General features: G+C 31.0%; 5 protein-coding genes and 5 long non-coding RNA genes across 15 annotated transcripts; 5 read left to right on the forward strand and 5 right to left on the reverse strand.

The window, feature by feature from the left end:
* Window positions 1–2,692: 2,692 nt before the first annotated feature.
* LOC145970073 (large ribosomal subunit protein uL6-like) lies at window positions 2,693–5,066 on the forward strand. 2 transcript variants are annotated; one of them, XM_083096498.1, is made up of 4 exons: window positions 2,693–2,852; window positions 4,109–4,247; window positions 4,523–4,850; window positions 4,938–5,066. In XM_083096498.1, the coding sequence occupies exons 2-4, from the start codon at window positions 4,110–4,112 to the stop codon at window positions 5,039–5,041; spliced, it is 570 nt and encodes a 189-aa protein (XP_082952624.1). In that variant the 5' UTR covers window positions 2,693–2,852; window position 4,109; the 3' UTR covers window positions 5,042–5,066. The 2 variants fall into 2 exon arrangements, with proteins under 2 accessions (XP_082952624.1, XP_082952625.1); XM_083096499.1 differs by having other exon boundaries at window positions 2,708–2,915.
* A 568-nt stretch (window positions 5,067–5,634) lies between these two features.
* On the reverse strand, window positions 5,635–8,261 carry LOC145970075 (uncharacterized). Its single transcript, XR_014438316.1, has 6 exons — window positions 8,052–8,261; window positions 7,624–7,944; window positions 7,288–7,435; window positions 7,022–7,212; window positions 6,744–6,950; window positions 5,635–6,646 (listed from the first exon to the last, which is right to left on the reverse strand). It is a non-coding gene; the product is annotated as an uncharacterized LOC145970075 (long non-coding RNA).
* Window positions 8,262–15,244: 6,983 nt separating this feature from the next.
* LOC145970071 (large ribosomal subunit protein uL6-like) lies at window positions 15,245–17,618 on the forward strand. 2 transcript variants are annotated; one of them, XM_083096496.1, is made up of 4 exons: window positions 15,245–15,404; window positions 16,661–16,799; window positions 17,075–17,402; window positions 17,490–17,618. In XM_083096496.1, exons 2-4 carry the CDS (start codon window positions 16,662–16,664, stop codon window positions 17,591–17,593), a joined length of 570 nt encoding a protein of 189 aa, XP_082952622.1. In that variant the 5' UTR covers window positions 15,245–15,404; window position 16,661; the 3' UTR covers window positions 17,594–17,618. The 2 variants fall into 2 exon arrangements, with proteins under 2 accessions (XP_082952622.1, XP_082952623.1); XM_083096497.1 differs by having other exon boundaries at window positions 15,260–15,467.
* Window positions 17,619–18,186: 568 nt separating this feature from the next.
* Window positions 18,187–20,813, reverse strand: LOC145970072 (uncharacterized). Its single transcript, XR_014438315.1, has 6 exons — window positions 20,604–20,813; window positions 20,176–20,496; window positions 19,840–19,987; window positions 19,574–19,764; window positions 19,296–19,502; window positions 18,187–19,198 (listed from the first exon to the last, which is right to left on the reverse strand). It is a non-coding gene; the product is annotated as an uncharacterized LOC145970072 (long non-coding RNA).
* A 6,983-nt stretch (window positions 20,814–27,796) lies between these two features.
* LOC145970025 (large ribosomal subunit protein uL6-like) lies at window positions 27,797–30,170 on the forward strand. Of its 2 annotated transcripts, none has more exons than XM_083096410.1 (4): window positions 27,797–27,956; window positions 29,213–29,351; window positions 29,627–29,954; window positions 30,042–30,170. In XM_083096410.1, the coding sequence occupies exons 2-4, from the start codon at window positions 29,214–29,216 to the stop codon at window positions 30,143–30,145; spliced, it is 570 nt and encodes a 189-aa protein (XP_082952536.1). In that variant the 5' UTR covers window positions 27,797–27,956; window position 29,213; the 3' UTR covers window positions 30,146–30,170. The 2 variants fall into 2 exon arrangements, with proteins under 2 accessions (XP_082952536.1, XP_082952537.1); XM_083096411.1 differs by having other exon boundaries at window positions 27,812–28,019.
* LOC145970026 (uncharacterized) lies at window positions 28,945–33,363 on the reverse strand. Its single transcript, XR_014438298.1, has 6 exons — window positions 33,154–33,363; window positions 32,726–33,046; window positions 32,390–32,537; window positions 32,124–32,314; window positions 31,846–32,052; window positions 28,945–31,748 (listed from the first exon to the last, which is right to left on the reverse strand). It is a non-coding gene; the product is annotated as an uncharacterized LOC145970026 (long non-coding RNA).
* Window positions 33,364–40,346: 6,983 nt separating this feature from the next.
* Window positions 40,347–42,720, forward strand: LOC145970063 (large ribosomal subunit protein uL6-like). 2 transcript variants are annotated; one of them, XM_083096487.1, is made up of 4 exons: window positions 40,347–40,506; window positions 41,763–41,901; window positions 42,177–42,504; window positions 42,592–42,720. In XM_083096487.1, exons 2-4 carry the CDS (start codon window positions 41,764–41,766, stop codon window positions 42,693–42,695), a joined length of 570 nt encoding a protein of 189 aa, XP_082952613.1. In that variant the 5' UTR covers window positions 40,347–40,506; window position 41,763; the 3' UTR covers window positions 42,696–42,720. The 2 variants fall into 2 exon arrangements, with proteins under 2 accessions (XP_082952613.1, XP_082952614.1); XM_083096488.1 differs by having other exon boundaries at window positions 40,362–40,569.
* Window positions 42,721–43,288: 568 nt separating this feature from the next.
* LOC145970064 (uncharacterized) lies at window positions 43,289–45,915 on the reverse strand. The gene is made up of 6 exons (XR_014438313.1): window positions 45,706–45,915; window positions 45,278–45,598; window positions 44,942–45,089; window positions 44,676–44,866; window positions 44,398–44,604; window positions 43,289–44,300 (listed from the first exon to the last, which is right to left on the reverse strand). It is a non-coding gene; the product is annotated as an uncharacterized LOC145970064 (long non-coding RNA).
* A 7,132-nt stretch (window positions 45,916–53,047) lies between these two features.
* On the forward strand, window positions 53,048–55,421 carry LOC145970012 (large ribosomal subunit protein uL6-like). Of its 2 annotated transcripts, none has more exons than XM_083096368.1 (4): window positions 53,048–53,207; window positions 54,464–54,602; window positions 54,878–55,205; window positions 55,293–55,421. In XM_083096368.1, exons 2-4 carry the CDS (start codon window positions 54,465–54,467, stop codon window positions 55,394–55,396), a joined length of 570 nt encoding a protein of 189 aa, XP_082952494.1. In that variant the 5' UTR covers window positions 53,048–53,207; window position 54,464; the 3' UTR covers window positions 55,397–55,421. The 2 variants fall into 2 exon arrangements, with proteins under 2 accessions (XP_082952494.1, XP_082952495.1); XM_083096369.1 differs by having other exon boundaries at window positions 53,063–53,270.
* On the reverse strand, window positions 54,196–58,614 carry LOC145970013 (uncharacterized). Its single transcript, XR_014438294.1, has 6 exons — window positions 58,405–58,614; window positions 57,977–58,297; window positions 57,641–57,788; window positions 57,375–57,565; window positions 57,097–57,303; window positions 54,196–56,999 (listed from the first exon to the last, which is right to left on the reverse strand). It is a non-coding gene; the product is annotated as an uncharacterized LOC145970013 (long non-coding RNA).
* Between the last annotated feature and the right edge of the window lie 1,932 nt (window positions 58,615–60,546).

Below are 60,546 nucleotides of genomic sequence, written 5' to 3' on the forward strand. Positions count from 1 at the left end.
AGTATTGTGCGTTACCTAAGGCCGGTATTCATAGTCCGTTCTTATATTTAAGATCGTCTTAAGAACCAATTCAACCAATCAATGACCGCATTGCAGCTATTTGATTGGTTGAATGGGTTCTTAAGACGATCTTAAATATAAGAACGGACTATGAATACCGGCCTAAGACAAAGACCTAAGGCATAAAACATAGTCTTAAAATCTTAAGGCAGCCATTCTGCTCAGGCCCTTTGACGCTGTTGGCATCATCAGCACCAGTGATGGTAGGCCGGGTGAGTTTTTCGCGCATGCGCAGTAGTAATCACAGGAAAGCAACGGTGAATCAGATAGCGGATTATGGGCGCCAAAGTTTTGGCGGGCAACAGCATCTGAGTCGGTGATTTTTGTATTTTTTTCTTTTTCAGCTTAATTAAATTTTTGATAATAATATATATGATAGTGTGCTGTTGGTCGCTCGTAAAAATTTTCTAAAAATTTTCCTTCAAAAATTTATTTAAGGGCGACCAGTGACACACTTTTTGCTTCTACTAGATACTTCGTTAATGCCGCGTTCGCGGCGCATGCGCGAAAAACTCACCCGGCCTAACGATCATATAGTTAGCAGACAAATTTGATATTCTCTATTATCTATTAAACCAATCGCTTGGGAATCGTTTGGACACATTTAGGAATAGATTCTCATAGTTTAGGAAATAATAGTTTATTTATAATTAATTAAAATAAATTGATCGTATAGTTAGCAGATATAAATATTTAAAAAAAAATTTCTTTTTTTAATTAACGTGAAATTATTTGGGAAATATGTCTGTAATGTTTTTAACGTTTGGGAAATAATTATTTCATCTGAAAATCGGTAAATATGTCGATGAAAGGAGCCCGCCTCGACCTCCGGGAAATTAGCCGGGCAACTTTGACTTTTTTAATTTTTTTTTTTTTTTAATCGTTTGTTGGTTAATTTCTTACGACAAGCATGGAGCTGACACACACACACACACACACGGGTGGGTGCAAGGGGGGCCTTCGGCCCCCCTCCCGCACCCACCCCGTCCCCCACGCTTCGCGTGAAAAGTTGCAAAATGGAACCTCGCTTCGCGTGGAAAGTTGCACCCTACCGTAGGCACCCCTACTGGCGGGGTGGGTGCAACTTTCCACGCGAAGCAAGGTTTCACTTTGCAACTTTCCACGCGAAGCGAGGTTCCACTTTGCAACTTTTCACGCGAAGCGAGTGGGACGGGGCGGGCGCGGGAGGGGGGCCGGAGGCCCCCCTTGCACCCCCACGTGTGTGTGTGTGTGTGTGTGTGTGTCAGCTCCATGCTTGCGTAAGAAATTAACCAACAAACGATTAAAAAAAAAAATAAAATAAAAAAGTCGAAGTTGCCCGGCTAATTTCCCGGAGGTCGAGGCGAGCTCCTTTCATCGACATATTTACCGATTTTCAGATGAAATAATTATTTCCCAAACGTTAAAAACATTACAGACATATTTCCCAAATAATTTCACGTTAATTAAAAAAAAAAATTTTTTTTTGAATATTTATATCTGCTAACTATACGATCAATTTATTTTAATTAATTATAAATAAACTATTATTTCCTAAACTATGAGAATCTATTCCTAAATGTGTCCAAACGATTCCCAAGCGATTAGTTTAATAGATAATAGAGAATATCAAATTTGTCTGCTAACTATATGATCGTTAGGCCGGGTGACTTTTTCGCGCATGCGCCGCGAACGCGGCGTTAACGAAGTATCTAGTAGAAGCAAAAAGTGTGTCACTGGTCGCCCTTAAATAAATTTCTGAAGGAAAATTTTTAGAAAATTTTTACGAGCAACCAACAGCACACTATCATATATATTATTATCAAAAATTTAATTAAGCTGAAAAAGAAAAAGATACAAAAATCACCGACTCAGATGCTGTTGCCCGCCAAAACTTTGGCGCCCATAATCCGCTATCTGATTCACCGTTGCTTTCCTGTGATTACTACTGCGCATGCGCGAAAAACTCACCCGGCCTACCATCACTGGTGCTGATGGTGCCAACAGCGTCAAAGACCGGTCCGAAATCATAAGCGCGCTTAGGGTGCAGTCCCACGTAGAAGGAAAAGCGGAACGGAAAAGAAGTATAGTGGGGGTAACCAATCAGAACGTTTCTCCAAAAGACATTATACCTAGCGTTCTCGTATGTATGTACATACCTAGCATATCTAGTCTTTCTTATTCATAAATAAAATTTATAAATTTATATTTATATAAAATAATAATGTTCGGTAAATTTTTTTATTATAATATAATAAATATGTGTGTGTGTGTGTTTTATTTTCAGATATATATATTAAATTTTGTAACAATTTATTACACTTAGGCCGGTATTCATAGTCCGTTTTTATATTTAAGATCGTCTTAAGAACCCATTCAACCAATCAAATAGCTGCAATGCGGTCATTGATTGGTTGAATGGGTTCTTAAAGCGTCGTCTACAATGGCCGCAGCATAAGGTTGTAAGGCCGTAGTCGTAAGAAATTGACCAATCCCAGTTGAAGTTCAGGAGAATAATCAACTGTGATTGGTCAATTTCTTACGACTACGGCCTTACAACCTTATGCTACGGCCATTGTAGACGACGCTTAAGACGATCTTAAATATAAGAACGGACTATGAATACCGGCCTAGGTGCACGTTTTTAAGGTCCACAGAGGGCGTATCGCTTTCAGGGATCACTTAAAAGCGGGCCGTGAGCCGTAACACCTCTCATTCTTCTCTCTGCTTCGCATCTTCATCGGATTTTTGCTCTGCCTCGATCTTTTTAAGTCTCTTTCCATCTTTTCCGGTTATCGTGCGGCGTGTTTCAGGTAAAGAAATTTCCGTCCTTAGGAATATCCTAAAAAATCAGCGACGATCCGTCGATTTGTCGGGTATGAAATTTGTTTTCACATGTTCCTGACATTTATCATTCTTCCCACATTTGCCGTGATGTAATATTTTTCTGCGACACGCGGAACGTTTTGCGACAACGAGCCATAAAACCCTTGCCATAGCAGTCAACAATTTGCTTACGTACTATTGAAAAAAAAATCGCTGTGCACGAGTTTTATTGAGTGATTTTTATGAGAAATTTAATTTTTTAATTATGCAATTTTATGATATCGATCCATCTTGATTCATGTAAACAACTGCTGTAAGCATTGACCTGTCATAACCTACAAAATTCTTATCGAAACTCAAATATGTTGTGTGTATTATAATGAATGTGCGATATTACATTTGAATATTTTTATTACTTTTGGATACTATTTTATATAAAGTAAAAAAAGAAGAATCTTGAACACTATTATATTAGTTATCACACCTTCCTTCATCCCTTCACTCGTGTCACACATTATGCTGCATGTTAAAATTTTATATCTTTATTTCCAGTATGTGTATCTTACTAAAATCAAGGAAAAACGTATTGAGACTATTATATTCTAAGATGTTAAAAATTGAGTTTCACGTGAAAATTACATAACTTTCTGGCAAAAACTAGACAGGAATTAAATATTTAGATGGGGAATCTTTCTCTTCGTATTTTACAATGAAAGATATTGGATTAAGCAGTTTTGCTTAGACAAAAGATAATAATCTATATGATTAATTTTTAATTAATTTTTAATTACATTTTAGAATAGAACAATAAATCACTCCACTCTAGCATATATATTACTAGTAGTAAAGTACCAAATTTTAACTACAGTATAATATGATAGATGAAGGGTCCTAATATGAGAAATTTGAGCTCTAACTTGGTGAATTTTGTTATGACATTTACACACACGTGGTACTTGACACAAAATAAAGATAGAGAATCGTATGGAGATTTTAATCTCATTTATATCGTATAAAGCTACATACAAAATATATTTCTATGTCATTTTTGTCTAATTATATTTACAATTTTCTTTTGCTAATATAAATAATATAATTAACACTTTCAAAGTTTAACAAATAATGACTGCACAACAATTGTAGATTTTATTATATTGTATCATAGCTATAATTATTATGATAATTAGTTATATTTTATTGCATAATTATATAAAATGTTTAAGTAAATTTCTTGGCATTGCAGAATGAAGCAAATTGTGACTAATCAGACAGTTAAAATCCCAGAGGGATTGACTGTCACAGTAAAATCTCGTCTAGTGACTGTAAAAGGACCAAGGGGTGTTTTGAAATGGTCTTTTAAACATCTTGCACTCGATATTCGGGTAAGAAAATAATTTTTTTTATATATACATATTATTATAAAATATTATTTGTGAGAGTATATCACATCTCTTGTATAAGATCTCTTATTAAGAATAAAATTTGATTAATTGCAATGTTGAAGATATATTGTGAAGATAATCAGCAGGATTCCCCTTCATTTTTCATAAATGATAAATCCTCTGAAATTTTTGTGATTGACATCAAAATATTTAACATCCACATCACATCCACATAACATGCTTTATGAATGTATATTTTTTGTTATGTATTCTAGATGATAAGTACCAGACTACTTAAAGTTGATAAATGGTTCGGTACGAAAAAAGAATTAGCTGCTGTTCGTACCGTATGTTCTCATATTGAGAACATGCTTAAGGGAGTCACAAAAGGCTACCAATACAAAATGCGAGCTGTGTACGCTCATTTCCCCATCAACTGTGTGACTACGGAGAACAACACAGTTATAGAAATTCGTAATTTTTTGGGTGAGAAGTACATAAGGCGTGTTAAAATGGCACCTGGTGTAACTGTTGCCAATTCTGGAAAACAGAAAGATGAGCTGATCATAGAAGGAAATTCCTTAGAAGATGTATCCCGTTCAGGTACCTTGAAATTATTTCTTTAAATAAATAAATGCAAAGAAATCAACTTGAAATATATTTCATGAGAATTGTTTGATTCTATTTCAGCTGCTCTCATTCAACAATCGACAACAGTAAAAAATAAGGATATAAGAAAGTTTTTGGATGGTTTGTATGTATCAGAAAAAACGACGGTTGTACCTGCTAGATGATGAATAAATTTCTTGTCTAATTATAGCTGAACAATGAATTTAATTAATGCATATTAAATCATTGATCACACTGACCTAACACCTAATAAATATATTTTTTTATTCCCATTGAGAGATGATAGCCTAACATTTTAATACAGTTATATACGCGGCAATAGAATCTAATTATAGCTGAACAATGAATTTAATTAATGCATATTAAATCATTGATCACACTGACCTAACTTTATTACATTACATGTATGTATGTACTTTATTACATACATTGATGATATTACATTACAAGGAATTACATTTTAATAATATGAACGGCACTGTTTCATTTTGTACTCAAAAACAAAACATTTGCAATACAAAACTGATGTTATCTTCAACATACTTTAAGATGTGACTTTACTTCATCTTGCCTGAACATGCATTAGCATACTTTAGAGATGCAATATTCTCTTCAACAACAATTTTATATATTCCATAAAAATGTAAAATTATGTATTATTATATATATTATAAAATTTCAATGCGCAATAGAAATTTGTTATAAAAATCGTATATCTTGGCGATTTTTATATAATTGCAAAAATGGGATCGTGAATATGAAATTCGTATACATAATATGTATATATATATATATACATATATATATATATATATATATGTATGTATATATGTATGTATATATATATATATGAATACCTTGATGAATGAAAACCTTGATTAATATTGCGAGATCGTAAAAATCTCGCCCGTGGCTGTTACTAAAATGCGCATTACTTTTACTAAAATACGCATTTTATTCAAATTTTTATTTCTACATTTCTGCGATTTGAATGAAAAAACATCTGTCATACACACACACACATATATATATATATATATATGTGTGTATATATATATATGTATATGTATATATATGTATGTATTACAAATGTTTTTTTATTCAAATCGCAGAAACGAATAAAAATTCGAAGAAAGGAATAAAAGCATAACTCTAAAATACGTGTTTTACAATTAGTTAAAGTAATATAACAGCTGCGGAGTTTCTATGACCTCGCAATATCAATCGAGGCTTCCATTTTTCTGTTCATTAGCTACTGATTACGCATGCAACGTAACAATATTTTTGAAAAATTACCTGATATAAATGATATACGTCAACTTATACGTCACATAGCAAAATAAACCAAGATCAAATGAAGCTAAAGTAGAACGGAAAGAGTAAACTAAATTATGTTATAATATATATATGTAACACAAGAACAATAGTCCGGAAAACATTAAAGTGGAAAAAAAGAGATAATATAGTGTACTGCTAGAACACATGTGTTCTTACGAGCAAATTCCAAGATATAATATCTCGTCGAAAATTTGAAAAAAAATGACAATTACTTGCCAAGTACGGGATTTCGATAAATCTGCAACGCCAACTTTTTATTATGCCATACTTATATATTGAATTTTTAAACATTGTCGGCACAAGATATCTTTTTGTGTTAGAAGCGTGAAATATGTGTTGTCCTGTATCCTTTTCATCAAAAATGTGTAGCCATCTGGGTTTAAAGTAGACAGTATTTACCAACACAAATTTTGTACTGTTGTCGATATGTTCTGTTCAAAATATTTAATTATTGAAAATGTTTTGTATAATTCTTTATTATTATTTTATACACATAATTGTTAGTCAAATATATCTGATACAATATACCTGGAAAAATTACGTCGGATATATCATATCATTTGTTATTAATTCAATGATTGAGTTAATAAATTTAACAGTATCATATCCAAAATCTGTATTTAAAACCAAAGATATAAAATGATTCATGTACATCGTTAAAAAGTCATCCACAAAATAACTATCTTCGTGAACATACACCGTGTGTGTTATCTGCAACGCATTGTTTTTAATACCCTAAAACACATTTAAATGTATCATTTTCTAAAAAAATCATGTATCATTCAGCTCTTTTGCGTGTTTTTCACCTTGCATTTAATAAATTTATTAAAGCTTTCAATTTGTCGTTAAAAGATATTTTATCATCGAAGCGAAGAACAGATTTTAATTCATTCAGTGTGGATCCTTCAGCATCATTAGAAAGTAAGGATAACATTATATATACGTTTAAAGGAGAAATTACTATATTCATCTCGGTACTTGAATAAGATAATAGACTCTATGATATAAAACATAAATTGGAAATTAGAAAACTTAAAGTTTATAAGATATCTCAAATGCACTAATTACGTACCTTGTACAATGGACTTGCAAAATTGTTACACGCTACTAATATACTTTGAAAATTATTTGGATCTTTATTCGCTAACACATTTTCACGTTTATTGCTATGTTTGTTTCAAAGGCATTTCAAAGGCTATTGACGATAATCGCAAACAACTCTGTAATACATTTGACAAAATTAAAAGAGAGCTACTGTATTTCAAATAATACTTTATTACATTAAATATAGCTAATAGTTTACATTAAATGTAGAGATATATATAAATATATATATATATATATATATACACATATTATATAAAACTATATTAGAGAAAACATTTTTTAAATATTGACGTAATCATACCTATCCATAAAAACATTATGACAATTGTGATTCTATGATATATGTGTGAAATATATTTCGAGTAAAATGAAGGAAGAATTATTAAACTTAATAAATTATTTATATATGCGTATTAGATATAGTAGCTTTCTAGTTCTTTTTCTCTTGTTTGTCAAGTTAAAAATCAACTGTCATTTTAAATGATTAGCGCTATAATACTTATTGTTAGAAAAAGTTGAAGAACTCAAAAATTCGAAATTTGCATATATATTATTCAATTTTAATCGAAAATTCTCTCTTTACTTCACATAATTTAAATGCTAACTGCTTGATCCCTCATGCCTATTAACAAAAAAAAACTGTCAAAAATATTATGGAAAGAAAACATGTTGTTTTCGCACAAAATTCAAGTGAATTTTACGTGATTTTACAGATGATCTTGAATTTACTTTAACAATGTCTCCAACGGTTTACAACTTTTGGAAAAAATTTTCATATATGCAGATTTCCTCTTGCGATATTTTGGAACAGTTACAAAATGGAACAGTAACACACTATTGATGATAGCACACTGTGTTGTTTTAACTTTATTACACTGTTATTATGTGTCTCTGTATCTAGCAACTGTCGTCAGAAGTATCACATAAAGGACACTGGAATTATAAAGAAAAAGGAAAAAAATTGTATGATATAGTTTTTTTTACAATATTTTGTAACCTATCTTTAAATCGAATAGAGTTGTGGATAACCGTATGTTTATATTAAAACACAAATAATCTTTTCATGCGAAATTATGCGATTTATTAGTTTATAGTGATAGAAAATGTATATAATAAGAGATGCACTTGTAAAAATTTATTTCATATGCGGAATAGATTGTAACTAAAATATTGTAGAAACATTATTTTTATTAAAACAAATTTTGAAAAATAATATTAATTATAAAAACTAAGTAATATTTCGTACATTTTATTATACAAAACTATTATTTTATTATATAAAATAATGAAAACATGAAATAATAATATAAAGGAATTTGTCTTTTTTTATATGATTTTACATAATAATGTATTATAATTTACAAGCTATTATAATGAATATTATAATTTACAGACAATAATAATTTTTTTTATTTGTAAGAAAAAGATCGTATATATGTAGAACGTTATTTTTTAAGAAATGTATAAACAATATATGAAAAATATATGAGCAAAAAATCATAATATTTAATCAAATCTCTTTTGAACTATAAGATTATAGTTTATTGTTTATTATAAAGATGCCTATACATGATAGCATCAAGCGTCGAGCGTCTGCGCAGAAAACCATACCGGTACCATTGCGCAGATTCAAAACGAGTTCGAATCCAGCTACAAAATTAGTTGTATATTTTATTAATATTTATAATATATAATATATAATTTAATATATAATATATAATTTAATCAATTATAATATTTACCATTAGTAAGATAAGAAGTTTTAGACTGTGAATTAATGATGATCCAATCCTTAATGTAATCATGATTAAAATTTTATTTTCATATACTTGACATACAAACTTTACAAGTATCAAATTTGTAGCCTATGAAAACAATGTTACAAAATATTTCTAACGTGGAGATATATAATAAGAGATATATAAAATAGGACTGTGTATATTACAAAAAGTATGCAAGAAAAGTTCATGAAAATTAATTCTTTAATGTTTGATTAGGGTGCTGTCACATGGCAGTCGGAATTTCGGAAAACGGAATCTCGGAAAAGTACTAGAGTGGTGATCAACCAATCAGAATTATCTAATAAAGTTTGAATGTCGGTTTTTCGATAGCCTCGCTCCCCATAGAGCGATTTTTACGGAAAACGGAATGCTATTCTAACCTCAAATTGTTTTTCAATTCAGAAAATTTCTTTATTATTTTCTGTTATAATAAACAATACATACAAATGTCACTTTTTTATATATTTTTCTATTGTATTAATTATTTTTTTTGTCGGAAAACTATCAAAATAAATTTTTCTATTTTTACTCATTTCCGAAATGCTCCGAAATATTAGTCCATGGGGAGCCCAGCCACAAAAAAAACCGGACCGACAAACACGCAACTTTAACAAATATGCAGCTATGCATAACATAAGACCATATGGACCAATGAGCATCGAGTATTATGTTATGTAAGTCAATATGGCGACTTAATACTCGATGCTCATTGGTCCATATGGTCTTATGCTATGCATATGCAGCTATGCAATTTTGTGTGTGATGGCCTTTAAGGTGGAAGCACATAAAATTGCAGGAGCGCATTACCATAAGCATAAGAAAATTGATTGGTTCATTTTCTTATGCATATATTTGTGGACCAATCAATTTCCTTATGCTTATGGTTATGCGCTTATGCAATTTTATGTGCTTTCACCTTTACCAGTATCATTGCGCAGGATTCTGAATGGCTGCGTTCAGGAAAAGCTGCTTTGTAACTGTGTAAAATTCGTGAATCTGATTGGTGTATGCTCGTAGATTCAGCCAAAATTAAGAGCATACACCAATCAGGCTCACGAATTTTACACAGTTGCAAAGCAACTTTTCCTGCTGAACGCAGCCAATGAATTAGATTCCAGCTTCATATAATGAATAACAAACATGTAAGTAACACGAGATAGAAAGAATTAGATATTCTAATATATAATACTTATTAAAATTAATATTTATTAACATTATACATAATACTACTATTATTAGTAAATTAAATATGTTATAGAATATTACTACATCAATGCATCATGTTTAAAATCTAAGGGTGCAGTCCCACGTAGAAGAAAAAGCGGAACGGAAAAGAAGTATAGTGGGGGTAAGGGCCTGAGCAGAATGGCTGCCTTATAATTTTAAGACTATGTTTTATACTTTAAGTCTTTGTCTTAGGTAACGCACAATACTGTGTGTTATGTCTCGAGTCTTATGTATACGCGAACGTTTGTAAGAAATAAACGTTCGCGTATACATAAGACTCGAGACATCCCTGGCAAAAATGAGACGTTTGTTTGGCGTTTACATGAACGTTTGTGGAAGTTCGTCGAGAGTTTAAAAACGATTAGTAAAGAGTTTGTAGAACAAAAATTGCAACACTTTAGCGTTTAAAAGACGTTTGTACGTTATAGCGTAATCGTAAACGTTTGAAAAGTCTGAGTAAACTCTGTACACGAAGATGTATCAACGTTTACTGAACGTACTCTGAAAAATGTTACCTCAGCATTGCAAAACTTTCATATAACATTATATAAAGAGTTTGTAGAACAAAAATTGCAACACTGCAGCGTTTGATAAGCATTCAAAACCCAACAGCGTTATGTAAGTGCTCTTACAAAGTTTGAAAAGCATATAAACTCTCAGAAAACCCTCACTCAACGGTTGTTAACGCTTTATAAAGTTTCTTATTTTCGCCAGGGATAACACACAGTATTGTGCGTTACCTAAGACAAAGACTTAAAGCATAAAACATAGTCTTAAAATTATAAGGCAGCCATTCTGCTCAGGCCCTAACCAATCAGAACGTTTCTCCAAAAGATATATCTGTTCCGATTTTAAATAACCGGGTTCCCCATGTACCGGAAAAAGCGGAAATAAGTAAGAGTAAAAAATTATTTTTTATGAATTATAGTTAACAAAAATAATCAATTTTGTAAAAAAATATCTTTTTATAATAAATGGAAAATTCCAATGGAATATAATTTACGAAAAAACAAAGCTAATTCAGAATTATTGAAAAATTTTAGGTTAGAATTTTTTCCGGTTTTGCGTAAAATATATTCCATGGGGAACCCAGTCATATAAAAGCGGAATGGAATAAAGAACTTTATAATAATATAAATTTAACAAGAGAAATATATTATTTTAGTGTAATTTTGTTATGTTTTTTATATTTTGTGAAAATATAAAATTAAACTAAACTATTTATATGAAACAATGATAAAATTACATTTTATATTGTAACATTTTATTAATTTTATTGTAATATTTTATTCAGAATAATATATTTTCACCTCCCATACAGCACAGAGCATTGCAGCAATATTGCAGAAATATTACAATGTTGTTGCAACATTGCAGCAACATTGCAATATTGCCGCAATATTGCTGCAATGTTTTGTGCTGTATGGGCTAATTTAATGTTAAGGCCGGTATTCATAGTCCGTTCTTATATTTAAGATCGTCTTAAGAACCCATTCAACCAATCAATGACCGCATTGCAGCTATTTGATTGGTTGAATGGGTTCTTAAGACGATCTTAAATATAAGAACGGACTATGAATACCGGCCTAAGTGTAATAAATTGTTACAAAATTTAATATATATATCTGAAAATAAAACACACACACACACACACACATATTTATTATATTATAATAAAAAAATTTACCGAACATTATTATTTTATATAAAAATAAATTTATAAATTTTATTTATGAATAAGAAAGACTAGATATGCTAGGTATGTACATACATACGAGAACGCTAGGTATAATGTCTTTTGGAGAAACGTTCTGGGTGCCTATTACGGTTCTTGAAGCGAGGTGAAAATTACAAAAGTGAACAGATTTACTAGATTTCGACAAATGAAATTGTAGATACTCTAGTAAATTTCCTCACTTTTGTTATTTTCACTTCGTTTCAAAAACCGTAATAGGCCCCCTGATTGGTTACCCCCACTATACTTCTTTTCCGTTCCGCTTTTTCTTCTACGTGGGACTGCACCCTAAGCGCGCTTATGATTTCGGACCGGTCTTTGGGCCTGAGCAGAATGGCTGCCTTATAATTTTAAGACTATGTTTTATGCCTTAAGTCTTTGTCTTAGGTAACGCACAATACTGTGTGTTATGTCTCGAATATTATGTATACGCGAACGTTTATTTCTTACAAACGTTCGCGTATACATAAGACTCGGGACATAACACACAGTATTGTGCGTTACCTAAGGCCGGTATTCATAGTCCGTTCTTATATTTAAGATCGTCTTAAGAACCAATTCAACCAATCAATGACCGCATTGCAGCTATTTGATTGGTTGAATGGGTTCTTAAGACGATCTTAAATATAAGAACGGACTATGAATACCGGCCTAAGACAAAGACCTAAGGCATAAAACATAGTCTTAAAATCTTAAGGCAGCCATTCTGCTCAGGCCCTTTGACGCTGTTGGCATCATCAGCACCAGTGATGGTAGGCCGGGTGAGTTTTTCGCGCATGCGCAGTAGTAATCACAGGAAAGCAACGGTGAATCAGATAGCGGATTATGGGCGCCAAAGTTTTGGCGGGCAACAGCATCTGAGTCGGTGATTTTTGTATTTTTTTCTTTTTCAGCTTAATTAAATTTTTGATAATAATATATATGATAGTGTGCTGTTGGTCGCTCGTAAAAATTTTCTAAAAATTTTCCTTCAAAAATTTATTTAAGGGCGACCAGTGACACACTTTTTGCTTCTACTAGATACTTCGTTAATGCCGCGTTCGCGGCGCATGCGCGAAAAACTCACCCGGCCTAACGATCATATAGTTAGCAGACAAATTTGATATTCTCTATTATCTATTAAACCAATCGCTTGGGAATCGTTTGGACACATTTAGGAATAGATTCTCATAGTTTAGGAAATAATAGTTTATTTATAATTAATTAAAATAAATTGATCGTATAGTTAGCAGATATAAATATTTAAAAAAAAATTTCTTTTTTTAATTAACGTGAAATTATTTGGGAAATATGTCTGTAATGTTTTTAACGTTTGGGAAATAATTATTTCATCTGAAAATCGGTAAATATGTCGATGAAAGGAGCCCGCCTCGACCTCCGGGAAATTAGCCGGGCAACTTCGACTTTTTTAATTTTTTTTTTTTTTTAATCGTTTGTTGGTTAATTTCTTACGACAAGCATGGAGCTGACACACACACACACACACGGGTGGGTGCAAGGGGGGCCTTCGGCCCCCCTCCCGCACCCACCCCGTCCCCCACGCTTCGCGTGAAAAGTTGCAAAATGGAACCTCGCTTCGCGTGGAAAGTTGCACCCTACCGTAGGCACCCCTACTGGCGGGGTGGGTGCAACTTTCCACGCGAAGCAAGGTTTCACTTTGCAACTTTCCACGCGAAGCGAGGTTCCACTTTGCAACTTTTCACGCGAAGCGAGTGGGACGGGGCGGGCGCGGGAGGGGGGCCGGAGGCCCCCCTTGCACCCCCACGTGTGTGTGTGTGTGTGTGTGTGTGTCAGCTCCATGCTTGCGTAAGAAATTAACCAACAAACGATTAAAAAAAAAAATAAAATAAAAAAGTCGAAGTTGCCCGGCTAATTTCCCGGAGGTCGAGGCGAGCTCCTTTCATCGACATATTTACCGATTTTCAGATGAAATAATTATTTCCCAAACGTTAAAAACATTACAGACATATTTCCCAAATAATTTCACGTTAATTAAAAAAAAAAATTTTTTTTTGAATATTTATATCTGCTAACTATACGATCAATTTATTTTAATTAATTATAAATAAACTATTATTTCCTAAACTATGAGAATCTATTCCTAAATGTGTCCAAACGATTCCCAAGCGATTAGTTTAATAGATAATAGAGAATATCAAATTTGTCTGCTAACTATATGATCGTTAGGCCGGGTGACTTTTTCGCGCATGCGCCGCGAACGCGGCGTTAACGAAGTATCTAGTAGAAGCAAAAAGTGTGTCACTGGTCGCCCTTAAATAAATTTCTGAAGGAAAATTTTTAGAAAATTTTTACGAGCAACCAACAGCACACTATCATATATATTATTATCAAAAATTTAATTAAGCTGAAAAAGAAAAAGATACAAAAATCACCGACTCAGATGCTGTTGCCCGCCAAAACTTTGGCGCCCATAATCCGCTATCTGATTCACCGTTGCTTTCCTGTGATTACTACTGCGCATGCGCGAAAAACTCACCCGGCCTACCATCACTGGTGCTGATGGTGCCAACAGCGTCAAAGACCGGTCCGAAATCATAAGCGCGCTTAGGGTGCAGTCCCACGTAGAAGGAAAAGCGGAACGGAAAAGAAGTATAGTGGGGGTAACCAATCAGAACGTTTCTCCAAAAGACATTATACCTAGCGTTCTCGTATGTATGTACATACCTAGCATATCTAGTCTTTCTTATTCATAAATAAAATTTATAAATTTATATTTATATAAAATAATAATGTTCGGTAAATTTTTTTATTATAATATAATAAATATGTGTGTGTGTGTGTTTTATTTTCAGATATATATATTAAATTTTGTAACAATTTATTACACTTAGGCCGGTATTCATAGTCCGTTTTTATATTTAAGATCGTCTTAAGAACCCATTCAACCAATCAAATAGCTGCAATGCGGTCATTGATTGGTTGAATGGGTTCTTAAAGCGTCGTCTACAATGGCCGCAGCATAAGGTTGTAAGGCCGTAGTCGTAAGAAATTGACCAATCCCAGTTGAAGTTCAGGAGAATAATCAACTGTGATTGGTCAATTTCTTACGACTACGGCCTTACAACCTTATGCTACGGCCATTGTAGACGACGCTTAAGACGATCTTAAATATAAGAACGGACTATGAATACCGGCCTAGGTGCACGTTTTTAAGGTCCACAGAGGGCGTATCGCTTTCAGGGATCACTTAAAAGCGGGCCGTGAGCCGTAACACCTCTCATTCTTCTCTCTGCTTCGCATCTTCATCGGATTTTTGCTCTGCCTCGATCTTTTTAAGTCTCTTTCCATCTTTTCCGGTTATCGTGCGGCGTGTTTCAGGTAAAGAAATTTCCGTCCTTAGGAATATCCTAAAAAATCAGCGACGATCCGTCGATTTGTCGGGTATGAAATTTGTTTTCACATGTTCCTGACATTTATCATTCTTCCCACATTTGCCGTGATGTAATATTTTTCTGCGACACGCGGAACGTTTTGCGACAACGAGCCATAAAACCCTTGCCATAGCAGTCAACAATTTGCTTACGTACTATTGAAAAAAAAATCGCTGTGCACGAGTTTTATTGAGTGATTTTTATGAGAAATTTAATTTTTTAATTATGCAATTTTATGATATCGATCCATCTTGATTCATGTAAACAACTGCTGTAAGCATTGACCTGTCATAACCTACAAAATTCTTATCGAAACTCAAATATGTTGTGTGTATTATAATGAATGTGCGATATTACATTTGAATATTTTTATTACTTTTGGATACTATTTTATATAAAGTAAAAAAAGAAGAATCTTGAACACTATTATATTAGTTATCACACCTTCCTTCATCCCTTCACTCGTGTCACACATTATGCTGCATGTTAAAATTTTATATCTTTATTTCCAGTATGTGTATCTTACTAAAATCAAGGAAAAACGTATTGAGACTATTATATTCTAAGATGTTAAAAATTGAGTTTCACGTGAAAATTACATAACTTTCTGGCAAAAACTAGACAGGAATTAAATATTTAGATGGGGAATCTTTCTCTTCGTATTTTACAATGAAAGATATTGGATTAAGCAGTTTTGCTTAGACAAAAGATAATAATCTATATGATTAATTTTTAATTAATTTTTAATTACATTTTAGAATAGAACAATAAATCACTCCACTCTAGCATATATATTACTAGTAGTAAAGTACCAAATTTTAACTACAGTATAATATGATAGATGAAGGGTCCTAATATGAGAAATTTGAGCTCTAACTTGGTGAATTTTGTTATGACATTTACACACACGTGGTACTTGACACAAAATAAAGATAGAGAATCGTATGGAGATTTTAATCTCATTTATATCGTATAAAGCTACATACAAAATATATTTCTATGTCATTTTTGTCTAATTATATTTACAATTTTCTTTTGCTAATATAAATAATATAATTAACACTTTCAAAGTTTAACAAATAATGACTGCACAACAATTGTAGATTTTATTATATTGTATCATAGCTATAATTATTATGATAATTAGTTATATTTTATTGCATAATTATATAAAATGTTTAAGTAAATTTCTTGGCATTGCAGAATGAAGCAAATTGTGACTAATCAGACAGTTAAAATCCCAGAGGGATTGACTGTCACAGTAAAATCTCGTCTAGTGACTGTAAAAGGACCAAGGGGTGTTTTGAAATGGTCTTTTAAACATCTTGCACTCGATATTCGGGTAAGAAAATAATTTTTTTTATATATACATATTATTATAAAATATTATTTGTGAGAGTATATCACATCTCTTGTATAAGATCTCTTATTAAGAATAAAATTTGATTAATTGCAATGTTGAAGATATATTGTGAAGATAATCAGCAGGATTCCCCTTCATTTTTCATAAATGATAAATCCTCTGAAATTTTTGTGATTGACATCAAAATATTTAACATCCACATCACATCCACATAACATGCTTTATGAATGTATATTTTTTGTTATGTATTCTAGATGATAAGTACCAGACTACTTAAAGTTGATAAATGGTTCGGTACGAAAAAAGAATTAGCTGCTGTTCGTACCGTATGTTCTCATATTGAGAACATGCTTAAGGGAGTCACAAAAGGCTACCAATACAAAATGCGAGCTGTGTACGCTCATTTCCCCATCAACTGTGTGACTACGGAGAACAACACAGTTATAGAAATTCGTAATTTTTTGGGTGAGAAGTACATAAGGCGTGTTAAAATGGCACCTGGTGTAACTGTTGCCAATTCTGGAAAACAGAAAGATGAGCTGATCATAGAAGGAAATTCCTTAGAAGATGTATCCCGTTCAGGTACCTTGAAATTATTTCTTTAAATAAATAAATGCAAAGAAATCAACTTGAAATATATTTCATGAGAATTGTTTGATTCTATTTCAGCTGCTCTCATTCAACAATCGACAACAGTAAAAAATAAGGATATAAGAAAGTTTTTGGATGGTTTGTATGTATCAGAAAAAACGACGGTTGTACCTGCTAGATGATGAATAAATTTCTTGTCTAATTATAGCTGAACAATGAATTTAATTAATGCATATTAAATCATTGATCACACTGACCTAACACCTAATAAATATATTTTTTTATTCCCATTGAGAGATGATAGCCTAACATTTTAATACAGTTATATACGCGGCAATAGAATCTAATTATAGCTGAACAATGAATTTAATTAATGCATATTAAATCATTGATCACACTGACCTAACTTTATTACATTACATGTATGTATGTACTTTATTACATACATTGATGATATTACATTACAAGGAATTACATTTTAATAATATGAACGGCACTGTTTCATTTTGTACTCAAAAACAAAACATTTGCAATACAAAACTGATGTTATCTTCAACATACTTTAAGATGTGACTTTACTTCATCTTGCCTGAACATGCATTAGCATACTTTAGAGATGCAATATTCTCTTCAACAACAATTTTATATATTCCATAAAAATGTAAAATTATGTATTATTATATATATTATAAAATTTCAATGCGCAATAGAAATTTGTTATAAAAATCGTATATCTTGGCGATTTTTATATAATTGCAAAAATGGGATCGTGAATATGAAATTCGTATACATAATATGTATATATATATATATACATATATATATATATATATATATGTATGTATATATGTATGTATATATATATATATGAATACCTTGATGAATGAAAACCTTGATTAATATTGCGAGATCGTAAAAATCTCGCCCGTGGCTGTTACTAAAATGCGCATTACTTTTACTAAAATACGCATTTTATTCAAATTTTTATTTCTACATTTCTGCGATTTGAATGAAAAAACATCTGTCATACACACACACACATATATATATATATATATATGTGTGTATATATATATATGTATATGTATATATATGTATGTATTACAAATGTTTTTTTATTCAAATCGCAGAAACGAATAAAAATTCGAAGAAAGGAATAAAAGCATAACTCTAAAATACGTGTTTTACAATTAGTTAAAGTAATATAACAGCTGCGGAGTTTCTATGACCTCGCAATATCAATCGAGGCTTCCATTTTTCTGTTCATTAGCTACTGATTACGCATGCAACGTAACAATATTTTTGAAAAATTACCTGATATAAATGATATACGTCAACTTATACGTCACATAGCAAAATAAACCAAGATCAAATGAAGCTAAAGTAGAACGGAAAGAGTAAACTAAATTATGTTATAATATATATATGTAACACAAGAACAATAGTCCGGAAAACATTAAAGTGGAAAAAAAGAGATAATATAGTGTACTGCTAGAACACATGTGTTCTTACGAGCAAATTCCAAGATATAATATCTCGTCGAAAATTTGAAAAAAAATGACAATTACTTGCCAAGTACGGGATTTCGATAAATCTGCAACGCCAACTTTTTATTATGCCATACTTATATATTGAATTTTTAAACATTGTCGGCACAAGATATCTTTTTGTGTTAGAAGCGTGAAATATGTGTTGTCCTGTATCCTTTTCATCAAAAATGTGTAGCCATCTGGGTTTAAAGTAGACAGTATTTACCAACACAAATTTTGTACTGTTGTCGATATGTTCTGTTCAAAATATTTAATTATTGAAAATGTTTTGTATAATTCTTTATTATTATTTTATACACATAATTGTTAGTCAAATATATCTGATACAATATACCTGGAAAAATTACGTCGGATATATCATATCATTTGTTATTAATTCAATGATTGAGTTAATAAATTTAACAGTATCATATCCAAAATCTGTATTTAAAACCAAAGATATAAAATGATTCATGTACATCGTTAAAAAGTCATCCACAAAATAACTATCTTCGTGAACATACACCGTGTGTGTTATCTGCAACGCATTGTTTTTAATACCCTAAAACACATTTAAATGTATCATTTTCTAAAAAAATCATGTATCATTCAGCTCTTTTGCGTGTTTTTCACCTTGCATTTAATAAATTTATTAAAGCTTTCAATTTGTCGTTAAAAGATATTTTATCATCGAAGCGAAGAACAGATTTTAATTCATTCAGTGTGGATCCTTCAGCATCATTAGAAAGTAAGGATAACATTATATATACGTTTAAAGGAGAAATTACTATATTCATCTCGGTACTTGAATAAGATAATAGACTCTATGATATAAAACATAAATTGGAAATTAGAAAACTTAAAGTTTATAAGATATCTCAAATGCACTAATTACGTACCTTGTACAATGGACTTGCAAAATTGTTACACGCTACTAATATACTTTGAAAATTATTTGGATCTTTATTCGCTAACACATTTTCACGTTTATTGCTATGTTTGTTTCAAAGGCATTTCAAAGGCTATTGACGATAATCGCAAACAACTCTGTAATACATTTGACAAAATTAAAAGAGAGCTACTGTATTTCAAATAATACTTTATTACATTAAATATAGCTAATAGTTTACATTAAATGTAGAGATATATATAAATATATATATATATATATATATACACATATTATATAAAACTATATTAGAGAAAACATTTTTTAAATATTGACGTAATCATACCTATCCATAAAAACATTATGACAATTGTGATTCTATGATATATGTGTGAAATATATTTCGAGTAAAATGAAGGAAGAATTATTAAACTTAATAAATTATTTATATATGCGTATTAGATATAGTAGCTTTCTAGTTCTTTTTCTCTTGTTTGTCAAGTTAAAAATCAACTGTCATTTTAAATGATTAGCGCTATAATACTTATTGTTAGAAAAAGTTGAAGAACTCAAAAATTCGAAATTTGCATATATATTATTCAATTTTAATCGAAAATTCTCTCTTTACTTCACATAATTTAAATGCTAACTGCTTGATCCCTCATGCCTATTAACAAAAAAAAACTGTCAAAAATATTATGGAAAGAAAACATGTTGTTTTCGCACAAAATTCAAGTGAATTTTACGTGATTTTACAGATGATCTTGAATTTACTTTAACAATGTCTCCAACGGTTTACAACTTTTGGAAAAAATTTTCATATATGCAGATTTCCTCTTGCGATATTTTGGAACAGTTACAAAATGGAACAGTAACACACTATTGATGATAGCACACTGTGTTGTTTTAACTTTATTACACTGTTATTATGTGTCTCTGTATCTAGCAACTGTCGTCAGAAGTATCACATAAAGGACACTGGAATTATAAAGAAAAAGGAAAAAAATTGTATGATATAGTTTTTTTTACAATATTTTGTAACCTATCTTTAAATCGAATAGAGTTGTGGATAACCGTATGTTTATATTAAAACACAAATAATCTTTTCATGCGAAATTATGCGATTTATTAGTTTATAGTGATAGAAAATGTATATAATAAGAGATGCACTTGTAAAAATTTATTTCATATGCGGAATAGATTGTAACTAAAATATTGTAGAAACATTATTTTTATTAAAACAAATTTTGAAAAATAATATTAATTATAAAAACTAAGTAATATTTCGTACATTTTATTATACAAAACTATTATTTTATTATATAAAATAATGAAAACATGAAATAATAATATAAAGGAATTTGTCTTTTTTTATATGATTTTACATAATAATGTATTATAATTTACAAGCTATTATAATGAATATTATAATTTACAGACAATAATAATTTTTTTTATTTGTAAGAAAAAGATCGTATATATGTAGAACGTTATTTTTTAAGAAATGTATAAACAATATATGAAAAATATATGAGCAAAAAATCATAATATTTAATCAAATCTCTTTTGAACTATAAGATTATAGTTTATTGTTTATTATAAAGATGCCTATACATGATAGCATCAAGCGTCGAGCGTCTGCGCAGAAAACCATACCGGTACCATTGCGCAGATTCAAAACGAGTTCGAATCCAGCTACAAAATTAGTTGTATATTTTATTAATATTTATAATATATAATATATAATTTAATATATAATATATAATTTAATCAATTATAATATTTACCATTAGTAAGATAAGAAGTTTTAGACTGTGAATTAATGATGATCCAATCCTTAATGTAATCATGATTAAAATTTTATTTTCATATACTTGACATACAAACTTTACAAGTATCAAATTTGTAGCCTATGAAAACAATGTTACAAAATATTTCTAACGTGGAGATATATAATAAGAGATATATAAAATAGGACTGTGTATATTACAAAAAGTATGCAAGAAAAGTTCATGAAAATTAATTCTTTAATGTTTGATTAGGGTGCTGTCACATGGCAGTCGGAATTTCGGAAAACGGAATCTCGGAAAAGTACTAGAGTGGTGATCAACCAATCAGAATTATCTAATAAAGTTTGAATGTCGGTTTTTCGATAGCCTCGCTCCCCATAGAGCGATTTTTACGGAAAACGGAATGCTATTCTAACCTCAAATTGTTTTTCAATTCAGAAAATTTCTTTATTATTTTCTGTTATAATAAACAATACATACAAATGTCACTTTTTTATATATTTTTCTATTGTATTAATTATTTTTTTTGTCGGAAAACTATCAAAATAAATTTTTCTATTTTTACTCATTTCCGAAATGCTCCGAAATATTAGTCCATGGGGAGCCCAGCCACAAAAAAAACCGGACCGACAAACACGCAACTTTAACAAATATGCAGCTATGCATAACATAAGACCATATGGACCAATGAGCATCGAGTATTATGTTATGTAAGTCAATATGGCGACTTAATACTCGATGCTCATTGGTCCATATGGTCTTATGCTATGCATATGCAGCTATGCAATTTTGTGTGTGATGGCCTTTAAGGTGGAAGCACATAAAATTGCAGGAGCGCATTACCATAAGCATAAGAAAATTGATTGGTTCATTTTCTTATGCATATATTTGTGGACCAATCAATTTCCTTATGCTTATGGTTATGCGCTTATGCAATTTTATGTGCTTTCACCTTTACCAGTATCATTGCGCAGGATTCTGAATGGCTGCGTTCAGGAAAAGCTGCTTTGTAACTGTGTAAAATTCGTGAATCTGATTGGTGTATGCTCGTAGATTCAGCCAAAATTAAGAGCATACACCAATCAGGCTCACGAATTTTACACAGTTGCAAAGCAACTTTTCCTGCTGAACGCAGCCAATGAATTAGATTCCAGCTTCATATAATGAATAACAAACATGTAAGTAACACGAGATAGAAAGAATTAGATATTCTAATATATAATACTTATTAAAATTAATATTTATTAACATTATACATAATACTACTATTATTAGTAAATTAAATATGTTATAGAATATTACTACATCAATGCATCATGTTTAAAATCTAAGGGTGCAGTCCCACGTAGAAGAAAAAGCGGAACGGAAAAGAAGTATAGTGGGGGTAAGGGCCTGAGCAGAATGGCTGCCTTATAATTTTAAGACTATGTTTTATACTTTAAGTCTTTGTCTTAGGTAACGCACAATACTGTGTGTTATGTCTCGAGTCTTATGTATACGCGAACGTTTGTAAGAAATAAACGTTCGCGTATACATAAGACTCGAGACATCCCTGGCAAAAATGAGACGTTTGTTTGGCGTTTACATGAACGTTTGTGGAAGTTCGTCGAGAGTTTAAAAACGATTAGTAAAGAGTTTGTAGAACAAAAATTGCAACACTTTAGCGTTTAAAAGACGTTTGTACGTTATAGCGTAATCGTAAACGTTTGAAAAGTCTGAGTAAACTCTGTACACGAAGATGTATCAACGTTTACTGAACGTACTCTGAAAAATGTTACCTCAGCATTGCAAAACTTTCATATAACATTATATAAAGAGTTTGTAGAACAAAAATTGCAACACTGCAGCGTTTGATAAGCATTCAAAACCCAACAGCGTTATGTAAGTGCTCTTACAAAGTTTGAAAAGCATATAAACTCTCAGAAAACCCTCACTCAACGGTTGTTAACGCTTTATAAAGTTTCTTATTTTCGCCAGGGATAACACACAGTATTGTGCGTTACCTAAGACAAAGACTTAAAGCATAAAACATAGTCTTAAAATTATAAGGCAGCCATTCTGCTCAGGCCCTAACCAATCAGAACGTTTCTCCAAAAGATATATCTGTTCCGATTTTAAATAACCGGGTTCCCCATGTACCGGAAAAAGCGGAAATAAGTAAGAGTAAAAAATTATTTTTTATGAATTATAGTTAACAAAAATAATCAATTTTGTAAAAAAATATCTTTTTATAATAAATGGAAAATTCCAATGGAATATAATTTACGAAAAAACAAAGCTAATTCAGAATTATTGAAAAATTTTAGGTTAGAATTTTTTCCGGTTTTGCGTAAAATATATTCCATGGGGAACCCAGTCATATAAAAGCGGAATGGAATAAAGAACTTTATAATAATATAAATTTAACAAGAGAAATATATTATTTTAGTGTAATTTTGTTATGTTTTTTATATTTTGTGAAAATATAAAATTAAACTAAACTATTTATATGAAACAATGATAAAATTACATTTTATATTGTAACATTTTATTAATTTTATTGTAATATTTTATTCAGAATAATATATTTTCACCTCCCATACAGCACAGAGCATTGCAGCAATATTGCAGAAATATTACAATGTTGTTGCAACATTGCAGCAACATTGCAATATTGCCGCAATATTGCTGCAATGTTTTGTGCTGTATGGGCTAATTTAATGTTAAGGCCGGTATTCATAGTCCGTTCTTATATTTAAGATCGTCTTAAGAACCCATTCAACCAATCAATGACCGCATTGCAGCTATTTGATTGGTTGAATGGGTTCTTAAGACGATCTTAAATATAAGAACGGACTATGAATACCGGCCTAAGTGTAATAAATTGTTACAAAATTTAATATATATATCTGAAAATAAAACACACACACACACACACACATATTTATTATATTATAATAAAAAAATTTACCGAACATTATTATTTTATATAAAAATAAATTTATAAATTTTATTTATGAATAAGAAAGACTAGATATGCTAGGTATGTACATACATACGAGAACGCTAGGTATAATGTCTTTTGGAGAAACGTTCTGGGTGCCTATTACGGTTCTTGAAGCGAGGTGAAAATTACAAAAGTGAACAGATTTACTAGATTTCGACAAATGAAATTGTAGATACTCTAGTAAATTTCCTCACTTTTGTTATTTTCACTTCGTTTCAAAAACCGTAATAGGCCCCCTGATTGGTTACCCCCACTATACTTCTTTTCCGTTCCGCTTTTTCTTCTACGTGGGACTGCACCCTAAGCGCGCTTATGATTTCGGACCGGTCTTTGGGCCTGAGCAGAATGGCTGCCTTATAATTTTAAGACTATGTTTTATGCCTTAAGTCTTTGTCTTAGGTAACGCACAATACTGTGTGTTATGTCTCGAATATTATGTATACGCGAACGTTTATTTCTTACAAACGTTCGCGTATACATAAGACTCGGGACATAACACACAGTATTGTGCGTTACCTAAGGCCGGTATTCATAGTCCGTTCTTATATTTAAGATCGTCTTAAGAACCAATTCAACCAATCAATGACCGCATTGCAGCTATTTGATTGGTTGAATGGGTTCTTAAGACGATCTTAAATATAAGAACGGACTATGAATACCGGCCTAAGACAAAGACCTAAGGCATAAAACATAGTCTTAAAATCTTAAGGCAGCCATTCTGCTCAGGCCCTTTGACGCTGTTGGCATCATCAGCACCAGTGATGGTAGGCCGGGTGAGTTTTTCGCGCATGCGCAGTAGTAATCACAGGAAAGCAACGGTGAATCAGATAGCGGATTATGGGCGCCAAAGTTTTGGCGGGCAACAGCATCTGAGTCGGTGATTTTTGTATTTTTTTCTTTTTCAGCTTAATTAAATTTTTGATAATAATATATATGATAGTGTGCTGTTGGTCGCTCGTAAAAATTTTCTAAAAATTTTCCTTCAAAAATTTATTTAAGGGCGACCAGTGACACACTTTTTGCTTCTACTAGATACTTCGTTAATGCCGCGTTCGCGGCGCATGCGCGAAAAACTCACCCGGCCTAACGATCATATAGTTAGCAGACAAATTTGATATTCTCTATTATCTATTAAACCAATCGCTTGGGAATCGTTTGGACACATTTAGGAATAGATTCTCATAGTTTAGGAAATAATAGTTTATTTATAATTAATTAAAATAAATTGATCGTATAGTTAGCAGATATAAATATTTAAAAAAAAATTTCTTTTTTTAATTAACGTGAAATTATTTGGGAAATATGTCTGTAATGTTTTTAACGTTTGGGAAATAATTATTTCATCTGAAAATCGGTAAATATGTCGATGAAAGGAGCCCGCCTCGACCTCCGGGAAATTAGCCGGGCAACTTCGACTTTTTTAATTTTTTTTTTTTTTTAATCGTTTGTTGGTTAATTTCTTACGACAAGCATGGAGCTGACACACACACACACACACGGGTGGGTGCAAGGGGGGCCTTCGGCCCCCCTCCCGCACCCACCCCGTCCCCCACGCTTCGCGTGAAAAGTTGCAAAATGGAACCTCGCTTCGCGTGGAAAGTTGCACCCTACCGTAGGCACCCCTACTGGCGGGGTGGGTGCAACTTTCCACGCGAAGCAAGGTTTCACTTTGCAACTTTCCACGCGAAGCGAGGTTCCACTTTGCAACTTTTCACGCGAAGCGAGTGGGACGGGGCGGGCGCGGGAGGGGGGCCGGAGGCCCCCCTTGCACCCCCACGTGTGTGTGTGTGTGTGTGTGTGTGTCAGCTCCATGCTTGCGTAAGAAATTAACCAACAAACGATTAAAAAAAAAAATAAAATAAAAAAGTCGAAGTTGCCCGGCTAATTTCCCGGAGGTCGAGGCGAGCTCCTTTCATCGACATATTTACCGATTTTCAGATGAAATAATTATTTCCCAAACGTTAAAAACATTACAGACATATTTCCCAAATAATTTCACGTTAATTAAAAAAAAAAATTTTTTTTTGAATATTTATATCTGCTAACTATACGATCAATTTATTTTAATTAATTATAAATAAACTATTATTTCCTAAACTATGAGAATCTATTCCTAAATGTGTCCAAACGATTCCCAAGCGATTAGTTTAATAGATAATAGAGAATATCAAATTTGTCTGCTAACTATATGATCGTTAGGCCGGGTGACTTTTTCGCGCATGCGCCGCGAACGCGGCGTTAACGAAGTATCTAGTAGAAGCAAAAAGTGTGTCACTGGTCGCCCTTAAATAAATTTCTGAAGGAAAATTTTTAGAAAATTTTTACGAGCAACCAACAGCACACTATCATATATATTATTATCAAAAATTTAATTAAGCTGAAAAAGAAAAAGATACAAAAATCACCGACTCAGATGCTGTTGCCCGCCAAAACTTTGGCGCCCATAATCCGCTATCTGATTCACCGTTGCTTTCCTGTGATTACTACTGCGCATGCGCGAAAAACTCACCCGGCCTACCATCACTGGTGCTGATGGTGCCAACAGCGTCAAAGACCGGTCCGAAATCATAAGCGCGCTTAGGGTGCAGTCCCACGTAGAAGGAAAAGCGGAACGGAAAAGAAGTATAGTGGGGGTAACCAATCAGAACGTTTCTCCAAAAGACATTATACCTAGCGTTCTCGTATGTATGTACATACCTAGCATATCTAGTCTTTCTTATTCATAAATAAAATTTATAAATTTATATTTATATAAAATAATAATGTTCGGTAAATTTTTTTATTATAATATAATAAATATGTGTGTGTGTGTGTTTTATTTTCAGATATATATATTAAATTTTGTAACAATTTATTACACTTAGGCCGGTATTCATAGTCCGTTTTTATATTTAAGATCGTCTTAAGAACCCATTCAACCAATCAAATAGCTGCAATGCGGTCATTGATTGGTTGAATGGGTTCTTAAAGCGTCGTCTACAATGGCCGCAGCATAAGGTTGTAAGGCCGTAGTCGTAAGAAATTGACCAATCCCAGTTGAAGTTCAGGAGAATAATCAACTGTGATTGGTCAATTTCTTACGACTACGGCCTTACAACCTTATGCTACGGCCATTGTAGACGACGCTTAAGACGATCTTAAATATAAGAACGGACTATGAATACCGGCCTAGGTGCACGTTTTTAAGGTCCACAGAGGGCGTATCGCTTTCAGGGATCACTTAAAAGCGGGCCGTGAGCCGTAACACCTCTCATTCTTCTCTCTGCTTCGCATCTTCATCGGATTTTTGCTCTGCCTCGATCTTTTTAAGTCTCTTTCCATCTTTTCCGGTTATCGTGCGGCGTGTTTCAGGTAAAGAAATTTCCGTCCTTAGGAATATCCTAAAAAATCAGCGACGATCCGTCGATTTGTCGGGTATGAAATTTGTTTTCACATGTTCCTGACATTTATCATTCTTCCCACATTTGCCGTGATGTAATATTTTTCTGCGACACGCGGAACGTTTTGCGACAACGAGCCATAAAACCCTTGCCATAGCAGTCAACAATTTGCTTACGTACTATTGAAAAAAAAATCGCTGTGCACGAGTTTTATTGAGTGATTTTTATGAGAAATTTAATTTTTTAATTATGCAATTTTATGATATCGATCCATCTTGATTCATGTAAACAACTGCTGTAAGCATTGACCTGTCATAACCTACAAAATTCTTATCGAAACTCAAATATGTTGTGTGTATTATAATGAATGTGCGATATTACATTTGAATATTTTTATTACTTTTGGATACTATTTTATATAAAGTAAAAAAAGAAGAATCTTGAACACTATTATATTAGTTATCACACCTTCCTTCATCCCTTCACTCGTGTCACACATTATGCTGCATGTTAAAATTTTATATCTTTATTTCCAGTATGTGTATCTTACTAAAATCAAGGAAAAACGTATTGAGACTATTATATTCTAAGATGTTAAAAATTGAGTTTCACGTGAAAATTACATAACTTTCTGGCAAAAACTAGACAGGAATTAAATATTTAGATGGGGAATCTTTCTCTTCGTATTTTACAATGAAAGATATTGGATTAAGCAGTTTTGCTTAGACAAAAGATAATAATCTATATGATTAATTTTTAATTAATTTTTAATTACATTTTAGAATAGAACAATAAATCACTCCACTCTAGCATATATATTACTAGTAGTAAAGTACCAAATTTTAACTACAGTATAATATGATAGATGAAGGGTCCTAATATGAGAAATTTGAGCTCTAACTTGGTGAATTTTGTTATGACATTTACACACACGTGGTACTTGACACAAAATAAAGATAGAGAATCGTATGGAGATTTTAATCTCATTTATATCGTATAAAGCTACATACAAAATATATTTCTATGTCATTTTTGTCTAATTATATTTACAATTTTCTTTTGCTAATATAAATAATATAATTAACACTTTCAAAGTTTAACAAATAATGACTGCACAACAATTGTAGATTTTATTATATTGTATCATAGCTATAATTATTATGATAATTAGTTATATTTTATTGCATAATTATATAAAATGTTTAAGTAAATTTCTTGGCATTGCAGAATGAAGCAAATTGTGACTAATCAGACAGTTAAAATCCCAGAGGGATTGACTGTCACAGTAAAATCTCGTCTAGTGACTGTAAAAGGACCAAGGGGTGTTTTGAAATGGTCTTTTAAACATCTTGCACTCGATATTCGGGTAAGAAAATAATTTTTTTTATATATACATATTATTATAAAATATTATTTGTGAGAGTATATCACATCTCTTGTATAAGATCTCTTATTAAGAATAAAATTTGATTAATTGCAATGTTGAAGATATATTGTGAAGATAATCAGCAGGATTCCCCTTCATTTTTCATAAATGATAAATCCTCTGAAATTTTTGTGATTGACATCAAAATATTTAACATCCACATCACATCCACATAACATGCTTTATGAATGTATATTTTTTGTTATGTATTCTAGATGATAAGTACCAGACTACTTAAAGTTGATAAATGGTTCGGTACGAAAAAAGAATTAGCTGCTGTTCGTACCGTATGTTCTCATATTGAGAACATGCTTAAGGGAGTCACAAAAGGCTACCAATACAAAATGCGAGCTGTGTACGCTCATTTCCCCATCAACTGTGTGACTACGGAGAACAACACAGTTATAGAAATTCGTAATTTTTTGGGTGAGAAGTACATAAGGCGTGTTAAAATGGCACCTGGTGTAACTGTTGCCAATTCTGGAAAACAGAAAGATGAGCTGATCATAGAAGGAAATTCCTTAGAAGATGTATCCCGTTCAGGTACCTTGAAATTATTTCTTTAAATAAATAAATGCAAAGAAATCAACTTGAAATATATTTCATGAGAATTGTTTGATTCTATTTCAGCTGCTCTCATTCAACAATCGACAACAGTAAAAAATAAGGATATAAGAAAGTTTTTGGATGGTTTGTATGTATCAGAAAAAACGACGGTTGTACCTGCTAGATGATGAATAAATTTCTTGTCTAATTATAGCTGAACAATGAATTTAATTAATGCATATTAAATCATTGATCACACTGACCTAACACCTAATAAATATATTTTTTTATTCCCATTGAGAGATGATAGCCTAACATTTTAATACAGTTATATACGCGGCAATAGAATCTAATTATAGCTGAACAATGAATTTAATTAATGCATATTAAATCATTGATCACACTGACCTAACTTTATTACATTACATGTATGTATGTACTTTATTACATACATTGATGATATTACATTACAAGGAATTACATTTTAATAATATGAACGGCACTGTTTCATTTTGTACTCAAAAACAAAACATTTGCAATACAAAACTGATGTTATCTTCAACATACTTTAAGATGTGACTTTACTTCATCTTGCCTGAACATGCATTAGCATACTTTAGAGATGCAATATTCTCTTCAACAACAATTTTATATATTCCATAAAAATGTAAAATTATGTATTATTATATATATTATAAAATTTCAATGCGCAATAGAAATTTGTTATAAAAATCGTATATCTTGGCGATTTTTATATAATTGCAAAAATGGGATCGTGAATATGAAATTCGTATACATAATATGTATATATATATATATACATATATATATATATATATATGTATGTATATATGTATGTATATATATATATATGAATACCTTGATGAATGAAAACCTTGATTAATATTGCGAGATCGTAAAAATCTCGCCCGTGGCTGTTACTAAAATGCGCATTACTTTTACTAAAATACGCATTTTATTCAAATTTTTATTTCTACATTTCTGCGATTTGAATGAAAAAACATCTGTCATACACACACACACATATATATATATATATATATGTGTGTATATATATATATGTATATGTATATATATGTATGTATTACAAATGTTTTTTTATTCAAATCGCAGAAACGAATAAAAATTCGAAGAAAGGAATAAAAGCATAACTCTAAAATACGTGTTTTACAATTAGTTAAAGTAATATAACAGCTGCGGAGTTTCTATGACCTCGCAATATCAATCGAGGCTTCCATTTTTCTGTTCATTAGCTACTGATTACGCATGCAACGTAACAATATTTTTGAAAAATTACCTGATATAAATGATATACGTCAACTTATACGTCACATAGCAAAATAAACCAAGATCAAATGAAGCTAAAGTAGAACGGAAAGAGTAAACTAAATTATGTTATAATATATATATGTAACACAAGAACAATAGTCCGGAAAACATTAAAGTGGAAAAAAAGAGATAATATAGTGTACTGCTAGAACACATGTGTTCTTACGAGCAAATTCCAAGATATAATATCTCGTCGAAAATTTGAAAAAAAATGACAATTACTTGCCAAGTACGGGATTTCGATAAATCTGCAACGCCAACTTTTTATTATGCCATACTTATATATTGAATTTTTAAACATTGTCGGCACAAGATATCTTTTTGTGTTAGAAGCGTGAAATATGTGTTGTCCTGTATCCTTTTCATCAAAAATGTGTAGCCATCTGGGTTTAAAGTAGACAGTATTTACCAACACAAATTTTGTACTGTTGTCGATATGTTCTGTTCAAAATATTTAATTATTGAAAATGTTTTGTATAATTCTTTATTATTATTTTATACACATAATTGTTAGTCAAATATATCTGATACAATATACCTGGAAAAATTACGTCGGATATATCATATCATTTGTTATTAATTCAATGATTGAGTTAATAAATTTAACAGTATCATATCCAAAATCTGTATTTAAAACCAAAGATATAAAATGATTCATGTACATCGTTAAAAAGTCATCCACAAAATAACTATCTTCGTGAACATACACCGTGTGTGTTATCTGCAACGCATTGTTTTTAATACCCTAAAACACATTTAAATGTATCATTTTCTAAAAAAATCATGTATCATTCAGCTTTTTTGCGTGTTTTTCACCTTGCATTTAATAAATTTATTAAAGCTTTCAATTTGTCGTTAAAAGATATTTTATCATCGAAGCGAAGAACAGATTTTAATTCATTCAGTGTGGATCCTTCAGCATCATTAGAAAGTAAGGATAACATTATATATACGTTTAAAGGAGAAATTACTATATTCATCTCGGTACTTGAATAAGATAATAGACTCTATGATATAAAACATAAATTGGAAATTAGAAAACTTAAAGTTTATAAGATATCTCAAATGCACTAATTACGTACCTTGTACAATGGACTTGCAAAATTGTTACACGCTACTAATATACTTTGAAAATTATTTGGATCTTTATTCGCTAACACATTTTCACGTTTATTGCTATGTTTGTTTCAAAGGCATTTCAAAGGCTATTGACGATAATCGCAAACAACTCTGTAATACATTTGACAAAATTAAAAGAGAGCTACTGTATTTCAAATAATACTTTATTACATTAAATATAGCTAATAGTTTACATTAAATGTAGAGATATATATAAATATATATATATATATATATATACACATATTATATAAAACTATATTAGAGAAAACATTTTTTAAATATTGACGTAATCATACCTATCCATAAAAACATTATGACAATTGTGATTCTATGATATATGTGTGAAATATATTTCGAGTAAAATGAAGGAAGAATTATTAAACTTAATAAATTATTTATATATGCGTATTAGATATAGTAGCTTTCTAGTTCTTTTTCTCTTGTTTGTCAAGTTAAAAATCAACTGTCATTTTAAATGATTAGCGCTATAATACTTATTGTTAGAAAAAGTTGAAGAACTCAAAAATTCGAAATTTGCATATATATTATTCAATTTTAATCGAAAATTCTCTCTTTACTTCACATAATTTAAATGCTAACTGCTTGATCCCTCATGCCTATTAACAAAAAAAAACTGTCAAAAATATTATGGAAAGAAAACATGTTGTTTTCGCACAAAATTCAAGTGAATTTTACGTGATTTTACAGATGATCTTGAATTTACTTTAACAATGTCTCCAACGGTTTACAACTTTTGGAAAAAATTTTCATATATGCAGATTTCCTCTTGCGATATTTTGGAACAGTTACAAAATGGAACAGTAACACACTATTGATGATAGCACACTGTGTTGTTTTAACTTTATTACACTGTTATTATGTGTCTCTGTATCTAGCAACTGTCGTCAGAAGTATCACATAAAGGACACTGGAATTATAAAGAAAAAGGAAAAAAATTGTATGATATAGTTTTTTTTACAATATTTTGTAACCTATCTTTAAATCGAATAGAGTTGTGGATAACCGTATGTTTATATTAAAACACAAATAATCTTTTCATGCGAAATTATGCGATTTATTAGTTTATAGTGATAGAAAATGTATATAATAAGAGATGCACTTGTAAAAATTTATTTCATATGCGGAATAGATTGTAACTAAAATATTGTAGAAACATTATTTTTATTAAAACAAATTTTGAAAAATAATATTAATTATAAAAACTAAGTAATATTTCGTACATTTTATTATACAAAACTATTATTTTATTATATAAAATAATGAAAACATGAAATAATAATATAAAGGAATTTGTCTTTTTTTATATGATTTTACATAATAATGTATTATAATTTACAAGCTATTATAATGAATATTATAATTTACAGACAATAATAATTTTTTTTATTTGTAAGAAAAAGATCGTATATATGTAGAACGTTATTTTTTAAGAAATGTATAAACAATATATGAAAAATATATGAGCAAAAAATCATAATATTTAATCAAATCTCTTTTGAACTATAAGATTATAGTTTATTGTTTATTATAAAGATGCCTATACATGATAGCATCAAGCGTCGAGCGTCTGCGCAGAAAACCATACCGGTACCATTGCGCAGATTCAAAACGAGTTCGAATCCAGCTACAAAATTAGTTGTATATTTTATTAATATTTATAATATATAATATATAATTTAATATATAATATATAATTTAATCAATTATAATATTTACCATTAGTAAGATAAGAAGTTTTAGACTGTGAATTAATGATGATCCAATCCTTAATGTAATCATGATTAAAATTTTATTTTCATATACTTGACATACAAACTTTACAAGTATCAAATTTGTAGCCTATGAAAACAATGTTACAAAATATTTCTAACGTGGAGATATATAATAAGAGATATATAAAATAGGACTGTGTATATTACAAAAAGTATGCAAGAAAAGTTCATGAAAATTAATTCTTTAATGTTTGATTAGGGTGCTGTCACATGGCAGTCGGAATTTCGGAAAACGGAATCTCGGAAAAGTACTAGAGTGGTGATCAACCAATCAGAATTATCTAATAAAGTTTGAATGTCGGTTTTTCGATAGCCTCGCTCCCCATAGAGCGATTTTTACGGAAAACGGAATGCTATTCTAACCTCAAATTGTTTTTCAATTCAGAAAATTTCTTTATTATTTTCTGTTATAATAAACAATACATACAAATGTCACTTTTTTATATATTTTTCTATTGTATTAATTATTTTTTTTGTCGGAAAACTATCAAAATAAATTTTTCTATTTTTACTCATTTCCGAAATGCTCCGAAATATTAGTCCATGGGGAGCCCAGCCACAAAAAAAACCGGACCGACAAACACGCAACTTTAACAAATATGCAGCTATGCATAACATAAGACCATATGGACCAATGAGCATCGAGTATTATGTTATGTAAGTCAATATGGCGACTTAATACTCGATGCTCATTGGTCCATATGGTCTTATGCTATGCATATGCAGCTATGCAATTTTGTGTGTGATGGCCTTTAAGGTGGAAGCACATAAAATTGCAGGAGCGCATTACCATAAGCATAAGAAAATTGATTGGTTCATTTTCTTATGCATATATTTGTGGACCAATCAATTTCCTTATGCTTATGGTTATGCGCTTATGCAATTTTATGTGCTTTCACCTTTACCAGTATCATTGCGCAGGATTCTGAATGGCTGCGTTCAGGAAAAGCTGCTTTGTAACTGTGTAAAATTCGTGAATCTGATTGGTGTATGCTCGTAGATTCAGCCAAAATTAAGAGCATACACCAATCAGGCTCACGAATTTTACACAGTTGCAAAGCAACTTTTCCTGCTGAACGCAGCCAATGAATTAGATTCCAGCTTCATATAATGAATAACAAACATGTAAGTAACACGAGATAGAAAGAATTAGATATTCTAATATATAATACTTATTAAAATTAATATTTATTAACATTATACATAATACTACTATTATTAGTAAATTAAATATGTTATAGAATATTACTACATCAATGCATCATGTTTAAAATCTAAGGGTGCAGTCCCACGTAGAAGAAAAAGCGGAACGGAAAAGAAGTATAGTGGGGGTAAGGGCCTGAGCAGAATGGCTGCCTTATAATTTTAAGACTATGTTTTATACTTTAAGTCTTTGTCTTAGGTAACGCACAATACTGTGTGTTATGTCTCGAGTCTTATGTATACGCGAACGTTTGTAAGAAATAAACGTTCGCGTATACATAAGACTCGAGACATCCCTGGCAAAAATGAGACGTTTGTTTGGCGTTTACATGAACGTTTGTGGAAGTTCGTCGAGAGTTTAAAAACGATTAGTAAAGAGTTTGTAGAACAAAAATTGCAACACTTTAGCGTTTAAAAGACGTTTGTACGTTATAGCGTAATCGTAAACGTTTGAAAAGTCTGAGTAAACTCTGTACACGAAGATGTATCAACGTTTACTGAACGTACTCTGAAAAATGTTACCTCAGCATTGCAAAACTTTCATATAACATTATATAAAGAGTTTGTAGAACAAAAATTGCAACACTGCAGCGTTTGATAAGCATTCAAAACCCAACAGCGTTATGTAAGTGCTCTTACAAAGTTTGAAAAGCATATAAACTCTCAGAAAACCCTCACTCAACGGTTGTTAACGCTTTATAAAGTTTCTTATTTTCGCCAGGGATAACACACAGTATTGTGCGTTACCTAAGACAAAGACTTAAAGCATAAAACATAGTCTTAAAATTATAAGGCAGCCATTCTGCTCAGGCCCTAACCAATCAGAACGTTTCTCCAAAAGATATATCTGTTCCGATTTTAAATAACCGGGTTCCCCATGTACCGGAAAAAGCGGAAATAAGTAAGAGTAAAAAATTATTTTTTATGAATTATAGTTAACAAAAATAATCAATTTTGTAAAAAAATATCTTTTTATAATAAATGGAAAATTCCAATGGAATATAATTTACGAAAAAACAAAGCTAATTCAGAATTATTGAAAAATTTTAGGTTAGAATTTTTTCCGGTTTTGCGTAAAATATATTCCATGGGGAACCCAGTCATATAAAAGCGGAATGGAATAAAGAACTTTATAATAATATAAATTTAACAAGAGAAATATATTATTTTAGTGTAATTTTGTTATGTTTTTTATATTTTGTGAAAATATAAAATTAAACTAAACTATTTATATGAAACAATGATAAAATTACATTTTATATTGTAACATTTTATTAATTTTATTGTAATATTTTATTCAGAATAATATATTTTCACCTCCCATACAGCACAGAGCATTGCAGCAATATTGCAGAAATATTACAATGTTGTTGCAACATTGCAGCAACATTGCAATATTGCCGCAATATTGCTGCAATGTTTTGTGCTGTATGGGCTAATTTAATGTTAAGGCCGGTATTCATAGTCCGTTCTTATATTTAAGATCGTCTTAAGAACCCATTCAACCAATCAATGACCGCATTGCAGCTATTTGATTGGTTGAATGGGTTCTTAAGACGATCTTAAATATAAGAACGGACTATGAATACCGGCCTAAGTGTAATAAATTGTTACAAAATTTAATATATATATCTGAAAATAAAACACACACACACACACACACATATTTATTATATTATAATAAAAAAATTTACCGAACATTATTATTTTATATAAAAATAAATTTATAAATTTTATTTATGAATAAGAAAGACTAGATATGCTAGGTATGTACATACATACGAGAACGCTAGGTATAATGTCTTTTGGAGAAACGTTCTGGGTGCCTATTACGGTTCTTGAAGCGAGGTGAAAATTACAAAAGTGAACAGATTTACTAGATTTCGACAAATGAAATTGTAGATACTCTAGTAAATTTCCTCACTTTTGTTATTTTCACTTCGTTTCAAAAACCGTAATAGGCCCCCTGATTGGTTACCCCCACTATACTTCTTTTCCGTTCCGCTTTTTCTTCTACGTGGGACTGCACCCTAAGCGCGCTTATGATTTCGGACCGGTCTTTGGGCCTGAGCAGAATGGCTGCCTTATAATTTTAAGACTATGTTTTATGCCTTAAGTCTTTGTCTTAGGTAACGCACAATACTGTGTGTTATGTCTCGAATATTATGTATACGCGAACGTTTATTTCTTACAAACGTTCGCGTATACATAAGACTCGGGACATAACACACAGTATTGTGCGTTACCTAAGGCCGGTATTCATAGTCCGTTCTTATATTTAAGATCGTCTTAAGAACCAATTCAACCAATCAATGACCGCATTGCAGCTATTTGATTGGTTGAATGGGTTCTTAAGACGATCTTAAATATAAGAACGGACTATGAATACCGGCCTAAGACAAAGACCTAAGGCATAAAACATAGTCTTAAAATCTTAAGGCAGCCATTCTGCTCAGGCCCTTTGACGCTGTTGGCATCATCAGCACCAGTGATGGTAGGCCGGGTGAGTTTTTCGCGCATGCGCAGTAGTAATCACAGGAAAGCAACGGTGAATCAGATAGCGGATTATGGGCGCCAAAGTTTTGGCGGGCAACAGCATCTGAGTCGGTGATTTTTGTATTTTTTTCTTTTTCAGCTTAATTAAATTTTTGATAATAATATATATGATAGTGTGCTGTTGGTCGCTCGTAAAAATTTTCTAAAAATTTTCCTTCAAAAATTTATTTAAGGGCGACCAGTGACACACTTTTTGCTTCTACTAGATACTTCGTTAATGCCGCGTTCGCGGCGCATGCGCGAAAAACTCACCCGGCCTAACGATCATATAGTTAGCAGACAAATTTGATATTCTCTATTATCTATTAAACCAATCGCTTGGGAATCGTTTGGACACATTTAGGAATAGATTCTCATAGTTTAGGAAATAATAGTTTATTTATAATTAATTAAAATAAATTGATCGTATAGTTAGCAGATATAAATATTTAAAAAAAAATTTCTTTTTTTAATTAACGTGAAATTATTTGGGAAATATGTCTGTAATGTTTTTAACGTTTGGGAAATAATTATTTCATCTGAAAATCGGTAAATATGTCGATGAAAGGAGCCCGCCTCGACCTCCGGGAAATTAGCCGGGCAACTTCGACTTTTTTAATTTTTTTTTTTTTTTAATCGTTTGTTGGTTAATTTCTTACGACAAGCATGGAGCTGACACACACACACACACACGGGTGGGTGCAAGGGGGGCCTTCGGCCCCCCTCCCGCACCCACCCCGTCCCCCACGCTTCGCGTGAAAAGTTGCAAAATGGAACCTCGCTTCGCGTGGAAAGTTGCACCCTACCGTAGGCACCCCTACTGGCGGGGTGGGTGCAACTTTCCACGCGAAGCAAGGTTTCACTTTGCAACTTTCCACGCGAAGCGAGGTTCCACTTTGCAACTTTTCACGCGAAGCGAGTGGGACGGGGCGGGCGCGGGAGGGGGGCCGGAGGCCCCCCTTGCACCCCCACGTGTGTGTGTGTGTGTGTGTGTGTGTCAGCTCCATGCTTGCGTAAGAAATTAACCAACAAACGATTAAAAAAAAAAATAAAATAAAAAAGTCGAAGTTGCCCGGCTAATTTCCCGGAGGTCGAGGCGAGCTCCTTTCATCGACATATTTACCGATTTTCAGATGAAATAATTATTTCCCAAACGTTAAAAACATTACAGACATATTTCCCAAATAATTTCACGTTAATTAAAAAAAAAAATTTTTTTTTGAATATTTATATCTGCTAACTATACGATCAATTTATTTTAATTAATTATAAATAAACTATTATTTCCTAAACTATGAGAATCTATTCCTAAATGTGTCCAAACGATTCCCAAGCGATTAGTTTAATAGATAATAGAGAATATCAAATTTGTCTGCTAACTATATGATCGTTAGGCCGGGTGACTTTTTCGCGCATGCGCCGCGAACGCGGCGTTAACGAAGTATCTAGTAGAAGCAAAAAGTGTGTCACTGGTCGCCCTTAAATAAATTTCTGAAGGAAAATTTTTAGAAAATTTTTACGAGCAACCAACAGCACACTATCATATATATTATTATCAAAAATTTAATTAAGCTGAAAAAGAAAAAGATACAAAAATCACCGACTCAGATGCTGTTGCCCGCCAAAACTTTGGCGCCCATAATCCGCTATCTGATTCACCGTTGCTTTCCTGTGATTACTACTGCGCATGCGCGAAAAACTCACCCGGCCTACCATCACTGGTGCTGATGGTGCCAACAGCGTCAAAGACCGGTCCGAAATCATAAGCGCGCTTAGGGTGCAGTCCCACGTAGAAGGAAAAGCGGAACGGAAAAGAAGTATAGTGGGGGTAACCAATCAGAACGTTTCTCCAAAAGACATTATACCTAGCGTTCTCGTATGTATGTACATACCTAGCATATCTAGTCTTTCTTATTCATAAATAAAATTTATAAATTTATATTTATATAAAATAATAATGTTCGGTAAATTTTTTTATTATAATATAATAAATATGTGTGTGTGTGTGTTTTATTTTCAGATATATATATTAAATTTTGTAACAATTTATTACACTTAGGCCGGTATTCATAGTCCGTTTTTATATTTAAGATCGTCTTAAGAACCCATTCAACCAATCAAATAGCTGCAATGCGGTCATTGATTGGTTGAATGGGTTCTTAAAGCGTCGTCTACAATGGCCGCAGCATAAGGTTGTAAGGCCGTAGTCGTAAGAAATTGACCAATCCCAGTTGAAGTTCAGGAGAATAATCAACTGTGATTGGTCAATTTCTTACGACTACGGCCTTACAACCTTATGCTACGGCCATTGTAGACGACGCTTAAGACGATCTTAAATATAAGAACGGACTATGAATACCGGCCTAGGTGCACGTTTTTAAGGTCCACAGAGGGCGTATCGCTTTCAGGGATCACTTAAAAGCGGGCCGTGAGCCGTAACACCTCTCATTCTTCTCTCTGCTTCGCATCTTCATCGGATTTTTGCTCTGCCTCGATCTTTTTAAGTCTCTTTCCATCTTTTCCGGTTATCGTGCGGCGTGTTTCAGGTAAAGAAATTTCCGTCCTTAGGAATATCCTAAAAAATCAGCGACGATCCGTCGATTTGTCGGGTATGAAATTTGTTTTCACATGTTCCTGACATTTATCATTCTTCCCACATTTGCCGTGATGTAATATTTTTCTGCGACACGCGGAACGTTTTGCGACAACGAGCCATAAAACCCTTGCCATAGCAGTCAACAATTTGCTTACGTACTATTGAAAAAAAAATCGCTGTGCACGAGTTTTATTGAGTGATTTTTATGAGAAATTTAATTTTTTAATTATGCAATTTTATGATATCGATCCATCTTGATTCATGTAAACAACTGCTGTAAGCATTGACCTGTCATAACCTACAAAATTCTTATCGAAACTCAAATATGTTGTGTGTATTATAATGAATGTGCGATATTACATTTGAATATTTTTATTACTTTTGGATACTATTTTATATAAAGTAAAAAAAGAAGAATCTTGAACACTATTATATTAGTTATCACACCTTCCTTCATCCCTTCACTCGTGTCACACATTATGCTGCATGTTAAAATTTTATATCTTTATTTCCAGTATGTGTATCTTACTAAAATCAAGGAAAAACGTATTGAGACTATTATATTCTAAGATGTTAAAAATTGAGTTTCACGTGAAAATTACATAACTTTCTGGCAAAAACTAGACAGGAATTAAATATTTAGATGGGGAATCTTTCTCTTCGTATTTTACAATGAAAGATATTGGATTAAGCAGTTTTGCTTAGACAAAAGATAATAATCTATATGATTAATTTTTAATTAATTTTTAATTACATTTTAGAATAGAACAATAAATCACTCCACTCTAGCATATATATTACTAGTAGTAAAGTACCAAATTTTAACTACAGTATAATATGATAGATGAAGGGTCCTAATATGAGAAATTTGAGCTCTAACTTGGTGAATTTTGTTATGACATTTACACACACGTGGTACTTGACACAAAATAAAGATAGAGAATCGTATGGAGATTTTAATCTCATTTATATCGTATAAAGCTACATACAAAATATATTTCTATGTCATTTTTGTCTAATTATATTTACAATTTTCTTTTGCTAATATAAATAATATAATTAACACTTTCAAAGTTTAACAAATAATGACTGCACAACAATTGTAGATTTTATTATATTGTATCATAGCTATAATTATTATGATAATTAGTTATATTTTATTGCATAATTATATAAAATGTTTAAGTAAATTTCTTGGCATTGCAGAATGAAGCAAATTGTGACTAATCAGACAGTTAAAATCCCAGAGGGATTGACTGTCACAGTAAAATCTCGTCTAGTGACTGTAAAAGGACCAAGGGGTGTTTTGAAATGGTCTTTTAAACATCTTGCACTCGATATTCGGGTAAGAAAATAATTTTTTTTATATATACATATTATTATAAAATATTATTTGTGAGAGTATATCACATCTCTTGTATAAGATCTCTTATTAAGAATAAAATTTGATTAATTGCAATGTTGAAGATATATTGTGAAGATAATCAGCAGGATTCCCCTTCATTTTTCATAAATGATAAATCCTCTGAAATTTTTGTGATTGACATCAAAATATTTAACATCCACATCACATCCACATAACATGCTTTATGAATGTATATTTTTTGTTATGTATTCTAGATGATAAGTACCAGACTACTTAAAGTTGATAAATGGTTCGGTACGAAAAAAGAATTAGCTGCTGTTCGTACCGTATGTTCTCATATTGAGAACATGCTTAAGGGAGTCACAAAAGGCTACCAATACAAAATGCGAGCTGTGTACGCTCATTTCCCCATCAACTGTGTGACTACGGAGAACAACACAGTTATAGAAATTCGTAATTTTTTGGGTGAGAAGTACATAAGGCGTGTTAAAATGGCACCTGGTGTAACTGTTGCCAATTCTGGAAAACAGAAAGATGAGCTGATCATAGAAGGAAATTCCTTAGAAGATGTATCCCGTTCAGGTACCTTGAAATTATTTCTTTAAATAAATAAATGCAAAGAAATCAACTTGAAATATATTTCATGAGAATTGTTTGATTCTATTTCAGCTGCTCTCATTCAACAATCGACAACAGTAAAAAATAAGGATATAAGAAAGTTTTTGGATGGTTTGTATGTATCAGAAAAAACGACGGTTGTACCTGCTAGATGATGAATAAATTTCTTGTCTAATTATAGCTGAACAATGAATTTAATTAATGCATATTAAATCATTGATCACACTGACCTAACACCTAATAAATATATTTTTTTATTCCCATTGAGAGATGATAGCCTAACATTTTAATACAGTTATATACGCGGCAATAGAATCTAATTATAGCTGAACAATGAATTTAATTAATGCATATTAAATCATTGATCACACTGACCTAACTTTATTACATTACATGTATGTATGTACTTTATTACATACATTGATGATATTACATTACAAGGAATTACATTTTAATAATATGAACGGCACTGTTTCATTTTGTACTCAAAAACAAAACATTTGCAATACAAAACTGATGTTATCTTCAACATACTTTAAGATGTGACTTTACTTCATCTTGCCTGAACATGCATTAGCATACTTTAGAGATGCAATATTCTCTTCAACAACAATTTTATATATTCCATAAAAATGTAAAATTATGTATTATTATATATATTATAAAATTTCAATGCGCAATAGAAATTTGTTATAAAAATCGTATATCTTGGCGATTTTTATATAATTGCAAAAATGGGATCGTGAATATGAAATTCGTATACATAATATGTATATATATATATATACATATATATATATATATATATATGTATGTATATATGTATGTATATATATATATATGAATACCTTGATGAATGAAAACCTTGATTAATATTGCGAGATCGTAAAAATCTCGCCCGTGGCTGTTACTAAAATGCGCATTACTTTTACTAAAATACGCATTTTATTCAAATTTTTATTTCTACATTTCTGCGATTTGAATGAAAAAACATCTGTCATACACACACACACATATATATATATATATATATGTGTGTATATATATATATGTATATGTATATATATGTATGTATTACAAATGTTTTTTTATTCAAATCGCAGAAACGAATAAAAATTCGAAGAAAGGAATAAAAGCATAACTCTAAAATACGTGTTTTACAATTAGTTAAAGTAATATAACAGCTGCGGAGTTTCTATGACCTCGCAATATCAATCGAGGCTTCCATTTTTCTGTTCATTAGCTACTGATTACGCATGCAACGTAACAATATTTTTGAAAAATTACCTGATATAAATGATATACGTCAACTTATACGTCACATAGCAAAATAAACCAAGATCAAATGAAGCTAAAGTAGAACGGAAAGAGTAAACTAAATTATGTTATAATATATATATGTAACACAAGAACAATAGTCCGGAAAACATTAAAGTGGAAAAAAAGAGATAATATAGTGTACTGCTAGAACACATGTGTTCTTACGAGCAAATTCCAAGATATAATATCTCGTCGAAAATTTGAAAAAAAATGACAATTACTTGCCAAGTACGGGATTTCGATAAATCTGCAACGCCAACTTTTTATTATGCCATACTTATATATTGAATTTTTAAACATTGTCGGCACAAGATATCTTTTTGTGTTAGAAGCGTGAAATATGTGTTGTCCTGTATCCTTTTCATCAAAAATGTGTAGCCATCTGGGTTTAAAGTAGACAGTATTTACCAACACAAATTTTGTACTGTTGTCGATATGTTCTGTTCAAAATATTTAATTATTGAAAATGTTTTGTATAATTCTTTATTATTATTTTATACACATAATTGTTAGTCAAATATATCTGATACAATATACCTGGAAAAATTACGTCGGATATATCATATCATTTGTTATTAATTCAATGATTGAGTTAATAAATTTAACAGTATCATATCCAAAATCTGTATTTAAAACCAAAGATATAAAATGATTCATGTACATCGTTAAAAAGTCATCCACAAAATAACTATCTTCGTGAACATACACCGTGTGTGTTATCTGCAACGCATTGTTTTTAATACCCTAAAACACATTTAAATGTATCATTTTCTAAAAAAATCATGTATCATTCAGCTTTTTTGCGTGTTTTTCACCTTGCATTTAATAAATTTATTAAAGCTTTCAATTTGTCGTTAAAAGATATTTTATCATCGAAGCGAAGAACAGATTTTAATTCATTCAGTGTGGATCCTTCAGCATCATTAGAAAGTAAGGATAACATTATATATACGTTTAAAGGAGAAATTACTATATTCATCTCGGTACTTGAATAAGATAATAGACTCTATGATATAAAACATAAATTGGAAATTAGAAAACTTAAAGTTTATAAGATATCTCAAATGCACTAATTACGTACCTTGTACAATGGACTTGCAAAATTGTTACACGCTACTAATATACTTTGAAAATTATTTGGATCTTTATTCGCTAACACATTTTCACGTTTATTGCTATGTTTGTTTCAAAGGCATTTCAAAGGCTATTGACGATAATCGCAAACAACTCTGTAATACATTTGACAAAATTAAAAGAGAGCTACTGTATTTCAAATAATACTTTATTACATTAAATATAGCTAATAGTTTACATTAAATGTAGAGATATATATAAATATATATATATATATATATATACACATATTATATAAAACTATATTAGAGAAAACATTTTTTAAATATTGACGTAATCATACCTATCCATAAAAACATTATGACAATTGTGATTCTATGATATATGTGTGAAATATATTTCGAGTAAAATGAAGGAAGAATTATTAAACTTAATAAATTATTTATATATGCGTATTAGATATAGTAGCTTTCTAGTTCTTTTTCTCTTGTTTGTCAAGTTAAAAATCAACTGTCATTTTAAATGATTAGCGCTATAATACTTATTGTTAGAAAAAGTTGAAGAACTCAAAAATTCGAAATTTGCATATATATTATTCAATTTTAATCGAAAATTCTCTCTTTACTTCACATAATTTAAATGCTAACTGCTTGATCCCTCATGCCTATTAACAAAAAAAAACTGTCAAAAATATTATGGAAAGAAAACATGTTGTTTTCGCACAAAATTCAAGTGAATTTTACGTGATTTTACAGATGATCTTGAATTTACTTTAACAATGTCTCCAACGGTTTACAACTTTTGGAAAAAATTTTCATATATGCAGATTTCCTCTTGCGATATTTTGGAACAGTTACAAAATGGAACAGTAACACACTATTGATGATAGCACACTGTGTTGTTTTAACTTTATTACACTGTTATTATGTGTCTCTGTATCTAGCAACTGTCGTCAGAAGTATCACATAAAGGACACTGGAATTATAAAGAAAAAGGAAAAAAATTGTATGATATAGTTTTTTTTACAATATTTTGTAACCTATCTTTAAATCGAATAGAGTTGTGGATAACCGTATGTTTATATTAAAACACAAATAATCTTTTCATGCGAAATTATGCGATTTATTAGTTTATAGTGATAGAAAATGTATATAATAAGAGATGCACTTGTAAAAATTTATTTCATATGCGGAATAGATTGTAACTAAAATATTGTAGAAACATTATTTTTATTAAAACAAATTTTGAAAAATAATATTAATTATAAAAACTAAGTAATATTTCGTACATTTTATTATACAAAACTATTATTTTATTATATAAAATAATGAAAACATGAAATAATAATATAAAGGAATTTGTCTTTTTTTATATGATTTTACATAATAATGTATTATAATTTACAAGCTATTATAATGAATATTATAATTTACAGACAATAATAATTTTTTTTATTTGTAAGAAAAAGATCGTATATATGTAGAACGTTATTTTTTAAGAAATGTATAAACAATATATGAAAAATATATGAGCAAAAAATCATAATATTTAATCAAATCTCTTTTGAACTATAAGATTATAGTTTATTGTTTATTATAAAGATGCCTATACATGATAGCATCAAGCGTCGAGCGTCTGCGCAGAAAACCATACCGGTACCATTGCGCAGATTCAAAACGAGTTCGAATCCAGCTACAAAATTAGTTGTATATTTTATTAATATTTATAATATATAATATATAATTTAATATATAATATATAATTTAATCAATTATAATATTTACCATTAGTAAGATAAGAAGTTTTAGACTGTGAATTAATGATGATCCAATCCTTAATGTAATCATGATTAAAATTTTATTTTCATATACTTGACATACAAACTTTACAAGTATCAAATTTGTAGCCTATGAAAACAATGTTACAAAATATTTCTAACGTGGAGATATATAATAAGAGATATATAAAATAGGACTGTGTATATTACAAAAAGTATGCAAGAAAAGTTCATGAAAATTAATTCTTTAATGTTTGATTAGGGTGCTGTCACATGGCAGTCGGAATTTCGGAAAACGGAATCTCGGAAAAGTACTAGAGTGGTGATCAACCAATCAGAATTATCTAATAAAGTTTGAATGTCGGTTTTTCGATAGCCTCGCTCCCCATAGAGCGATTTTTACGGAAAACGGAATGCTATTCTAACCTCAAATTGTTTTTCAATTCAGAAAATTTCTTTATTATTTTCTGTTATAATAAACAATACATACAAATGTCACTTTTTTATATATTTTTCTATTGTATTAATTATTTTTTTTGTCGGAAAACTATCAAAATAAATTTTTCTATTTTTACTCATTTCCGAAATGCTCCGAAATATTAGTCCATGGGGAGCCCAGCCACAAAAAAAACCGGACCGACAAACACGCAACTTTAACAAATATGCAGCTATGCATAACATAAGACCATATGGACCAATGAGCATCGAGTATTATGTTATGTAAGTCAATATGGCGACTTAATACTCGATGCTCATTGGTCCATATGGTCTTATGCTATGCATATGCAGCTATGCAATTTTGTGTGTGATGGCCTTTAAGGTGGAAGCACATAAAATTGCAGGAGCGCATTACCATAAGCATAAGAAAATTGATTGGTTCATTTTCTTATGCATATATTTGTGGACCAATCAATTTCCTTATGCTTATGGTTATGCGCTTATGCAATTTTATGTGCTTTCACCTTTACCAGTATCATTGCGCAGGATTCTGAATGGCTGCGTTCAGGAAAAGCTGCTTTGTAACTGTGTAAAATTCGTGAATCTGATTGGTGTATGCTCGTAGATTCAGCCAAAATTAAGAGCATACACCAATCAGGCTCACGAATTTTACACAGTTGCAAAGCAACTTTTCCTGCTGAACGCAGCCAATGAATTAGATTCCAGCTTCATATAATGAATAACAAACATGTAAGTAACACGAGATAGAAAGAATTAGATATTCTAATATATAATACTTATTAAAATTAATATTTATTAACATTATACATAATACTACTATTATTAGTAAATTAAATATGTTATAGAATATTACTACATCAATGCATCATGTTTAAAATCTAAGGGTGCAGTCCCACGTAGAAGAAAAAGCGGAACGGAAAAGAAGTATAGTGGGGGTAAGGGCCTGAGCAGAATGGCTGCCTTATAATTTTAAGACTATGTTTTATACTTTAAGTCTTTGTCTTAGGTAACGCACAATACTGTGTGTTATGTCTCGAGTCTTATGTATACGCGAACGTTTGTAAGAAATAAACGTTCGCGTATACATAAGACTCGAGACATCCCTGGCAAAAATGAGACGTTTGTTTGGCGTTTACATGAACGTTTGTGGAAGTTCGTCGAGAGTTTAAAAACGATTAGTAAAGAGTTTGTAGAACAAAAATTGCAACACTTTAGCGTTTAAAAGACGTTTGTACGTTATAGCGTAATCGTAAACGTTTGAAAAGTCTGAGTAAACTCTGTACACGAAGATGTATCAACGTTTACTGAACGTACTCTGAAAAATGTTACCTCAGCATTGCAAAACTTTCATATAACATTATATAAAGAGTTTGTAGAACAAAAATTGCAACACTGCAGCGTTTGATAAGCATTCAAAACCCAACAGCGTTATGTAAGTGCTCTTACAAAGTTTGAAAAGCATATAAACTCTCAGAAAACCCTCACTCAACGGTTGTTAACGCTTTATAAAGTTTCTTATTTTCGCCAGGGATAACACACAGTATTGTGCGTTACCTAAGACAAAGACTTAAAGCATAAAACATAGTCTTAAAATTATAAGGCAGCCATTCTGCTCAGGCCCTAACCAATCAGAACGTTTCTCCAAAAGATATATCTGTTCCGATTTTAAATAACCGGGTTCCCCATGTACCGGAAAAAGCGGAAATAAGTAAGAGTAAAAAATTATTTTTTATGAATTATAGTTAACAAAAATAATCAATTTTGTAAAAAAATATCTTTTTATAATAAATGGAAAATTCCAATGGAATATAATTTACGAAAAAACAAAGCTAATTCAGAATTATTGAAAAATTTTAGGTTAGAATTTTTTCCGGTTTTGCGTAAAATATATTCCATGGGGAACCCAGTCATATAAAAGCGGAATGGAATAAAGAACTTTATAATAATATAAATTTAACAAGAGAAATATATTATTTTAGTGTAATTTTGTTATGTTTTTTATATTTTGTGAAAATATAAAATTAAACTAAACTATTTATATGAAACAATGATAAAATTACATTTTATATTGTAACATTTTATTAATTTTATTGTAATATTTTATTCAGAATAATATATTTTCACCTCCCATACAGCACAGAGCATTGCAGCAATATTGCAGAAATATTACAATGTTGTTGCAACATTGCAGCAACATTGCAATATTGCCGCAATATTGCTGCAATGTTTTGTGCTGTATGGGCTAATTTAATGTTAAGGCCGGTATTCATAGTCCGTTCTTATATTTAAGATCGTCTTAAGAACCCATTCAACCAATCAATGACCGCATTGCAGCTATTTGATTGGTTGAATGGGTTCTTAAGACGATCTTAAATATAAGAACGGACTATGAATACCGGCCTAAGTGTAATAAATTGTTACAAAATTTAATATATATATCTGAAAATAAAACACACACACACACACACACATATTTATTATATTATAATAAAAAAATTTACCGAACATTATTATTTTATATAAAAATAAATTTATAAATTTTATTTATGAATAAGAAAGACTAGATATGCTAGGTATGTACATACATACGAGAACGCTAGGTATAATGTCTTTTGGAGAAACGTTCTGGGTGCCTATTACGGTTCTTGAAGCGAGGTGAAAATTACAAAAGTGAACAGATTTACTAGATTTCGACAAATGAAATTGTAGATACTCTAGTAAATTTCCTCACTTTTGTTATTTTCACTTCGTTTCAAAAACCGTAATAGGCCCCCTGATTGGTTACCCCCACTATACTTCTTTTCCGTTCCGCTTTTTCTTCTACGTGGGACTGCACCCTAAGCGCGCTTATGATTTCGGACCGGTCTTTGGGCCTGAGCAGAATGGCTGCCTTATAATTTTAAAGGTAAAAGCACATAAAACTGCATAGGCGCATAACCATAAGCATAAGGAAATTGATTGGTCCACAAATATATGCATAAGAAAATGAACCAATCAATTTTCTTATGCTTATGGTTATGTGCTCCTGCAATTTTATGTGCTTCCACCTTAAGACTATGTTTTATGCCTTAAGTCTTTGTCTTAGGTAACGCACAATACTGTGTGTTATGTCTCGAATATTATGTATACGCGAACGTTTATTTCTTACAAACGTTCGCGTATACATAAGACTCGGGACATAACACACAGTATTGTGCGTTACCTAAGGCCGGTATTCATAGTCCGTTCTTATATTTAAGATCGTCTTAAGAACCAATTCAACCAATCAATGACCGCATTGCAGCTATTTGATTGGTTGAATGGGTTCTTAAGACGATCTTAAATATAAGAACGGACTATGAATACCGGCCTAAGACAAAGACCTAAGGCATAAAACATAGTCTTAAAATCTTAAGGCAGCCATTCTGCTCAGGCCCTTTGACGCTGTTGGCATCATCAGCACCAGTGATGGTAGGCCGGGTGAGTTTTTCGCGCATGCGCAGTAGTAATCACAGGAAAGCAACGGTGAATCAGATAGCGGATTATGGGCGCCAAAGTTTTGGCGGGCAACAGCATCTGAGTCGGTGATTTTTGTATTTTTTTCTTTTTCAGCTTAATTAAATTTTTGATAATAATATATATGATAGTGTGCTGTTGGTCGCTCGTAAAAATTTTCTAAAAATTTTCCTTCAAAAATTTATTTAAGGGCGACCAGTGACACACTTTTTGCTTCTACTAGATACTTCGTTAATGCCGCGTTCGCGGCGCATGCGCGAAAAACTCACCCGGCCTAACGATCATATAGTTAGCAGACAAATTTGATATTCTCTATTATCTATTAAACCAATCGCTTGGGAATCGTTTGGACACATTTAGGAATAGATTCTCATAGTTTAGGAAATAATAGTTTATTTATAATTAATTAAAATAAATTGATCGTATAGTTAGCAGATATAAATATTTAAAAAAAAATTTCTTTTTTTAATTAACGTGAAATTATTTGGGAAATATGTCTGTAATGTTTTTAACGTTTGGGAAATAATTATTTCATCTGAAAATCGGTAAATATGTCGATGAAAGGAGCCCGCCTCGACCTCCGGGAAATTAGCCGGGCAACTTCGACTTTTTTAATTTTTTTTTTTTTTTAATCGTTTGTTGGTTAATTTCTTACGACAAGCATGGAGCTGACACACACACACACACACGGGTGGGTGCAAGGGGGGCCTTCGGCCCCCCTCCCGCACCCACCCCGTCCCCCACGCTTCGCGTGAAAAGTTGCAAAATGGAACCTCGCTTCGCGTGGAAAGTTGCACCCTACCGTAGGCACCCCTACTGGCGGGGTGGGTGCAACTTTCCACGCGAAGCAAGGTTTCACTTTGCAACTTTCCACGCGAAGCGAGGTTCCACTTTGCAACTTTTCACGCGAAGCGAGTGGGACGGGGCGGGCGCGGGAGGGGGGCCGGAGGCCCCCCTTGCACCCCCACGTGTGTGTGTGTGTGTGTGTGTGTGTCAGCTCCATGCTTGCGTAAGAAATTAACCAACAAACGATTAAAAAAAAAAATAAAATAAAAAAGTCGAAGTTGCCCGGCTAATTTCCCGGAGGTCGAGGCGAGCTCCTTTCATCGACATATTTACCGATTTTCAGATGAAATAATTATTTCCCAAACGTTAAAAACATTACAGACATATTTCCCAAATAATTTCACGTTAATTAAAAAAAAAAATTTTTTTTTGAATATTTATATCTGCTAACTATACGATCAATTTATTTTAATTAATTATAAATAAACTATTATTTCCTAAACTATGAGAATCTATTCCTAAATGTGTCCAAACGATTCCCAAGCGATTAGTTTAATAGATAATAGAGAATATCAAATTTGTCTGCTAACTATATGATCGTTAGGCCGGGTGACTTTTTCGCGCATGCGCCGCGAACGCGGCGTTAACGAAGTATCTAGTAGAAGCAAAAAGTGTGTCACTGGTCGCCCTTAAATAAATTTCTGAAGGAAAATTTTTAGAAAATTTTTACGAGCAACCAACAGCACACTATCATATATATTATTATCAAAAATTTAATTAAGCTGAAAAAGAAAAAGATACAAAAATCACCGACTCAGATGCTGTTGCCCGCCAAAACTTTGGCGCCCATAATCCGCTATCTGATTCACCGTTGCTTTCCTGTGATTACTACTGCGCATGCGCGAAAAACTCACCCGGCCTACCATCACTGGTGCTGATGGTGCCAACAGCGTCAAAGACCGGTCCGAAATCATAAGCGCGCTTAGGGTGCAGTCCCACGTAGAAGGAAAAGCGGAACGGAAAAGAAGTATAGTGGGGGTAACCAATCAGAACGTTTCTCCAAAAGACATTATACCTAGCGTTCTCGTATGTATGTACATACCTAGCATATCTAGTCTTTCTTATTCATAAATAAAATTTATAAATTTATATTTATATAAAATAATAATGTTCGGTAAATTTTTTTATTATAATATAATAAATATGTGTGTGTGTGTGTTTTATTTTCAGATATATATATTAAATTTTGTAACAATTTATTACACTTAGGCCGGTATTCATAGTCCGTTTTTATATTTAAGATCGTCTTAAGAACCCATTCAACCAATCAAATAGCTGCAATGCGGTCATTGATTGGTTGAATGGGTTCTTAAAGCGTCGTCTACAATGGCCGCAGCATAAGGTTGTAAGGCCGTAGTCGTAAGAAATTGACCAATCCCAGTTGAAGTTCAGGAGAATAATCAACTGTGATTGGTCAATTTCTTACGACTACGGCCTTACAACCTTATGCTACGGCCATTGTAGACGACGCTTAAGACGATCTTAAATATAAGAACGGACTATGAATACCGGCCTAGGTGCACGTTTTTAAGGTCCACAGAGGGCGTATCGCTTTCAGGGATCACTTAAAAGCGGGCCGTGAGCCGTAACACCTCTCATTCTTCTCTCTGCTTCGCATCTTCATCGGATTTTTGCTCTGCCTCGATCTTTTTAAGTCTCTTTCCATCTTTTCCGGTTATCGTGCGGCGTGTTTCAGGTAAAGAAATTTCCGTCCTTAGGAATATCCTAAAAAATCAGCGACGATCCGTCGATTTGTCGGGTATGAAATTTGTTTTCACATGTTCCTGACATTTATCATTCTTCCCACATTTGCCGTGATGTAATATTTTTCTGCGACACGCGGAACGTTTTGCGACAACGAGCCATAAAACCCTTGCCATAGCAGTCAACAATTTGCTTACGTACTATTGAAAAAAAAATCGCTGTGCACGAGTTTTATTGAGTGATTTTTATGAGAAATTTAATTTTTTAATTATGCAATTTTATGATATCGATCCATCTTGATTCATGTAAACAACTGCTGTAAGCATTGACCTGTCATAACCTACAAAATTCTTATCGAAACTCAAATATGTTGTGTGTATTATAATGAATGTGCGATATTACATTTGAATATTTTTATTACTTTTGGATACTATTTTATATAAAGTAAAAAAAGAAGAATCTTGAACACTATTATATTAGTTATCACACCTTCCTTCATCCCTTCACTCGTGTCACACATTATGCTGCATGTTAAAATTTTATATCTTTATTTCCAGTATGTGTATCTTACTAAAATCAAGGAAAAACGTATTGAGACTATTATATTCTAAGATGTTAAAAATTGAGTTTCACGTGAAAATTACATAACTTTCTGGCAAAAACTAGACAGGAATTAAATATTTAGATGGGGAATCTTTCTCTTCGTATTTTACAATGAAAGATATTGGATTAAGCAGTTTTGCTTAGACAAAAGATAATAATCTATATGATTAATTTTTAATTAATTTTTAATTACATTTTAGAATAGAACAATAAATCACTCCACTCTAGCATATATATTACTAGTAGTAAAGTACCAAATTTTAACTACAGTATAATATGATAGATGAAGGGTCCTAATATGAGAAATTTGAGCTCTAACTTGGTGAATTTTGTTATGACATTTACACACACGTGGTACTTGACACAAAATAAAGATAGAGAATCGTATGGAGATTTTAATCTCATTTATATCGTATAAAGCTACATACAAAATATATTTCTATGTCATTTTTGTCTAATTATATTTACAATTTTCTTTTGCTAATATAAATAATATAATTAACACTTTCAAAGTTTAACAAATAATGACTGCACAACAATTGTAGATTTTATTATATTGTATCATAGCTATAATTATTATGATAATTAGTTATATTTTATTGCATAATTATATAAAATGTTTAAGTAAATTTCTTGGCATTGCAGAATGAAGCAAATTGTGACTAATCAGACAGTTAAAATCCCAGAGGGATTGACTGTCACAGTAAAATCTCGTCTAGTGACTGTAAAAGGACCAAGGGGTGTTTTGAAATGGTCTTTTAAACATCTTGCACTCGATATTCGGGTAAGAAAATAATTTTTTTTATATATACATATTATTATAAAATATTATTTGTGAGAGTATATCACATCTCTTGTATAAGATCTCTTATTAAGAATAAAATTTGATTAATTGCAATGTTGAAGATATATTGTGAAGATAATCAGCAGGATTCCCCTTCATTTTTCATAAATGATAAATCCTCTGAAATTTTTGTGATTGACATCAAAATATTTAACATCCACATCACATCCACATAACATGCTTTATGAATGTATATTTTTTGTTATGTATTCTAGATGATAAGTACCAGACTACTTAAAGTTGATAAATGGTTCGGTACGAAAAAAGAATTAGCTGCTGTTCGTACCGTATGTTCTCATATTGAGAACATGCTTAAGGGAGTCACAAAAGGCTACCAATACAAAATGCGAGCTGTGTACGCTCATTTCCCCATCAACTGTGTGACTACGGAGAACAACACAGTTATAGAAATTCGTAATTTTTTGGGTGAGAAGTACATAAGGCGTGTTAAAATGGCACCTGGTGTAACTGTTGCCAATTCTGGAAAACAGAAAGATGAGCTGATCATAGAAGGAAATTCCTTAGAAGATGTATCCCGTTCAGGTACCTTGAAATTATTTCTTTAAATAAATAAATGCAAAGAAATCAACTTGAAATATATTTCATGAGAATTGTTTGATTCTATTTCAGCTGCTCTCATTCAACAATCGACAACAGTAAAAAATAAGGATATAAGAAAGTTTTTGGATGGTTTGTATGTATCAGAAAAAACGACGGTTGTACCTGCTAGATGATGAATAAATTTCTTGTCTAATTATAGCTGAACAATGAATTTAATTAATGCATATTAAATCATTGATCACACTGACCTAACACCTAATAAATATATTTTTTTATTCCCATTGAGAGATGATAGCCTAACATTTTAATACAGTTATATACGCGGCAATAGAATCTAATTATAGCTGAACAATGAATTTAATTAATGCATATTAAATCATTGATCACACTGACCTAACTTTATTACATTACATGTATGTATGTACTTTATTACATACATTGATGATATTACATTACAAGGAATTACATTTTAATAATATGAACGGCACTGTTTCATTTTGTACTCAAAAACAAAACATTTGCAATACAAAACTGATGTTATCTTCAACATACTTTAAGATGTGACTTTACTTCATCTTGCCTGAACATGCATTAGCATACTTTAGAGATGCAATATTCTCTTCAACAACAATTTTATATATTCCATAAAAATGTAAAATTATGTATTATTATATATATTATAAAATTTCAATGCGCAATAGAAATTTGTTATAAAAATCGTATATCTTGGCGATTTTTATATAATTGCAAAAATGGGATCGTGAATATGAAATTCGTATACATAATATGTATATATATATATATACATATATATATATATATATATGTATGTATATATGTATGTATATATATATATATGAATACCTTGATGAATGAAAACCTTGATTAATATTGCGAGATCGTAAAAATCTCGCCCGTGGCTGTTACTAAAATGCGCATTACTTTTACTAAAATACGCATTTTATTCAAATTTTTATTTCTACATTTCTGCGATTTGAATGAAAAAACATCTGTCATACACACACACACATATATATATATATATATATGTGTGTATATATATATATGTATATGTATATATATGTATGTATTACAAATGTTTTTTTATTCAAATCGCAGAAACGAATAAAAATTCGAAGAAAGGAATAAAAGCATAACTCTAAAATACGTGTTTTACAATTAGTTAAAGTAATATAACAGCTGCGGAGTTTCTATGACCTCGCAATATCAATCGAGGCTTCCATTTTTCTGTTCATTAGCTACTGATTACGCATGCAACGTAACAATATTTTTGAAAAATTACCTGATATAAATGATATACGTCAACTTATACGTCACATAGCAAAATAAACCAAGATCAAATGAAGCTAAAGTAGAACGGAAAGAGTAAACTAAATTATGTTATAATATATATATGTAACACAAGAACAATAGTCCGGAAAACATTAAAGTGGAAAAAAAGAGATAATATAGTGTACTGCTAGAACACATGTGTTCTTACGAGCAAATTCCAAGATATAATATCTCGTCGAAAATTTGAAAAAAAATGACAATTACTTGCCAAGTACGGGATTTCGATAAATCTGCAACGCCAACTTTTTATTATGCCATACTTATATATTGAATTTTTAAACATTGTCGGCACAAGATATCTTTTTGTGTTAGAAGCGTGAAATATGTGTTGTCCTGTATCCTTTTCATCAAAAATGTGTAGCCATCTGGGTTTAAAGTAGACAGTATTTACCAACACAAATTTTGTACTGTTGTCGATATGTTCTGTTCAAAATATTTAATTATTGAAAATGTTTTGTATAATTCTTTATTATTATTTTATACACATAATTGTTAGTCAAATATATCTGATACAATATACCTGGAAAAATTACGTCGGATATATCATATCATTTGTTATTAATTCAATGATTGAGTTAATAAATTTAACAGTATCATATCCAAAATCTGTATTTAAAACCAAAGATATAAAATGATTCATGTACATCGTTAAAAAGTCATCCACAAAATAACTATCTTCGTGAACATACACCGTGTGTGTTATCTGCAACGCATTGTTTTTAATACCCTAAAACACATTTAAATGTATCATTTTCTAAAAAAATCATGTATCATTCAGCTTTTTTGCGTGTTTTTCACCTTGCATTTAATAAATTTATTAAAGCTTTCAATTTGTCGTTAAAAGATATTTTATCATCGAAGCGAAGAACAGATTTTAATTCATTCAGTGTGGATCCTTCAGCATCATTAGAAAGTAAGGATAACATTATATATACGTTTAAAGGAGAAATTACTATATTCATCTCGGTACTTGAATAAGATAATAGACTCTATGATATAAAACATAAATTGGAAATTAGAAAACTTAAAGTTTATAAGATATCTCAAATGCACTAATTACGTACCTTGTACAATGGACTTGCAAAATTGTTACACGCTACTAATATACTTTGAAAATTATTTGGATCTTTATTCGCTAACACATTTTCACGTTTATTGCTATGTTTGTTTCAAAGGCATTTCAAAGGCTATTGACGATAATCGCAAACAACTCTGTAATACATTTGACAAAATTAAAAGAGAGCTACTGTATTTCAAATAATACTTTATTACATTAAATATAGCTAATAGTTTACATTAAATGTAGAGATATATATAAATATATATATATATATATATATACACATATTATATAAAACTATATTAGAGAAAACATTTTTTAAATATTGACGTAATCATACCTATCCATAAAAACATTATGACAATTGTGATTCTATGATATATGTGTGAAATATATTTCGAGTAAAATGAAGGAAGAATTATTAAACTTAATAAATTATTTATATATGCGTATTAGATATAGTAGCTTTCTAGTTCTTTTTCTCTTGTTTGTCAAGTTAAAAATCAACTGTCATTTTAAATGATTAGCGCTATAATACTTATTGTTAGAAAAAGTTGAAGAACTCAAAAATTCGAAATTTGCATATATATTATTCAATTTTAATCGAAAATTCTCTCTTTACTTCACATAATTTAAATGCTAACTGCTTGATCCCTCATGCCTATTAACAAAAAAAAACTGTCAAAAATATTATGGAAAGAAAACATGTTGTTTTCGCACAAAATTCAAGTGAATTTTACGTGATTTTACAGATGATCTTGAATTTACTTTAACAATGTCTCCAACGGTTTACAACTTTTGGAAAAAATTTTCATATATGCAGATTTCCTCTTGCGATATTTTGGAACAGTTACAAAATGGAACAGTAACACACTATTGATGATAGCACACTGTGTTGTTTTAACTTTATTACACTGTTATTATGTGTCTCTGTATCTAGCAACTGTCGTCAGAAGTATCACATAAAGGACACTGGAATTATAAAGAAAAAGGAAAAAAATTGTATGATATAGTTTTTTTTACAATATTTTGTAACCTATCTTTAAATCGAATAGAGTTGTGGATAACCGTATGTTTATATTAAAACACAAATAATCTTTTCATGCGAAATTATGCGATTTATTAGTTTATAGTGATAGAAAATGTATATAATAAGAGATGCACTTGTAAAAATTTATTTCATATGCGGAATAGATTGTAACTAAAATATTGTAGAAACATTATTTTTATTAAAACAAATTTTGAAAAATAATATTAATTATAAAAACTAAGTAATATTTCGTACATTTTATTATACAAAACTATTATTTTATTATATAAAATAATGAAAACATGAAATAATAATATAAAGGAATTTGTCTTTTTTTATATGATTTTACATAATAATGTATTATAATTTACAAGCTATTATAATGAATATTATAATTTACAGACAATAATAATTTTTTTTATTTGTAAGAAAAAGATCGTATATATGTAGAACGTTATTTTTTAAGAAATGTATAAACAATATATGAAAAATATATGAGCAAAAAATCATAATATTTAATCAAATCTCTTTTGAACTATAAGATTATAGTTTATTGTTTATTATAAAGATGCCTATACATGATAGCATCAAGCGTCGAGCGTCTGCGCAGAAAACCATACCGGTACCATTGCGCAGATTCAAAACGAGTTCGAATCCAGCTACAAAATTAGTTGTATATTTTATTAATATTTATAATATATAATATATAATTTAATATATAATATATAATTTAATCAATTATAATATTTACCATTAGTAAGATAAGAAGTTTTAGACTGTGAATTAATGATGATCCAATCCTTAATGTAATCATGATTAAAATTTTATTTTCATATACTTGACATACAAACTTTACAAGTATCAAATTTGTAGCCTATGAAAACAATGTTACAAAATATTTCTAACGTGGAGATATATAATAAGAGATATATAAAATAGGACTGTGTATATTACAAAAAGTATGCAAGAAAAGTTCATGAAAATTAATTCTTTAATGTTTGATTAGGGTGCTGTCACATGGCAGTCGGAATTTCGGAAAACGGAATCTCGGAAAAGTACTAGAGTGGTGATCAACCAATCAGAATTATCTAATAAAGTTTGAATGTCGGTTTTTCGATAGCCTCGCTCCCCATAGAGCGATTTTTACGGAAAACGGAATGCTATTCTAACCTCAAATTGTTTTTCAATTCAGAAAATTTCTTTATTATTTTCTGTTATAATAAACAATACATACAAATGTCACTTTTTTATATATTTTTCTATTGTATTAATTATTTTTTTTGTCGGAAAACTATCAAAATAAATTTTTCTATTTTTACTCATTTCCGAAATGCTCCGAAATATTAGTCCATGGGGAGCCCAGCCACAAAAAAAACCGGACCGACAAACACGCAACTTTAACAAATATGCAGCTATGCATAACATAAGACCATATGGACCAATGAGCATCGAGTATTATGTTATGTAAGTCAATATGGCGACTTAATACTCGATGCTCATTGGTCCATATGGTCTTATGCTATGCATATGCAGCTATGCAATTTTGTGTGTGATGGCCTTTAAGGTGGAAGCACATAAAATTGCAGGAGCGCATTACCATAAGCATAAGAAAATTGATTGGTTCATTTTCTTATGCATATATTTGTGGACCAATCAATTTCCTTATGCTTATGGTTATGCGCTTATGCAATTTTATGTGCTTTCACCTTTACCAGTATCATTGCGCAGGATTCTGAATGGCTGCGTTCAGGAAAAGCTGCTTTGTAACTGTGTAAAATTCGTGAATCTGATTGGTGTATGCTCGTAGATTCAGCCAAAATTAAGAGCATACACCAATCAGGCTCACGAATTTTACACAGTTGCAAAGCAACTTTTCCTGC

This window comes from Camponotus vicinus, unplaced genomic scaffold (genome assembly GCF_025532165.1).
Source record: "Camponotus vicinus isolate PSW18456_S1 unplaced genomic scaffold, iyCamVici1.0 SCAF_4, whole genome shotgun sequence".
NCBI classification, from domain to species: domain Eukaryota; kingdom Metazoa; phylum Arthropoda; class Insecta; order Hymenoptera; family Formicidae; genus Camponotus; species Camponotus vicinus.

What these genes read in the sequence shown, in the direction of transcription:
- LOC145970025 (XM_083096410.1), top strand. Translation starts at nt 29,214, where the DNA reads ATGAAGCAAATTGTGACTAATCAGACAGTTAAAATCCCAGAGGGATTG. An exon ending in ATCTTGCACTCGATATTCGG is followed by an intron (nt 29,352 to 29,626) that starts GTAAGAAAATAA and finishes TATGTATTCTAG; the next exon opens with ATGATAAGTACCAGACTACT. An exon ending in AGAAGATGTATCCCGTTCAG is followed by an intron (nt 29,955 to 30,041) that starts GTACCTTGAAAT and finishes ATTCTATTTCAG; the next exon opens with CTGCTCTCATTCAACAATCG.
- LOC145970073 (XM_083096498.1), top strand. Translation starts at nt 4,110, where the DNA reads ATGAAGCAAATTGTGACTAATCAGACAGTTAAAATCCCAGAGGGATTG. An exon ending in ATCTTGCACTCGATATTCGG is followed by an intron (nt 4,248 to 4,522) that starts GTAAGAAAATAA and finishes TATGTATTCTAG; the next exon opens with ATGATAAGTACCAGACTACT. An exon ending in AGAAGATGTATCCCGTTCAG is followed by an intron (nt 4,851 to 4,937) that starts GTACCTTGAAAT and finishes ATTCTATTTCAG; the next exon opens with CTGCTCTCATTCAACAATCG.
- LOC145970071 (XM_083096496.1), top strand. Translation starts at nt 16,662, where the DNA reads ATGAAGCAAATTGTGACTAATCAGACAGTTAAAATCCCAGAGGGATTG. An exon ending in ATCTTGCACTCGATATTCGG is followed by an intron (nt 16,800 to 17,074) that starts GTAAGAAAATAA and finishes TATGTATTCTAG; the next exon opens with ATGATAAGTACCAGACTACT. An exon ending in AGAAGATGTATCCCGTTCAG is followed by an intron (nt 17,403 to 17,489) that starts GTACCTTGAAAT and finishes ATTCTATTTCAG; the next exon opens with CTGCTCTCATTCAACAATCG.
- LOC145970012 (XM_083096368.1), top strand. Translation starts at nt 54,465, where the DNA reads ATGAAGCAAATTGTGACTAATCAGACAGTTAAAATCCCAGAGGGATTG. An exon ending in ATCTTGCACTCGATATTCGG is followed by an intron (nt 54,603 to 54,877) that starts GTAAGAAAATAA and finishes TATGTATTCTAG; the next exon opens with ATGATAAGTACCAGACTACT. An exon ending in AGAAGATGTATCCCGTTCAG is followed by an intron (nt 55,206 to 55,292) that starts GTACCTTGAAAT and finishes ATTCTATTTCAG; the next exon opens with CTGCTCTCATTCAACAATCG.
- LOC145970063 (XM_083096487.1), top strand. Translation starts at nt 41,764, where the DNA reads ATGAAGCAAATTGTGACTAATCAGACAGTTAAAATCCCAGAGGGATTG. An exon ending in ATCTTGCACTCGATATTCGG is followed by an intron (nt 41,902 to 42,176) that starts GTAAGAAAATAA and finishes TATGTATTCTAG; the next exon opens with ATGATAAGTACCAGACTACT. An exon ending in AGAAGATGTATCCCGTTCAG is followed by an intron (nt 42,505 to 42,591) that starts GTACCTTGAAAT and finishes ATTCTATTTCAG; the next exon opens with CTGCTCTCATTCAACAATCG.